At 39.4% G+C, this 72,089-nt stretch overlaps 1 protein-coding gene across 1 annotated transcript; it reads right to left on the reverse strand.

Moving 5' to 3' along the window:
- Window positions 1-30,243: 30,243 nt before the first annotated feature.
- Window positions 30,244-46,476, reverse strand: LOC139196329 (uncharacterized). Its single transcript, XM_070822099.1, has 6 exons — window positions 46,147-46,476; window positions 46,024-46,087; window positions 44,383-44,585; window positions 31,386-31,727; window positions 30,754-30,891; window positions 30,244-30,408 (listed from the first exon to the last, which is right to left on the reverse strand). The coding sequence occupies exons 1-6, from the start codon at window positions 46,474-46,476 to the stop codon at window positions 30,244-30,246; spliced, it is 1,242 nt and encodes a 413-aa protein (XP_070678200.1).
- Window positions 46,477-72,089: the final 25,613 nt, after the last annotated feature.

Genomic DNA, 72,089 nt, shown 5'->3' on the forward strand with positions numbered 1-72,089 from the left:
TTAGGGCCTTTGTTTGGTGTCCCAAAGTGCTTAAAAGGTATTCAAAGTGGCTGGAAATTAAGGACATTTAGGAATAGGGAAGGTCAACCAAAATAGGAAACCTTGGCTTAACTTTCCTACTTCAAGTAGGAATCCTTGTTCTTCTAGGAATCCTCAAATGAGTAGGAATCCTTCTTCAATTAGGAATCCTTTGTTGATTAGGAATCCTTCTTGGATTAGGAAACCAACTTTCTTCAAGACTTCAATTTATCCATTCCTTTTGCTCCAAAAGGCTCCAATTTGCTTCTTTTTTGCACACTTTGGCCTTAGAACCTGAAAACACACAAAAGTGACTTTAAACACTAAAATAGCTAAGTAAACACAACTTAAATGCACGAGAACAAGCCAATTAAGTAGCAAAATATGCTCCTGTCAGGATTCAACCCACTCTCCACCATCACCACTCTTACTTGGACGACCATTCATGAAAACAGCTCAAACCAAGATTGACGTGGCCAAGGGAGCAGTAACTATGGCCTTTGGTGGTGATATGATTAACTTTAAGATTTCTGAATCGGTTGAGAATACTGATGATGTTCGTTCATGTTGTGCTATTAATGTAATTGAAAATATAGGTCCGGAATGTTCAACACTAGTCAAGAAGAATGTACCACAACCCACCATCGAGGAAGGAATTGGAGTGAACAACAAAGAGTGCATGGCCCCAACCTTGAAATCACCAAACCTGGCCGAGTGCACCCCTTGTGCATCTGTCCATAGTGCTACCACTTCTCTGCCGGACAAAGGTAAGCCACCTATTCCAATTTCGATTCCCATTTCAACTAATAGGTTGCTACCTTGTATGGTGCAGGTACCTAATCGAAGTCAACGTGGTGAGAGAGTTCGTGTTGATATAGAGAAGCCAAACACGACAATAAGAAAGGATCATTATCCCATCCCATTCAAGGACCCAAAGAATGAAGTATTTCGTAGGACAGGTTGTGGAAAAACCCCTCCATGCCGTGGGGTTCCATAAACCTTCAATGGAGCATCGTCCGGCTGTACGACGTTAAAGCAAGCGCTACTTGGGAGGCAACCCATGCATTCAACAAAGGAAGACCGAGAGAGCACTCCAATTCCAGATTTGCATTCCTAAACCCTTCTCTTTGTTGTTTATTTCGTTTCTGCCATGTTTGTTATGTTAGTTGCTGTTTGTTTGTTTACGTGTTATGTGTGTTAGTTTATGCTAGAAACATTGAGGACAATGTTCGATTTAAGTGTGGGGGGGTAACCAAAGTCTTTTGATGCAAATTCGTAGGGTTTTATCACTCATAACTTACAATGTTGTTCCTTGCTGTTTTAAGTGTTTTTAAGCTGTTTTAGAGTGTTTTTGTGTGTTTTGACTTAAAAATCCGAAAATCCCATAAAAATTTGAAAAATGGTTTTGAAAAACTCAAAAATAGTTGTTTTTGTGTGTTTGTTTGTGTCTTAGGGTACCTTCCAACACAATGATGAGGATTCGGTTTGTAATTGCATAATTGTTAAAGAGAGTTATAAACATGGATAAAAGTTTGATTTACTCTTTGTTTATGCTTGGTTGTGGTTATAACTTATTAATTCACATGTAATCATAAAGAAAAAAAATTAGTTTTTGTAACCTGCTTGAAGGAAGGAACTCAAACAAACGCTACAACCTTGTGAGAATTGAGCCTAAAACGTTTATTTGGAGAGTTAATAATCTGTGCATTGTTGTGTTTCTAAGTGTTTTGATTCAAGTTTTCACTCAAATTCGTCCAAGTTCTTGTTAGGTTCTCAAAACTGCCCAGAAAGTGGTTTTTAGGCAGTTTTGAGTCATTAGGTTGCTGTTTTGAGTTTTAGGTTTGTTTAAGTGTTTTAACCTTTAGTTTTGCATTCTTTGAGTCTAGTTTAGTGTTTTAAACTTTGTTTTTGAGTTTTTAAGTCAGTTTCCAAGTGTTTAGCAATCCCTCCTAATCCCCGGTCTAGAACGATCCCTACTTGCATACTTTACTACATTTGTCAAAAGAGGGTTTAATTTGTGTGCTTAATATATTTCGCATCAAATTTTTGGCGCCGTTGCCGGGGATTAGCAATTTTGCTAATCCCTTGGATTGTTTTTGTTTCTTTTATTTCACTTTGTTTCTTCTTGTTTCTTAGGTACTAATGTATGACTAGAAGCTCTCAACCGATTCGTGCAAACATCTTGGATTTTGACGACGATTTTGAGAGGAAGTTAAGAAGAGCTAGAAACCAGCAAGAACACCATCCACCCAATTCCGAATCTGACCTTGAAGAAAACGTACAAGAAGAGGAGGAGGAAGCCACGGCAGGGATATTTGAAGAAGTCCAAGGCATGGCCATGGACAATCGTACACTCAAGGAGCTTTCCGCCTCGGGTTTGGACAATGCCGCACCCTTGTGCATCCAATACCCCGTGGCTGCCCAAGGTAAGACATACGAGTTTGAATTAAAGTCAAGTTTGCTTCATCATATTCCTAAATACCTTGGCTTGTCCATGGAAGATCCTAACAAACATTTGAAAGAATTTGAAGTAGTTTGCTCTAGTATGACTCCCGTCAATGTTGACGGAAATATCTTGAAGATGAAGGCTTTTCCATTCTCTTTGATGGATAAAGCCAAGGATTGGTTATACGAGTTAGCTCCCGGCACTGTCACTTCTTGGGAGAGTATGAAGAGAGCGTACTTGGAGAAGTTCTTTCCAACTTCTCGCATCATCCTCCTACGCAAAACGATAAGCGAAATTCAGCAAGAAGAAGGTGAGTCTTTTCCTACATATTATGAACGATTTAAATCACTTGTTGCTTCTTGTCCACAGCATCAGATGAAGGAGGAATTGCTCTTGCAATATTTCTACGAGGGCCTCCTACCTCTAGAATGTCAAATGCTTGATGCTTCGGCGGGGGGAGCATTAGTGGACAAAACACCCATGGCTGCCAAGGTCTTGATTGCTAATAGAGCGTTGAACGCTCAACAGTACGAGGGTGTAGGCCAAAGAGGACCCTCACGGCACTAAGTACATGAGGTAAGTGCGACTTCCGATCTTCATTCACAATTGGCTAATCTTACTTCTATTGTTTCACAGATGGCCGAGGGAATGAAGATGCAAGGACCTGTGGTATGTGGCGTATGTTCTATCCAAGGACATGTCTCCGAAAAATGTCCTCAACTCATCGAGAATGGCGGATGGGAGAGTGCGAATGCCATTGGGTTTCAAGGCCAAAATCAGTCAAGACACGATCCATACTCCAACACGTATAATCCGGGGTGGCGAGACCACCCAAATTTCAAGTGGAGGGATCCCCAACAACCTCAAAACCAAGGAGGCTTTAGGCAACAACCCCCGGGGTTCTTTCCCAAAACCTACGGCCCACCCCAAAATCAAGCCCAATCCGGCCCAAGTGCCTCAGGTACGTCTCTTGACAATGATGCACTTCTTAAGATACTAACTAAGTTGTCTAATGGGCAGGAAGATCAAGCTAAGGCTATGCAAAACCAAGATAAAAGGGTGGATCAACTTGAGAAACAAATTGGGCAGATTGCCGAGTTTGTAGGTAAGTTTCGAGATCCCGGACAACTTCCTAGTGCCACCATTCCAAATCCGAAGGGAGGTTTCGAAAGTGCAAAAGCAATCACCCTAAGAAGTGGTAAGGAAGTTGGGGCAGGTCCTACATCAAAAACAAGTCATAACGAGGATGAAATTTTGCAAATGGAAGAGGAGGAATCAAGGTTGCCCACGGAAAGGGTGGTTCCACCTTTGCCGCAAGCTCCTAGCATCCCAAATCTGCCCAATTTGTCCCACAAAGGTAAGAATGTGTCAAATTCGGTTCATACTAATGTTTTCCCTTCAATTGTGCCTTTTCCTAGTAGGTTCATGCAAACGAAGAAAGAAGAGGCCGAAAAGGATATCCTTGAAACCTTTCGGAAAGTTCAAGTTAACATACCTTTGTTAGATGCAATCAAGCAAGTTCCAAGGTATGCTAAGTTCTTGAAAGAGTTGTGTACCACTAGGAAGAGGATGTCGACTAAGGAAGTGGTAAAGGTAGGTGAGAATGTGTCCGCCATCTTGCAACGCAAACTACCTCCCAAGTGCAAAGATCCAGGTAGCTTTAGCATTCCTTGTGTCATTGGGAACACTAGATTTGAATCTGCCATGCTTGATTTAGGTGCTTCTATAAATGTTATGCCATATTCCATTTATGCATCTATGAACTTAGGAGCGTTGAAAAATGATGGGGTAATAATACAATTGGCCGATAGATCTAACGCCTATCCAAAGGGAGTTTTGGAAGATGTTCTTGTGCAGGTTAATCATTTAGTTTTCCCGGCGGATTTCTATGTCCTTGAAATGGATGAATCGGACCATGCTCGTTCGCTGCCCATTCTACTTGGAAGGCCATTCATGAAGACGGCCCGGACAAAGATTGACGTGTATAGTGGAACTTTGTCCATGGAATTCGATGGGGAAGTTGTTAATTTTAATCTTTCCGATTCCATTAAATACCCTAGTGAGGACCATTCATGTTTCTCTATTGATATAATTGACTCTTTGGCGCAGGGATATCTCGACGATTTGAATGACGATGCGCTTGAAAAAGTCATTACACGAGGCATGGAAATTACAACCAAGGGGGCAGATTCTAGTGTAACCCACGACATACATGGACTAGGCCATGCCGTGCACCCTAATGAGGAAATAATTGAAGTTGTGGCTGCCCTTGAGTCCTCACCTAAGCTTGATGGTAAGTATACTACCCGTGAGTCCATTCCCATTTCGACTAACAAATTGCTTCCATCCATAATTCAGGCACCTATCCTTGAACTCAAGCCTTTGGCAAGCCATTTGAAGTACATTTTCTTGGGAGAAAATGAAACACTACCTGCCATTATTTCCTCCTCCCTCACGGCACAAGAGGAGGAGAAATTGCTTCGAGTTTTGAAGGAGTTCAAATCTGCCCTAGGTTGGACATTGGCCGATATTAAAGGTATAAGCCCTACAACTTGTATGCATCACATATTTCTTGAGGAGGGGGCCAAACCAACTAGAGAGGCTCAACGCCGTCTTAACCCTCCGATGATGGAAGTAGTGAAAAAGGAGATCATAAAGCTTCTAGATTGTGGGGTTATCTATCCAATCTCGGATAGTAAGTGGGTTTCGCCCGTTCAATGCGTGCCAAAGAAATCCGGAGTGACGGTGGTAGCTAATGCCGAGAATGAGCTTGTCCCTCAACGTATTCAAACCGGTTGGAGGGTGTGCATTGACTATAGGAAGCTAAACACCACCACGAGGAAGGACCACTTCCCATTGCCGTTCATTGACCAAATGCTTGAGAGGTTAGCGGGTTATGCTTTTTATTGTTTTCTTGATGGTTATTCTGGTTATAATCAAATTGTCATTTCACCCGAGGACCAAGAAAAAACCACTTTCACATGCCCGTTTGGTACCTTTGCATATCGTCGCATGCCTTTTGGTTTATGTAATGCACCTGCTACATTTCAAAGATGCATGATGAGCATATTTTCTGATTACGTAGAAAAGATAATTGAAGTGTTTATGGATGATTTTAGTGTATTTGGTGATTCGTTTGATAGTTGCTTGCATAATCTAAGTTTGATCCTAAAACGTTGTGTTGAAACTAACCTTGTACTTAATTGGGAAAAGTGTCATTTTATGGTTAAACAAGGTATCGTTTTAGGTCATATAATCTCTGAAAAGGGTATTGAGGTTGATAAGTGATAGGAGCATATTTATGCGCCTTAGTTAGCTAGTTCTTATGCATTTCCATGGTGTTTTCTTAGTTAAAGTAGTCTTTTAAGCTAGTTTTATGTGTTTTCAGGTTTTAAGGCCAAAGGATGCAAGAAGATGCATTTTGGAGCTTTTTGGAGCAAAATTGGGCTTGGAATGATTATCACATAATTGGAGCCAAGGTTTGGACGAATTTGAAGACTTGAAGATGATGATTCCTACTTGAACAAGGTTTCCTAGTTGAAGTAGGAAAGTGCTTACATGAAGGAGGATTCCTAATCGAGGAAGGATTCCTAATCGACGAAGGATTCCTAATCAACGAAGGATTCCTAATTGAAGATGGATTCCTAATCACAAGAGGATTCCTAATTGAAGATGGATTCCTAATCACATGAGGATTCCTAGAAGAACAAGGATTCCTCCTCCAACAAGGATTCCTACTTGAAGTAGGAAAGTTAAGCCAAGGTTTCCTACTTTGGTTTGATTTTTCCTAATTGTCCCTAAAAGTTCCAGCAATTATGAAGACTTTCTAAGCATTCTAGGACACAAAACAAAAGCCTACAACCCTTTTGAACCCTTGCCGCACCCCCCTTTGCATTTCCTCTTCCTTATTTCCTGTTTTTATGCTTTAAAACACCTTCCTTTTGTGTTTTAAACCCTAGCCGAATTTCCCTTGCCCTTTCCTTTAATTTTCTGATTTATTTCCTAATTCTAGAATCCTTAGACTTAATTTCTGATTACCTAATTAGCCTAGGGTTTTTAATTTCCTAATCCCTTTAAATAAACATGTTTGTGCAGCCACAAAGAGGGCGATTCATCCAGAAAATAATCCTTCACGCCAGAAACCATTCTCCATCTTCAACAGCCCCATTCCTTCACCATTCACCCAAATTTCTGCCACAAAACCACCCTAGCCGCACCACCCATCAACCCTAAACACTTCCATACATCCTCCATCCATTCTACATCATTCAAATACCCAAGAATCAGCCCATTCAGTCCCATTCACGCCAGAAACATCACCACTCTCTCTGCCGCACCTATCCTTCACCATTCACCAAATTTTCTGACCAAAAACCACCCTAGCCGTCCCATACACCTATCCCAGTCATAAACCCATCGTTCTACACCATTCATAACCCCCAAAACTCACCCATTCGTGTGCAGCAGCAAGGAGAAAGAAGGAAGGACTCTTGGATGCTTAAGCTTCATCGTTGGTGCATTCTAGGTGTAATTCGTTTTATGCTTTCAATGTTTAATTTCTTTTCCTTTCGTTTTGCTACGAACATGAGTGGCTAAACCCCTATTGGTTAGGGGTAATTTCGAAGCCATGACTATGTATGCAAGTTGATTTAATAAATTCCAGTTATGAGTTCTTGAATCGTGAATGCAATTGGCTTAACTGTGCGAGTAATAACTTATTTGTGTTTGTTAATTAGGGGTCGACACTTAATTGGCTTGCATGAATATGTTGCTAGAATATAAGGTTGTTTCACATAATCGTCACACACTTATATTCATATGTAGTGAAGGTCGCTAGTCACGATCGCGTTAAGTTCAATTCCTAACATGAGTGACATGATGTCATAGTTGCAAGTGCTTTGTCAATGCTTATAGTTTTCATTGAACGTAATGATCTTTGATTGTATCTTTATTATGATGTCATGTAGGGAACTTTTGAGGAATGCTTTGGGTTGTCGAATGATGTCATCCAATCCAATAACACAAGGAAAACTTGAGAATTAACTAGTGATGTCACGGTTAATTTGGGGCATTGTCATTCATAATTCAACGAAGGAATAACTGGAAATTGAGTCGTTTGCATACTTGTCATGTGTGGAGAAAGAGCCCCTAACTAGCCTTCTACCCATCTATTTCACAAAAAAATCGTTTTTACAATCTGCCCTATTTCCAATCTGTTTTCTTTATTTTAATTTTCGTCAAAACAAAATCCCCCTTTATTTTAGAGTCTTAGATTAGTTAGAAAGTGTGTTAGTTTATGTTTTCTAGTGTTTTGAGTCAAGTTATAACATAAATTCGTCCAAATTTGTGTTAGTACTCAAAACTGCCCAGATTGTGCTTCTAAGGCAGTTTTGAGTGTTTATTTGCTGTTTTGGTTCCTTTGCCTTGTTTTGGTGTTTTAACTTTTAATTTTACATTCTTTGAGTCTAGTTTAGTGTTTTAACTTTGTTTTTACATCATTGAGTCAGTTTTCAAGCGTTTAGCAATCCCTCCTAATCCCCGGTTTAGAACGATCCCTACTTACATCTTTGCTACAATTTGACAAAAAGAGGGTTTAATTTGTGTGCTTATCTATTTCGCATCAATAAGTCGAAAATAGATCTTGTACGTCACTTACCCTCTCCGACTTCGGTTAGAGAGGTTCGTTCGTTTCTTGGCCATGCAGGATTCTATCGTAGGTTCATCAAAGATTTCTCGAAGATAGCACAACCTCTTTGCCGGCTCCTACAAAAAGAAGTGGCGTTTGAATTCACCAAGGAGTGCACGGCATCATTCAACCAACTCAAGGAGTTGTTGACCACGGCACCCATCATTGTTCCACCGGATTGGAGTCTACCTTTCGAGCTCATGTGTGATGCGTCCGACTATGCTTTAGGAGCTGTTTTAGGACAAAGAAAGGACAGGAGGCCGCATGTCATTTACTACGCCTCACGGACGTTGAACGATGCACAATTGAACTACTCCACTACGGAAAAAGAACTTCTTGCCGTTGTCTTTGCTTTAGATAAATTTCGATCATATCTAATTGGAACTAAAGTAATTATTTTCACGGATCATGCAGCTCTGAAGTACTTGCTCACCAAAAAGGAGGCCAAGCCACGGCTAATTCGATGGATATTGCTACTTCAAGAGTTCGACATAGAGATTCGGGACAAGAAGGGAAGTGAGAACGTGGTGGCTGACCACCTAAGCCGAATGGTGCATAATGAGGAGTCTTTGCCGATTTTGGAGATATTCCCCGATGAACAATTACTGTCCATTAAGGTTAGTGCACCTTGGTATGCCGATATTGTTAATTTTTTGGTGTCAAAACGTATTCCAAGTGAGTTCACTAGGCACCAACGTGATAAACTTAGGCATGATGCACGGTTTTATGTGTGGGATGATCCGTACTTATGGAAATTTTGCCCCGATCAGATTATACGTCGTTGTGTGCACGATTCTGAATGTCATTCAATTTTGAGTTTTTGTCACACATATGCATGTGGAGGGCACTTTGGCACACAACGCACAGCCCTTAAGGTGTTACAATGTGGATTTTATTGGCCTAGTATTTTCAAAGATGCTAAAACTTTTTGCTTAACATGTGATAAATGCCAACGAATGGGTGGTATTAGTGCTAGGGACCAAATGCCGCAGGTTTCTATCCTAAATGTTGAAATTTTTTATGTTTGGGGTATTGATTTTATGGGTCCTTTTCCTTCTTCGTATGGTTTTACATATATTTTGCTTGCGGTTAATTATGTGTCAAAGTGGGTGGAAGCAAAGGCCACCCGAACTAATGATTCTAAAGTGGTTGCAGATTTTATTAGAACTAACATTTTTGCGAGGTTCGGAATGCCACGAGTGATCATTAGTGACGGAGGGTCACACTTTTGCAATCGGACCATTGAAGCGTTATTGAGGAAATACAGTGTCACCCATAAGGTTTCTACACCTTACCATCCTCAAACTAATGGGCAAGCCGAGGTTTCCAACCGTGAGATCAAGCAAATCCTAGAGAAGACCGTTGGGCCAACAAGGAAGGATTGGAGCTTACGGTTAGATGATGCACTTTGGGCGTATCGTACGGCGTACAAAACACCCATTGGGATGTCCCCCTTCCGACTTGTCTATGGCAAGGCGTGCCATCTTCCTGTTGAATTGGAGCACAAAACACTTTGGGCCATCAAGAAGTTTAACATGAACCTCGAGGAAGCAGGAAGTCAAAGGAGATTGCAATTGAATGAGCTTGATGAGATACGGCACGAGGCGTACGATAATGCAAGCATTTACAAGCAAAAGACCAAAGCTTTCCATGACAACATGATCCGTGGGAAATCATTCTCAATTGGGCAGAAAGTGCTATTGTTCAATTCCCGTTTACGTTTGTTTCCCGGTAAGTTACGTTCTAAGTGGATTGGACCGTTTGTTATTACTAACATATCTTCTTATGGTGCCATCCAGATTCAAAGTCTCAAAACAGGTCATGAATTCCAAGTGAACGGACATCGTTTGAAGCCATATTATGAGAACTTTGTTGAACAAACCGTGGATGATATTTCTTTGGGTGCCGTGGGCACAAATGGAGAATGAATGGGTTTTTCGTCCGGCTGTACGACGTAAAAGAAAGCGCTACTTGGGAGGCAACCCATGCAATTCAACAAAGGAAGACCAAGGAATTACTCCAATTCCAGATTTGCGTTCCTAAACTCTTCACTTGGTTATTTATTTCGAATCTGCCTATTTAGTTGTTTTAGTTGCTGTTTGTGTGTTTCTTTTTGTTTAGTGTGATTTTATGCTTGAAACATTGAGGACAATGTTTGATTTAAGTGTGGGGGGGTAACTAAGTGTTTTAGATGCAAATTCGTGGGATTTTATCACCCTTAACTTGGATACTTGTTCCTTGCTGTTTTTAAGTGTTTTTGAGCAGTTTTGATGTGTTTTAGTGTGTTTTGATGCAAAAATCCGAAAATCACATAAAAATTTGAAAAATTTGTTTTAAAAAACCCAAAAAGAGTTGTTTTTGTGTGTTTGTTTGTGTCTTAGGGTACCTTCCAACACAATGATGAGGATTCGGTTTGTAATTACATGGCTGCTAAAGAGAGTGATTAACATGGATGAAAGTTTGATGTACTCTTTGTTTATGCTTAGTTGTGGTTATAACTCATGAATTCACATGCAATCGTAAAGGAAAAATCAGTTTTTGTAACATGCTTGAAGGAAGGAACTCAAACTAACGCTACAACCTCGTGAGACTTGAGCCTAAACGTTTATTTGGAGAGTTCAAATCTGTGCATTCTTTGTTTTCTAAGTCGTTGCATGATCTCATTATTCCTTGCTTGGTTACTATTTAGAAGGCGTTTCATCATTAAGTTCCAAATGCTAGAACTCATGCCCATTTCATTCAAAGCATGTTATTGATTTGCATAACACATATTCAAGATGAAGTTGTGTAGTGACCACCACCTTAGCCAAAAAGCCATGAATTCCCTATGTCATTATGTTTTGTAGGTTTTAACCCCATTGAGCATTGTTTAGCCTTTTCTTTGTTAACCCACATTAACCTCACCTAGCCTAGTTTAGGACCATCCATACCCTTGTTCTTAAAGCTTAGTAATGCATGATTCGAATTGAATTCCTTTTGATTTATGTTGGCAGAAAACAAGTGTGGGGGAAGTATTTCTTTTGGTGATTTTGTGTGCCATAGGCACGTGTGGAAAGAAAAGAAAAGAAAAAAATTCGTGGAAAAAGAAAAAAAATGAAGAAAAAAGTGTGAAAAGTATGAAAAAAGAGTTGAAAAGATGTGAAAAAGAGTTTCAAAGTATTGTTTGTTGAAGTAAGGGTCCAAAACAATGAATTCGGCCCTAAAGAGTTGTCTAAATCTTTCCCTTGTGTTTTAAAGTTAATTTCTGCAATCTAAGTGAATTCTAGCCTCAATTTCACTACTTTGCTTACTAATGCTTGAAGAACGTTTGTTTTCCCTATCCTTTCTTTGTTAACCAATACCCCAAGCCCCGTTACAACCCTTAACTTCTATCTTGAGTGTTATGTGTTTCAATTTGTGGAGTTTGAATTTGGTATGAGCATATGGTGTCACTGGTTCTCGCATCTAAATAGTAGCATTCCATTCATGAGATCATATCTAAACATGCTTCTTAACTCTAGAAATTGTGTTCTTTGTGATACATATATGTGAGCATTCGTTTTCATATCTACATCAATCTTCTCACATATGACTAGTGTAGGGTGTGGAGTTAGAAAATTTGAGTGAAAATAGAGTGTATATCTTGTAAGGAATTGAGGGAATTCTCTAAGGCATGTTACTACATTCAAAGCATTGTTTTAATTGATTACTTGTGAACTAGTGAGTAGTAGCTTTAATTAAGTATGTGCTTGTGTAAAGATGACTCAAATCTGTGGGGATAACAATCTTTAACATGTCATGTGCATTGGAAATCCCTGAGGCAAACATTGGAAGGTTTAGGTTTTGTTTTGGTTAGTTGGTTTCGTTTTGTTTCCTTTCTTTTGTTTGTTTTGCTCGAGGACTAGCAAAAGCTAAGTGTGGGGGAATTTGATAGGAGCATATTTATGCGCCTTAGTTAGCTAGTTCTTATGCATCTTTGTTATGTTTTCTTCGTTAAAGTTTTAAGCTACTTTCATGTGTTTTCAGGTTTAAAGGACATATTACATGAAATGATGCAAGTTGGAGCTTTTGGAGCAAAATATGAGCTTGGATTGAAAAGGACATGCTTGGAACACAAGGTTGGGATGGAATTGAAGAGTTGAAGATTTGAGGTTTCCTACTTGAAGTAGGAAAGCTAAGCCTAAAAGTTTCCATTTTGGGTTGATCTTTCCTAAATTGGAATTGGCAACCAAAGTTTCTAAAGATGGAAGTTTCTATTCTTGGAGGTTTCCATTTTCGTGAGTTTCTATTCTCGGCTTTGGGCTTTTGGATGACCCATCCTTACTTCTCGGACCTATGTCGCACCTAAACCCTAACCCTAGCCACTTAATCAGCCGCACCTAGGCCTTGTTCACATTCAAAAATCTGATTATTTACCCTAAGCCCATGCCGCACCTTTCCATCCTAGAAGCCCTATTTTACAAACCTTAACCCTAGCCCATTGTTTTAATCTGATTTCATTAGGGTTTTAGGTGCCTATATATATGTGTTTTACTCCTTTGGCCGATCATCACCCTCTACACAATTCAGAAATTCATCCAACCTTATTTCCCCACCTTGCCGCAGCCATCATCACCCTTAGAACCCCTAGCCGCCACTCCTCCATACAAACCAGCCACTCCCCACTCCTTGCCGCAACCAGTCCACACCTCTAGCCACCATCCTACACCTCCATACACCATCCATACCCCTTGCCGCACCACCATACCATCCTAACTCCCTTCTAAAACCAAAATCACATCCAAAATCACCCTAAACCCTCTCTGCCGCAGCAAGGAGAAGAAGAAAGAGGAGCTTGAAGTCAGAAATTCAAAGTGGAATTCTTGGGCGTTTTAGGTGTAATCTTTCTTATGTCTTCGATGTTTCAATTCAATAAACTTTGTGTTGTGAGTATGAAGAACTAAACCCCCTTAGTTGGGGGGTAATTCGAAACCATGTATATGCTTGCAATATGATTTGATTACATTCAGTTGTTATTTCATAAGTTGTGGATTCAATTCGTTCATCTATTTGATTGATGACTTATTTGTGTATGTTGATTGAGAGTGCACGCTTAGTTTTCATGCATGAATATGATGTTAGATTATGAGGGAGTTTCACCTAATAGTTACAATCTTATAATCACAAGTAGTGAAGGTCGCTTGAAAACGATCGCGTTGAATGAATTCTTAGCATAAGTTTCATGCAATTCATAGTAACAAATGCTTCGTCAATGCTTATGTTTTTCATAGAACGTAATGATTCGTGCTTGTATCTCTATTATGCAATTCATGTAGGGAACTTGTAGGGAATGTTTTGGGTTGTCGTATGCAATCATCCAACCTAATAACTTGTGGAAAAACTGAGGGTTAATTAGTGCAATTCACGGTTAATCTGGGGCGTTGAGTATTCATAATTTATTGGAAGAACAACTGAAAATCGTTTTGTGTGCAAGTGTGACATGTGTGGAGAAGAACCTCCTAACTAGCCTTTTAACCATCTATTTCACCAAAATCGTTTTTACAATCTGTGTTAGTTAAAGTTTCTGTTTTGTGTTAAATTTTCGTCCAAAACAAATCCCCCTTTCATTTTAAGTCTTAGATTAGTTAGAAAGTGTTTTGATTTGTGTTTCTAAGTATTTTGATTCAAGTTTTCATCAAATTTCGTCCAAATTACTGTAGGTGCTCAAAACTGCCCAGAAAGTGGTTTTTAGGCAGTTTTGAGCCTTCTAGTTGCTGTTTTGAGTTTTAGGTTGGTTTAAGTGTTTTAACCTTTAGTTTTGCATTCTTTGAGTCTAGTTTAGTGTTTTAAACTTTGTTTTTGAGTTTTTAAGTCAGTTTCCAAGTGTTTAGCAATCCCTCCTAATCCCCGGTCTAGAACGATCCCTACTTGCATACTTTACTACATTTGTCAAAAGAGGGTTTAATTTGTGTGCTTAATATATTTCGCATCAAAACCTGAAAACACATGAAAGTAGCTTAAAAGACTACTTTAACGAAGAAAACATAACAAAGATGCATAAGAACTAGCTAACTAAGGCGCAGAAATATGCTCCTATCAAATTCCCCCACACTTAGCTTTTGCTAGTCCTCGAGCAAAACAAACAAAAGAAAGGAAACAAAACGAAACCAACTAACCAAAACAAAACCTAAACCTTCCAACGTTTGCCTCAGGGATTTCCAATGCACATGACATGTTAAAGATTGTTATCCCCACAGATTTGAGTCATCTTTACACAAGCACATACTTAATTAAAGCCACCACTTACTAATTCACAAGTAATCAATCAAAACAATGCTTTGAATGTAGTAACATGCCTTAGAGAATTCCCTCAATTCCTTACAAGATATACACTCTATTTTCACTCAGATTTTCTAACTCCACACCCTACACTAGTCATATGTGAGAAGATTGATGTAGATATGAAAACGAATGCTCACATATATGTATCACAAAGAACGCAATTTCTAGAGTTAAGAAGCATGTTTAGATATGATCTCATGAATGGAATGCTACTACTTAGATGCGAGAACCAGTGACACCATATGCTCAAGATAGAAGTTAAGGGTTGTAACGGGGCTTGGGGTATTGGTTAACAAAGAAAGGATAGGGAAAACAAACGTTGTTCAAGCATTAGTAAGCAAAGTAGTGAAATTGAGGCTTAGAATTCACTTAGATTGCAGAAATTAACTTTAAAACACAAGGGAAAGATTTAGACAACTCTTTAGGGCCGAATTCATTGTTTTGGACCCTTACTTCAACAAACAATACTTTGAAACTCTTTTTCACATCTTTTCAACTCTTTTTTCATACTTTTCACACTTTTTTCTTCATTTTTTTCTTTTTCCACGAATTTTTTTCTTTTCTTTTCTTTCCACACGTGCCTATGGCACACAAAATCACCAAAAGAAATACTTCCCCCACACTTGTTTTCTGCCAACATAAATCAAAAGGAATTCAATTCGAATCATGCATTACTAGGCTTTAAGAACAAGGGTATGGATGGTCCTAAACTAGGCTAGGTGAGGTTAATGTGGGATTACAAAGAAAAGGCTAAACAAGGCTCAATGGGGTTAAAACCTACAAAACATAATGACATAGGGGATTCATGGCTTTTTGGCTAAGGTGGTGGTCACTACACAACTTCATCTTGAATATGTGTTATGCAAATCAATAACATGTTTTGAATGAAATGGGCATGAGTTCTAGCATTTGGAACTAAATGATGAAACGCCTTCTAAATAGTAACCAAGCAAGGAATAATGAGATCATGCAACGACTTAGAAAACAAAGAATGCACAGATTTTAACTCTCCAAATAAACGTTTAGGCTCAAGTCTCACGAGGTTGTAGCGTTAGTTTGAGTTCCTTCCTTCAAGCATGTTACAAAAACTGATTTTTTCTTTTATGATTGCATGTGAATTCATAAGTTATAACCACAACCAAGCATAAACAAAGAGTAAATCAAACTTTCATCCATGTTAATCACTCTCTTTAACAGTCATGCAATTAAAAACCAAATCCTCATCATTGTGTTGGAAGGTACCCTAAGACACAACAAACACACAAAAACAACTCTTTTTGGATTTTTTTAAAACAAATTTTTCAAATTTTTATGTGATTTTCGGATTTTTGCATCAAAACACACTAAAACACATCAAAACTGCTCAAAAACACTTAAAAACAGCAAGGAACAAGTATCCAAGTTAAGGGTGATAAAATCCCACGAATTTGCATCTAAAACACTTAGTTACCCCCCCACACTTAAATCAAACATTGTCCTCAATGTTTCAAGCATAAAATCACACTAAACAAAAAGAAACACACAAACAGCAACTAAAACAACTAAATAGGCAGATTCGAAATAAATAACAAAGTGAAGAGTGTAGGAACGCAAATCTGGAATTGGAGTAAGTCCTTGGTCTTCCTTTGTTGAATTGCATGGGTTGCCTCCCAAGTAGCGCTTTCTTTACCGTCGTACAGCCGGACGAAAGGCCCATTCATTCTCCATTTGTGCCCACGGCACCCAAAGAAATATCATCCACGGTTTGTTCAACAAAGTTCTCATAATATGGCTTCAAACGGTGTCCGTTCACTTGGAATTCATGACCTGTTTTGAGACTTTGAATCTGGATGGCACCATAAGAAGATATGTTAGTAATAACAAACGGTCCAATCCACTTAGAACGTAACTTACCGGGAAACAAACGTAAACGGGAATTGAACAATAGCACTTTTTGCCCAATTGAGAATGATTTCCCATGGATCATGTTGTCATGGAAAGCTTTGGTCTTTTGTTTGTAAATGCTTGCATTATCGTACGCCTCGTGCCGTATCTCATCAAGCTCATTCAATTGCAATCTCCTTTGACTTCCTGCTTCCTCGAGGTTCATGTTAAACTTCTTGATGGCCCAAAGTGCTTTGTGCTCCAATTCAACAGGAAGATGGCACGCCTTGCCATAGACAAGTCGGAAGAGGGACATCCCAATGGGGGTTTTGTACGGTGTACGATACGCCCAAAGTGCATCATCTAACCGTAGGCTCCAATCCTTCCGTGTTGGCCCAATGGTCTTCTCAAGTACTTGCTTGATCTCTCGGTTGGAAACCTCGGCTTGGCCATTCGTTTGAGGATGGTAAGGTGTAGAAACCTTATGGGTGACACTGTATTTCCTCAATAACGCTTCAATGGTCCGATTGCAAAAGTGTGACCCTCCGTCACTAATGATCACTCGTGGCATTCCGAACCTCGCAAAAATGTTAGTTCTAATAAAATCTGCAACCACTTTAGAATCATTAGTTCGGGTGGCCTTTGCTTCCACCCACTTAGACACATAATCAACCGCAAGCAAAATATATGTAAAACCATACGAAGAAGAAAAAGGACCCATAAAATCAATACCCCAAACATCAAAAATTTCAACATTTAGGATAGAAACCTGCGGCATTTGGTCCCTAGCACTAATACCACCCATTCATTGGCATTTATCACATGTTAAGCAAAAAGTTTTAGCATCTTTGAAAATTCTAGGCCAATAAAATCCACATTGTAACACCTTAAGGGCTGTGCGTTGTGTGCCAAAGTGCCCTCCACATGCATATGTGTGACAAAAACTCAAAATTGAATGACATTCAGAATCGTGCACACAACGACGTATAATCTGATCGGGGCAAAATTTCCATAAGTACGGATCATACCACACATAAAACCGTGCATCATGCCTAAGTTTATCACGTTGGTGCCTAGTGAACTCACTTGGAATACGTTTTGACACCAAAAAATTAACAATATCGGCATACCAAGGTGCACTAACCTTAATGGACAGCAATTGTTCATCGGGGAATGTCTCCAAAATCGGCAAAGACTCCTCATTATGCACCATTCGGCTTAGGTGGTCAGCCACCACGTTTTCACTTCCCTTCTTGTCCCGAATCTCTATGTCGAACTCTTGAAGTAGCAATATCCATCGAATTAGCCGTGGTTTGGCCTCCTTTTTGGTGAGCAAGTACTTCAGAGCTGCATGATCAGTGAAAACAATTACTTTAGTTCCAATTAGATATGATCGAAATTTATCTAAAGCAAAGACAACGGCAAGGAGTTCTTTTTCCGTAGTGGAGTAGTTCAATTGTGCATCGTTCAACGTCCGTGAGGCGTAGTAAATGACATGCGGCCTCTTGTCCTTTCTTTGTCCTAAAACAGCTCCTAAAGCATAGTCGGACGCATCACACATGAGCTCGAACGGTAGACTCCAATCCGGTGGAACAATGATGGGTGACGTGGTCAACAACTCCTTGAGTTGGTTGAATGATGCCGTGCATTCCTTGGTGAATTCAAACGCCACTTCTTTTTGTAGGAGCCGGCAAAGAGGTTGTGCTATCTTCGAGAAATCTTTGATGAACCTACGATAAAATCCTGCATGGCCAAGAAACGAACGAACCTCTCTAACCGAAGTCGGAGAGGGTAAGTGACGTACTAGATCTATTTTGGACTTATCCACCTCAATGCCGTTTTCAGAGATAATATGTCCTAAAACTATGCCTTGTTCAACACAACGTTTTAGAATCAAACTTAGATTATGCAAGCAACTATCAAACAAATCACCAAATACACTAAAATCATCCATAAACACTTCAATTATCTTTTCTACGTAATCAGAAAATATGCTCATCATGCATCTTTGAAATGTAGCAGGTGCATTACATAAACCAAAAGGCATGCGACGATATGCAAAGGTACCAAACGGGCATGTGAAAGTGGTTTTTTCTTGGTCCTCGGGTGAAATGACAATTTGATTATAACCAGAATAACCATCAAGAAAACAATAAAAAGCATAACCCGCTAACCTCTCAAGCATTTGGTCAATGAACGGCAATGGGAAGTGGTCCTTCCTCGTGGTGGTGTTTAGCTTCCTATAGTCAATGCACACCCTCCAACCGGTTTGAATACGTTGAGGGACAAGCTCATTCTCGGCATTAGCTACCACCGTCACTCCGGATTTCTTTGGCACGCATTGAACGGGCGAAACCCACTTACTATCCGAGATTGGATAGATAACCCCACAATCTAGAAGCTTTATGATCTCCTTTTTCACTACTTCCATCATCGGAGGGTTAAGACGGCGTTGAGCCTCTCTAGTTGGTTTGGCCCCCTCCTCAAGAAATATGTGATGCATACAAGTTGTAGGGCTTATACCTTTAATATCGGCCAATGTCCAACCTAGGGCAGATTTGAACTCCTTCAAAACTCGAAGCAATTTCTCCTCCTCTTGTGCCGTGAGGGAGGAGGAAATAATGGCAGGTAGTGTTTCATTTTCTCCCAAGAAAATGTAATTCAAATGGCTTGGCAAAGGCTTGAGTTCAAGGATAGGTGCCTGAATTATGGATGGAAGCAATTTGTTAGTCGAAATGGGAATGGACTCACGGGTAGTATACTTACCATCAAGCTTAGGTGAGGACTCAAGGGCAGCCACAACTTCAATTATTTCCTCATTAGGGTGCACGGCATGGCCTAGTCCATGTATGCCGTGGGTTACACTAGAATCTGCCCCCTTGGTTGTAATTTCCATGCCTCGTGTAATGACTTTTTCAAGCACATCGTCATTCAAATCGTCGAGATATCCCTGCGCCAAAGAGTCAATTATATCAATAGAGAAACATGAATGGTCCTCACTAGGGTATTTAATGGAATCAGAAAGATTAAAATTAACAACTTCCCCATCGAATTCCATGGACAAAGTTCCACTATACACGTCAATCTTTGTCCGGGCCGTCTTCATGAATGGCCTTCCAAGTAGAATGGGCAGCGAAGGAGCATGGTCCGATTCATCCATTTCAAGGACATAGAAATCCGCCGGGAAAACTAAATGATTAACCTGCACAAGAACATCTTCCAAAACTCCCTTTGGATAGGCGTTAGATCTATCGGCCAATTGTATTATTACCCCATCATTTTTCAACGCTCCTAAGTTCATAGATGCATAAATGGAATATGGCATAACATTTATAGAAGCACCTAAATCAAGCATGGCAGATTCAAATCTAGTGTTCCCAATGACACAAGGAATGCTAAAGCTACCTGGATCTTTGCATTTGGGAGGTAGTTTGCGTTGCAAGATGGCAGACACATTCTCACCTACCTTTACCACTTCCTTAGTCGACATCCTCTTCCTAGTGGTACACAACTCTTTCAAGAACTTAGCATACCTTGGAACTTGCTTGATTGCATCTAACAAAGGTATGTTAACTTGAACTTTCCGAAAGGTTTCAAGGATATCCTTTTCTGCCTCTTCTTTCTTCGTTTGTATGAACCTACTAGGAAAAGGCACAATTGAAGGGAAAACATTAGTATGAACCGAATTTGACACATTCTTACCTTTGTGGGACAAATTGGGCAGATTTGGAGCCTTAGGGACTTGCGGCAAAGGTGGAACCACCTTTGCCGTGGGCAACCTTGATTCCTCCTCTTCCATTTGCAAAATTTCATCCTCGTTATGACCTGTTTTTGATGTAGGACCTGCCCCAACTTCCTTACCACTTCTTAGGGTGATTGCTTTTGCACTTTCGAAACCTCCCTTCGGATTTGGAATGGTGGCACTAGGAAGTTGACCGGGATCTCAAAACTTACCTACAAACTCGGCAATCTGCCCAATTTGTTTCTCAAGTTGATCCACCCTTTTATCTTGGTTTTGCATAGCCTTAGCTTGATCTTCCTGCCCATTAGACAACTTAGTTAGTATCTTAAGAAGTGCATCATTGTCAAGAGACGTACCGGAGGCACTTGGGCCGGATTGGGCTTCATTTTGGGGTGGGCCGTAGGTTTTGGGAAAGAACCCCGGGGGTTGTTGCCTAAAGCCTCCTTGGTTTTGAGGTTGTTGGGGATCCCTCCACTTGAAATTTGGGTGGTCTCGCCACCCCGGATTATACGTGTTGGAGTATGGATCATGTCTTGACTGATTTTGGCTTTGAAACCCAATGGCATTCGCACTCTCCCATCCGCCATTCTCGATGAGTTGAGGACATTTTTCGGAGACATGTCCTTGGATAGAACATACGCCACATACCACAGGTCCTTGCATCTTCATTCCCACGGCCATCTGTGAAACAATAGAAGTAAGATTAGCCAATTGTGAATGAAGATCGGAAGTCGCACTTTGATGTGATAATTATGTTGACACTCAAATTAAACCCTCTTTTTATCAATTGTAGCAATGTATGTAAGTAGGGATCGTTCTAGACCGGGGATTAGGAGGGATTGCAAAATCACTTGGAATTGACTCAAAAACGTAAAAACAAGTTTAAAACACTAAACTAGACTCAAAGAATGCAAAACTAAACTTTAAAACACCAAAACAAACCAAAAGACTCAAAACAGCACCAAAACACTCAAAACTGCCTTAAAAACACAATCTGGGCAGTTTTGGACACTAAGCACCAAATTGGACGAATTTGGGTTTTAACTTGAATCAAAACACTTAAAAACACAAAGTAAAACACTTACTAACTAATTTGACACTTTAAAACAAAGGGGGATTGGTTTTGGACGAATTTAAAAACAAAACAAACTTTGTAAATTAGAACAGATTGTAAAAACGAATTTGATTTAAATGGGTGAATGGAATGCTAGCTAAGGGGTTCATCTCCACACATGTTATACTTGCATACAAAACGATTTCCAATTGCTTTTCAATAAACCATGAATTCTCAATGCCCAAAGTTAATTAGGTCCGCTTAAATTAACCCTCAGATTTTCCTAACGTTATTGAATTGGATGATTGCATACGACAACCCAAAACATTCCCCACAAGTCCCCTACATGATTGCATAATAGAGATACAAGCAAGAATCATTAAGTTCTATGAAAACCATAAGCATTGACGAAGCACTTGTTACTATGATTGCATGAAACTTATGCCAAGAATTTACTTAACGTGATTGAGATCATCAACCTTTACTACTTGTGAATATAATTCCATAACGATTAGGTGAAATTTCCTTATATCCTAACATTCAATTTATGCATAATAATTAAGCGTGCACTCTCAACCAACACACATAAATCAATGTAATTCACATAGATAAGTAAATTGAATTCACAACTTATGAAACGCAATTAGAAGTAATCAATTCATAACGCAAGCATAAACATGTATTTCGAATCCCCCCCTAGCCAAGGGGAGGTTTAGTTCCTCATACGCACAAAACAAAGAGAATTGAATTTAAACATTGAAATCAAAGGAAAAGAAACACCTAGAAATTCCAGCGACGCGAACTTGAATTGCATGAACTTCCGAGCTTCCTTCTCCTCCTCCTTGGTGCGGCAAGGGTCTAGGGACAGGTTTAGGACCTTAGGTGTATGGATGCATGGTTATGGAGGGATGTAGTAGTGTTTAGGGGAAGGGAATGGTGCGGCAAAGGTGTGGAGAGAGTTTGGACGAATTTCTGGAGTGAATTGTGAATTGTGGTGAGTGGTGATCTGATTTAGGGGTTAGTAGGAGTATATATAGGCACTTAAAACCCTAGGGTAATCAGATATGGACTTGGATAACCCAAATCCACAAGGAAATAGGTCTAAACAATCAGATTTTGCAAGGAAAAAGGGGTCCTAGGTGCGGCTGGATAGGGATAAGGTGGATAAGGCTTCTAGATGGCCTTGCAAGGCAAGGAAATAAGGTTTCTAGCAGGGATAGGTGCGGCACTTAAAGGATAGGGCAGATTAGGGCTTCTAGAAACCCTCTAATGCAAGGAAAACTCACGGCAAGGATGGATAAGGTTTCTAGAACAAGGATAAGGTATCCTAAATGGATAAGGACTCCTCATTGCACTTGGAAACTTTGCCTATTAGGATTAGGAAACCTTGTCTTTGTCATTCCTTCTTCATTCTGGATTCCTTTTCCTTCTTGGACTTGGAAATCTTCTTTGTAGCTGCAACTTGATGCCATTTGGATTTAACTTTCCTACTTCAAGTAGGAAACCTTGTTTGAGTAGGAATCTTCATCTTTCAAGGAATCCTAATTCAACTAGGAAACCCATTTTGACTAGGAATCCTAATTCAACTAGGATTCCATCTTCACTTAGGCGCTTTCCTACTTCGACTAGGAAACCTTGTTCAAGTAGGAAACATCATCTTCAAATCTTCAATTTCGTCCATCCTCTTGGCTCCAAGCATATGACATCCATTCCAAGCTCAACTTTGCTCCAAAAAGCTCCAAAATGCATCCTTTTTCATATTTTGCCCTTAGAACCTGAAAACACATAAAACTAGCTTAAAAGACTACTTTACTAAGCAAAAACACTATAAATGCACAAGAACGAGCTAAACTAAGGCGCATAAATATGCTCCTATCAAATTCCCCCACACTTAGCTTTTGCTAGTCCTCGAGCAAAACAAAACGAAACAAAAGAACAAAACGAAATAAAACAAGTAAAACAACCTAAACCTTCCAACAATCGCCTCAGAGATTTCCAATGCACATGACATGTCAAAAATCATCATTCCCACAGATTTTAGCCATCTTTACACTCAAGCCCATACTTAATCATAGTCACTACTTACTAGTTCACATTTAACCAATTAAAACAATGTTTTGAATGTAGTAACATGCCTTAGAGAATCCCTCAATTCCTTACTAGATATGCACTCTATTTTCACTCAGATTGTCTAACTACACACCCTACACTAGTTATATGTGAGAAGATTGATGTAAAAATAAAAACGAATGCTCACATATATGTATAACAAAGTAAGCAATTTCTGGAGTTAATAACATGTTTATAAATATGATCTCATGAATGGAATGCTACTACTTAGATGCGAGAATCAATGACACCATATGCTCAAACCAATTTCAAACTCCACAAATTGAAACACACAACACTCAAGATTAAAGTCAAGGGTTGTAACGGGGCTCAAGGTATTGGCTAACAAAAACGGATATGGAAAACAAACGTTCTTTAAAACAATAGTAAGCAAAGTATGGAAATCGAAACTTAGAATTCACTTTAGCATGCCGAAATCAAATTCAAAACAGAAGGGAAGACTCAAACAGTCAATTAGGGCCGAATGCAACTCTTTGGACCCTTTCTTCAACAAACAACAATTTGGAACTCTTTTTCACATGCTCATCAACCATTTTGCATGTTTTTCACACTTTTCTTTTTCTCTTTCTATTTTTCACGAATTTTTTTCTTTCTTTTCTCATTTTTTTCCTCTTCTTTGCCGTGCCTCATTCAAGACTTTGGCACATCCCTATATTACTAATCCTTCCCCCACACTTGTTTCCCGCACACATTGATCAAAAGGAATTCTTCTTACGTTATGCTTTACCACGTTTTAAGAACAAGGGTGTGGATGGTCCTAATCTAGGCTAGGTGAGGATAATGTGGGTGACAAGGGAAATAGGCTAAACGAGGCTCAACGGGGTTAACACCTACAAAACATAATGGAATAGGGATATACGGCTTTTGGGCTATGGTGGACACTACACAACTTAATCTTGAATATGTGTTATGCAAATCAATGACATGTTTTGAATGAAATGGGCATGAGTTCTAGTGTTTGGTTCTAAGTGATGAAACGCCTTTTAAGTAGCAACCAAGCAAAGAATAATGAGATCATGCAACGACTTTAGAAAACAAAGAATGCACAGATTTTAACTCTCCAAATAAACGTTTAGGCTCAAGTCTCACAAGTTTGTAGCGTTAAGTTGAGTTACTTCCTTCAAGCATGTTACAAAAACGGATTTTTTCTTTATGATTACATGTGAATTCATAAGTTATAACCACAACCAAGCTTAAACCAAAGAGTAAATCAAACTTTTATCCATGTTTATAACTCTCTTTAACCGTCATGCAATTACAAACCGAATCCTCATCATTGTGTTGGAAGGTACCCTAAGACACAAACAAACACACAAAAACGACTCTTTTTGGGTTTTTTAAAACAAATTTTTCAAAATTTTATGGGATTTTCGGATTTTTGACTCAAAACACATTAAAACACACCAAAACAGCTTTAAAAGGCTTAAAAACAGCAAGAAACAACATTTGATATTATGAGTGATAAACCCTACGAATTTGCATCAAAACACTTTGGTTACCCCCCCACACTTAAAGCAAACATTGTCCTCAATGTTTCAAGCATAGACTCACACAAATAACAAACAAACAAACAAAACAACATCGAAACAACCTAACATAGCAGAAACGAATTTAACAACAAAGAGAAGAGTTTAGGAACGCAAATCTGGAATTGGAGTGCTCGCGATGTCCTCCTTTGTTGAATGCATGGGTTGCCTCCCAAGTAGCGCTTGCTTTAACGTCGTACAGCCGGACGAAGACCTCATTCACTCCTTACTAGGGCCCACGGCATCCAAGGGTATGTCATCCACGGCATGCTCCACAAAGGTGTCATAATAGGGTTTCAAACGATGCCCGTTCACCTTGAATTCTTGTCCCGTTTTCAAGCTTTGGAATTGGACTGCACCATGAACAAAAACATTAGTAATAACAAACGGTCCAATCCACTTACAACGTAACTTACCGGGAAACAAACGTAAACGGGAATTGAATAATAGCACTTTCTGCCCAATTGAGAATGATTTCCCACGGATCATGTTGTCATGGAAAGCTTTGGTCTTTTTCTTGTAAATGCTTGCATTATCGTATGCCTCGTGCCGTATCTCATCAAGCTCATTCAATTGCAATCTCCTTTGACTTCCCGCTTCATCGAGGTTCATGTTAAACTTCTTGATGGCCCAAAGTGCTTTGTGCTCCAATTCAACGGGAAGATGGCACGCCTTGCCATAGACAAGTCGGAAGGGGGACATCCCAATGGGGGTTTTGTACGCCGTACGATACGCCCAAAGTGCATCATCTAACTGTAAGCTCCAATCCTTCCTTGTTGGCCCAACTGTCTTCTCAAGTATTTGCTTGATCTCTCGGTTGTAAACCTCGGCTTGGCCATTCGTTTGAGGATGGTAAGGTGTAGAAACCTTATGGGTGACACTGTATTTCCTCAATAACGCTTCAATGGTCCGATTGCAAAAATGTGACCCTCCATCACTAATGATCACTCGTGGCATTCCAAACCTTGCAAAAATGTTAGTTCTAATAAAATCTGCAACCACTTTAGAATCATTAGTCCGGGTGGCCTTGGCTTCCACCCATTTCGACACATAATCAACCGCAAGCAAAATATACATGAAACCATACGATGAAGGGAAGGGACCCATAAAATCAATACCCCAAACATCAAAAATTTCAACATTTAGGATAGAAACCTGCGGCATTTGGTCCCTTGCACTAATACCACCCATTCGTTGGCATTTATCACACGTTAAGCAAAAAGTTTTAGCATCTTTAAAAATACTAGGCCAATAGAATCCACATTGTAACACCTTGAGGGCTGTACGTTGTGTGCCAAAGTGCCCTCCACATGCATATGTGTGACAAAAACTCAAAATTGAATGACATTCAGAATCATGCACACAACGACGTATAATCTGATCGGGGCAAAATTTCCATAAGTACGGATCATCCCACACAAAAAAACCGTGCATCATGCCTAAGTTTATCACGTTGGTGCCTAGTGAACTCACTTGGAATACGTTTTGACACCAAAAAATTAACAATATCGGCATACCAAGGTGCACTAACCTTTAGGGACATCAATTGCTCATCCGAGAATGTCTCTGGAATAGGTATGACATCTTCTTCATGCACCAAACGGCTCAAGCGATCAGCAACAACGTTCTCACTTCCTTTCTTGTCTCGGATTTCGATATCGAACTCTTGGAGAAGAAGCATCCATCGAATAAGCCTTGGTTTAGCCTCCTTCTTCGTGAGCAAGTACTTCAATGCTGCATGATCAGTGTAAATTATTACTTTAGTACCAAGTAAATAAGAACGAAACTTATCTAAAGCAAAAACAACGGCAAGGAGTTCTTTTTCCGTTGTGGAGTAGTTCAATTGAGCATCGTTCAAGGTCCGAGAGGCATAATATATGACGTGTGGCTGTTTGTCCTTCCTTTGTCCCAAAACAGCGCCTAGAGCATAATCAGATGCATCGCACATAAGCTCAAAGGGAATGCTCCAATCTGGTGGCCGAATGATGGGGGCCGAAGTTAGCATCTCTTTGAGGTGTTTGAACGCCTTTTCACATTCCTCGTTGAAGTCGAAGGTCACATCCTTTTGGAGAAGTCGGCATAGGGGTGTGGAAATCTTTGAAAAGTCCTTGATGAATCGCCTATAAAATCCTGCATGTCTGATAGGAGCATATTTATGCGCCTTAGTTAGTTAGTTAGTTCTTATGCATTTATGTTGTGTTTTCTTAGTTAAGTTAGTCTTTTAAGCTATTTTCATGTGTTTTCAGGTTTTAGAGACAAAGTGAGCAAAAGGATGCAATTTGGAGCATTTTGGAGCCAAATTGGGCTAAAATGGAGTTCATGCACATGAAGCACAAGGGATGGACGAATTTGAGGAATTGGTGAAGCTAGGAAGGCGTTTCAAAGTTGAAGAATTGAAGATACAAACTTTCCTAGTTGGAGAAGGAAATGACTTGAATGAAGGATTCCTAAATGAATTGGGATTCCTAATCACTAAAGGAGTCCTAATTGAAGATGGATTCCTAGATATATGAAGTTTCCTACTCAAGCAAGGTTTCCTACATGAAGAAGAAGAATTAAAGCCAAAGAATCAGCTCAAGATAAGGAGTATTATCCAAAACCTCATCCATAACCTTATCTTAGCTTATCTTATCCAATCAAACCTTATCCTATCCTATCTTATCCTTATCCTAAACTATCCACATTCCAGCCACTTAGGAGGGTTTCTAATTAGATTAGGATGCTTAAAATGTGATTTCTAGAAGACCTTATCTGATCCTATCAAGATGACACCTAAGAACCTTTCTAGAAGCCTAAAAATCTGCCTTGCATTATCCTTCTAGAACCCTAGATCCTTGCCGCACCTAATTCCTATTTCCCTTGGGATTTTTGGTGTCTAGAAGCCTTATCTTTTCACACTCTTTCTGCTGCACATTATCTCCCAATCCCTTTGGGTTTTTGACTTGTTTTCCTTATAGGATTGGATGTTATTATCCTATGCAATTTAGGCCTTTAAAACCTTGTCCTTTGCTACCTAGGAATGTGAATTTTCAGCCTATAAATACAAGGCCTTGCCGCACCTATTCATTCACCACCCTCTACCAGATTTTCACTACACCATTCACCATTCATACCTCTTGTGCCGTGAGTTTGCAAGGAGAAGAAGGAAGACAACTTGGAGCCGTGCATGCCATTCAAGGAGCTTGGATTGTGGAGCGTTTCTAGGTGTTTTCTATCTTTATGTCAATGTTTAAATTTATTTGTCTTTGTGTATTTGCGAACATGAGGAACTAATTTCTTTATAGTTAGAGGGGAATTCAAAGCCATGATCATATGTTTTATATGACTTGATTTCTTCCAATTATGATTTCATGAATCGTGAATGTGGTTTACTTATCTATTTGATTGATAACATGTTTATGTATGTTGATTGAGGGTCGACACTTAGTTTGCATGCATGAATTTGATGCTAGAGTATAAGGGAATTTCACCTAATCGTTATTAACTTATATTCATAAGTGGTAAAAGTCGCTAGTCACGATTGTGTTAAGTAAATCCTAGGCAAGAGTAACATGCGTATCCCATAGTTATGAATGCCTTGTCAATGCTTATGATTTCCATTGAACTTAATGATCTTTGATATGTGTCTCTATCATGCGTATTCCATAGTTAGGGTCCTTGATAAGAATAATTTGGTTGTAATGCGTATCCCATTCAATTCAATGAATCTAGGGAAATCTGAGAATTAATTGGTCAATCTAGTTAATTTGGGGCATTGTCATTCATGGTTTGTTGAAAGAGTAATTGGAGATCGAGTCGTATGCATATGTTTCATGTGTGGAGAAGGAACCTTCTAACTAGCCTTTCCCCATTCTATTTCATCAAAATCGTTTTCATTAAAGTTTGTTTTTAAAGTTTTTGTTTTAAAAGTTATATTCGTCCAAAATCAATCCCCATTTACTTAGTTGAGTCATAGTAGTTAGAAATCACTTTAGTTTATGTTTTTAAGTGTCTTAGGTCAAGATAAAACCGATTTTCGTCCAAGATTGAGTCTAGTGTTCAAAACTGCCCAGATTGTGGTTTTAAGGCAGTTTTGAGTGTTTTTGGACTGTTTTGAGTCTTTTGGTTTGTTTTGGTGTTTTAAAGTTTAGTTTTGCATTCTTTGAGTTTAGTTTAGTGTTTTAAACTTGTTTTTACGTATTTGAGTCTGTTTTCAAGTGATTTTGCAATCCCTCCTAATCCCCGGTTTAGAACGATCCCTACTTACATACTTTGCTACAATTGATAAAAAGAGGGTTAATTTGAGTGTCAACATAATTATCACATCAATGTCCCAAAAACGAACGAACCTCTCTAACCGAAGTCGGAGAGGGTAAGTAGCGTACAAGATCTATTTTCGATTTATCATCCTCAATTCCCCTTGCAGAAACAATATGCCCTAAAACTATGCCTTGTTTTACCATAAAGTGACACTTTTCCCAATTTAAAACAAGGTTAGTTTCCATGCATCGTTTTAAGATTAATGTGAGATTTGCCAAGCAACCATCAAACGAATCGCCAAAGACACTAAAATCATCCATGAATACCTCAATAATCTTCTCAATAAAATCGGAAAAGATACTTACCATGCATCTTTGGAACGTCACCGGTGCATTGCATAAACCGAATGGCATGCGGCGGTAAGCAAAAGTACCAAATGGGCACGTGAAGGTGGTCTTTTCTTGGTCTTCCGGAGCTATGACAATTTGATTATATCCCGAATAACCGTCAAGAAAACAATAAAAAGAATGACCGGCTAACCTTTCTAGCATTTGATCGATGAATGGTAGTGGAAAGTGGTCCTTCCTTGTGGTGTTGTTGAGCTTCCTATAGTCAATGCATACTCTCCAACCTGTTTGAATACGGGTTGGCACAAGCTCATCCTCGGCCTTCTTCACCACAGTGACTCTGGACTTCTTTGGGACAACTTGAACCGGTGAGACCCAACGGCTATCCGAGATTGGATAGATCACTCCACAGTCGAGAAGCTTTATAATCTCCTTTTTCACGACTTCCATCATCGGAGGGTTGAGCCGGCGTTGAGCCTCTCGAGTTGGTTTAGCCCCCTCCTCTAGAAATATGCGATGCATGCATGTTGTAGGGCTGATTCCCTTAATATCGGCCAATGTCCATCCGATGGCTGCTTTGTGCTCTTTCAACACCCGAATCAACTTTTCTTCCTCTAATGCCGTGAGTGATGAAGATACAATGATGGGCAACGTCTCTCCCTCTCCCAAGAATGCATACTTTAAATGATCCGGCAACGGTTTAAGCTCAAGAACGGGGGCCTGAATCACAGAAGGTAACAACGTATTAGTGGAAACGGGAATTGGACTTGGGTTAGAAACGCAAATCTGATTATGATGCCGGAGCTTCCTAGGTCCTCTTTAGTTGCATGGGTTGCCTCCCAAGAAGTGCTTGCTTTAACGTCTTCCAGCCGGATGATGCTCCATTGAAGGTTTATGGAACCCCACAGCATGGAGGGTTGTTTCCACAACCTGACCTACGAAATACTTCATTCTTTGGGTCCTTGAATGGGATGGGATAATGATCCTTTCTATTTGTCATGTTTTGCTTCTCTAAATCAACACGAACTCTCCCACTACGTTGTCTTCGATTTGGTACCTGCACCATACAAGGTAACAACCTATTAGTTGAAATGGGAATCGAAATTCGAATAGGTGGCTTACCTTTGTACGGCAAAGAAGTGGTAGCACTATGGACAAATGCACAAGGGTTGCACTTGGGCAGATTTGATGATTTCAAGGTTGGGGCCGTGCACTCTTTGTTGTTCACTCCAATTCCTTCCTCGATGGTGGGTTGTGGTACATTCTTCTTGACTAGTGTTGAACATTCCTGCCCTATATTTTCAATTACATTAATAGCACAACAAGAACGAACATCATTAGTATTCTCAACCGATTCAGAAACCTTAAAGTTAATCATATCACCACCAAAGGCCATAGTTACTGCTCCCTTGGCCACATCAATCTTGGTTTGAGCTGTTTTCATGAAAGGACGTCCAAGTAAGAGTGGTGATGATGGAGAGTGTACCGAATCTTCCATGTCAAGCACATAAAAATCTGCAGGAAAAATCAAATGGTCTACCTGCACCAAAACATCCTCCAAAACTCCTTTCGGATATGCATTAGATCGATCGGCTAATTGAATAATAACACCATCATGTTTAAGCTCTCCTAGATTCATCGATGCATAAACAGAATATGCATGACATTGATTGATGCACCTAAATCTAGCATAGCATGATCAAACCTCGTATTACCAATAACACAAGGGATAGTGAACCTACCTGGATCTTTGCATTTAGGTGGTAACTTTCTTTGCAACAACGCAGATACATTCTCACTTACGTGTACCACCTCTTTCTCCCGAATCCGATTCCTTGTTGTGCAAAGCTTCTTCAAGAACTTAGCATATTTCGGGATTTGCTTTATTGCATCGAGGAGTGGGATGTTGACATGCACCTTCCTAAACGTCTCCAGAATGTCTTTTTCCTCCTCGTCGTTCTTGGCTTGCATCAACCTGCTAGGAAAGGGCACGTTTAGTGGAATAGAACTTGATTGGGTCGAATTATGACTTACCTTAGGTGTAGGACACGGCAAAGGTGCAATAGGAGGCTGCGGCATTGTTTTCTCCTTCCTTGCCGTGGTTGAGGTTTGGGGTTCTTCCTCAAACAGTAGCTTTTCATCCTCTTTTTTACTTGAATTGGATGCTTGGGGTTCGGTTCCAACTTGTTTGCCACTCCTTAATTTAATTGCTTTGGCGGTTTCGAATCCCCCTTTTGGATTTGCAACGGTTGAACTAGGGAGTCTTCCTTGGTCTCGAAACTGTCCTACAAACTCCGCAATTTGCCCAATTTGTTTTTCCAAGTGATCCACCCTTTTAGCTTGGGTTTGCAATGCTGTGGTTTGATTCTCTAGCCCCTGAGAGAAAGTGTTGAGTAATTTAAGAATTGTATCATTATCCAAGGACGTACCTGAATTTGTTGGGGTAGATTGTATTTGAGTTTGATTCAGTGCGAATGGCGTTTGATAGAAACCCGGGGGTTGTTGCCGAAATGTGTTTTGTTGTTGGCCTTGTTGGGGTTCCCGCCATTTGAAATTCGGATGATCACGCCAACCGGGATTGTAGGTGTTAGAAAAGGGATCATTCCTTTGTTGGTATTGCTGCCCAAAGCCCACGGCATTGAGGGTCTCCCACCCTCCGTTCTCGATCAATTGTGGGCACTTGTCCGTAGGATGTCCTTGCATGGAACATACACCACACGCACTTACATTTTGAACTTTTGGCCCTTCCACAACCTGAGAAAGCAACGTAGTAAGGTTAGCCATTTGATTTTGAAGTTCGGTTATGGCACTTACCTCATTCACTTGGTGTTGCCGTGGGGTGCCTCTTTGTCCAACGCCTTCGTATTGTTGAGCGTTCAACGCTCGATTGGCAATCAACGTCTTTGCTGCCGTGGGGGTCTTGTCCACCAATGCTCCTCCTGCCGAGGCATCTAGCATTTGTCGTTCGGTTCCCTCGTAGAAGTATTGTAGAAGAAGCTCCTCCTTCATTTGATGCTGTGGACAAGAAGCAACAAGAGATTTAAAACGTTCATAATATGTAGGAAAAGACTCACCTTCTTCTTGTTGAATTCCACTTATCCTTTTTCGTAGGAGGATGACTCGAGAAGTTGGGAAAAACTTCTCCAAGAAAGCTCTTTTCATGCTTTCCCAAGATGTGACCGTTCCGGGAGCTAATTCATACAACCAATCTTTCGCCTTTTCCATGAGAGAAAAGGGAAAGGCCTTCATCTTCAATATACTCCCGTCGACATTGATTGGAGTCATGCTTGAACACACCACCTCGAATTCTTTCAAGTGCTTGTTAGGATCCTCCATGGACAACCCATGGTACTTCGGAATATGGTGGAGCAAACTCGACTTTAACTCGAATTCCTCGGTCTTTCCTTGGGCAGCTGCCGGATATTGAATACATAGAGGTGCGGCATTGTCCAATCCCGAAGCCGAGAGCTCCTTGATTGTACGATTGTCTTGTGCCATGACTGTCTCAACTTCACCCACTTGTGCCGTGGGTTCCTCTTCCTCAATCTCAACTTCGGCTTCCGAATTTGAACTTGATTCACTAGGTTCTGGATTCTTCCTCTTTCGTCTCACCTCTCGTTCAAAATCGTCGTCAAAGTCCAATATGTGTTCACGAACCGGATGAGAACTCCGAGTCATAAACTAGTACCTAGAAACACAAAACAAAAACAAAGTCAAAATCTGGACACAAATAAAACAAATTGAACTAAAACAATCCAAGGGATTAGCAACTTTGCTAATCCCCGGCAACGGCGCCAAAATTTGATGTGAAAATTATGTTGACACTCAAATTAACCCTCTTTTTATCAATTGTAGCAAGTATGTAAGTAGGGATCGTTCTAGGCCGGGGATTAAGAGGGATTGCGAAATCACTTGGACTTGACTCAAAAACGTAAAAACAAGTTTAAAACACTAACTAGACTCAAAGAATGTAAAACTAAACTTTAAAACACTAAAACAAACCAAAAGACTCAAAACAGCAAATAAACACTCAAAACTGCCTTAAAACCACTTTCTGGGCAGTTTTGGACACTAGGTAAGAATTTGAACGAAAATTGGTTTAAACTTGACTCAAGACACCTAAAAACACAAACTAAATGGGTTTCTAACTAATATGACACTTAAAACTAAAGGGGGATTGATTTTGGACGAATTTTGAAAACAAAACAAAACTTTGTAAATTGAAAAGACTCTAAAACGAATTTGGTTTAAATGGATGGATGGAAGGCTAGCTAAGGGGTTCATCTCCACACATGTCACACTTGCATATAAAACGATCTCTAATTGCTTTTCAATAAACCATGAATTCCCAACGCCCCAAGTTAATTAGGTCCGCTTAAATTAACCTTCAGATTTTCCTAATGTTATTGAATTGGATGATTGCATACGACAACCCAAAGCATTCCCCACAAATCCCCTACATGATTGCATAATAGAGATACAAGCAAGAATCATTAAGTTCTATGAAAACCATAAGCATTGACGAAGCACTTGTTACTATGATTGCATGAAACTTATGCCAAGAATTTACTTAACACGATTGTGATCATCAACCTTTACTACTTGTGAATATAAGTTCATAACGATTAGGTGAAATTCCCTTATATCCTAGCATCAAATTCATGCATGCAAACTAAGTGTCGACCCTCAATCAACATACAAGAATAAGTTTTAATTCACATAGATAAGCAAATTGAAATCACAACTTATGAAACGCAATTAGAAGTAATCAAATCATATAGCAAGCATAATCATAGTTTCGAATCCTCCCCTAGCCAAGGGGGGTTTAGTTCCTCATACTCGCAAATAAACAAAGATAAATAAATTTAAACATTAAAACAAAGATAGAAAACACCTAGAAACGCTCCACAATCCAAGCTCCTTGAATGGCATGCACGGCTCCAAGTTGTCTTCCTTCTTCTCCTTGCAAACTCACGGCACACAAGGTATGTTTGGGTGAATGGTGTAGTGAAAATATGGTAGAGGATGGTGACTAAATGGTGCAGCAAAGGATGGTATTTATAGGCTGAAATTCGCAGCCCCTATGTAGCAAAGGAAAAGGATTTAAAAGCCTAATTTGTATAGGATAATAACACACAATCCTTCAAGGAAAAGGCTAAGGCTTTTAGAAACCAAGGGGGAAAGGAATAATCAGGTTTCTAGAAGTTCTAGAAAGGTTTGGGGCGTCACTTTTGTAGGACAAGGGATAAGGCCTTCTAGAAAGGTTGTTTTGTGGCTGATTTCTAGAAAAAACAAGGGATAAGGTGTGGCACCTTTGTAGGAGTGGATAAGGGCTTCAAGAAACCAATTTTAATGTGTCCTAATCTGAAAATAAATCCCCCATGCAGCTGGAATTAAATTAGGATAGGATTAGATAAGATAGGATTGGATAGGATAGGATTGGATAGGATAGGGTTTGGATAATGTTTTGGATAAGGTTTCTTCACTTGAGCTGATTCTTTGGCTTCAACTTCCCTTCTTTAAGTAGGAAACCTTGTTTGAGTAGGAAACTTCAATCTTCTAGGATCCAACTTCAACTAGGAATCCATCTTCAACTAGGATTTCATCTTCAATTAAGCACTTTCCCACTTCAATTAGGAATCTTTGTATCTTCAATTCTTCAACTTCAAAACACATTCCTAGCTTCATCAATCCTTCAAATTCGTCCATCCCTTGTGCTTCATGTGCATGAACTCCATTCTAGCCCAATTTTGCTCCAAAATGCTCCAAATTGCATCCTTTTGCTCACTTTGTCTCTAAAACCTGAAAACACATGAAAATAGCTTAAAAGACTACTTTAACTAAGAAAACACAACATAAATGCATAAGAACTAGCTAACTAAGGCGCATAAATATGCTCCTATCACTTCTCCAGACATGTCACACTTGCATACAAAATGATTTCTAATTGCAATTCAATAAACCATGAATACTCAACACTCCAAATTAATTAGGTCCGCTTAAATTAACTTTCAGATTTCCCTTATGTCAATGAATTGGATGGAAATAGCGCATCGCAATCAAATTATTCCTCAAAAGTTCTCTATATGAAAACGCATAATAAAGATACAATCAAATATCATTACGTTCAATGGAAATCATAAGTATTGACGAGGCACTCGTAACTATGAAAGCGCATGAAACTTATGCCAAGAATTTACTTAACACAATTGTGATCAACAACTTTTACTACTTGTGAATATAAGTTCAAAACGATTAGGTGAAATTTCCTTATATTCTAGCATTAGATTTATGCATGACAATTAAGCGTGCACTCTCAACCAACACACACAAATCAGTTTAATTCAAATAGATAAGCAAATTGAATCCACAACTTATGAAACGCAATTAGAAGTAATCAAATCATATAGCAAGCATAAACATGGTTTCGAATCCCCCCCCCTAGCCAAGGGGGTTTAGTTCCTCATACTCGCAAAGCAAAGATATATAAATTTAGACATTAAAATCCAAAGAAAGAGAACACCTAAAACGCTCCAACTTCGCAGCAGGTGCATCCACGATTCCTCCTTCCTCCTTGCTGCAGCAGAGAGTTTGTGGACAGGTTTTGGGTGGTATTTGTGGTGTAGAATGGATGAGGAATGGTATGGAAGGGTTTAGGGTTGATAGGTGGTGCGGCAAGGGGTTGTTTTTGGCAGAGATTTGGGAGAATGGTGGTGGAAGGCTGCGGCAAAGGGCAAGGCAGATTTATGGCGTGAATTTGGAATTATGAGAGGTGGTGATGTGCGGCAAAGGTGTAGATATATATATATATATATATATATATATATATATATATATATAAGCACCAAAAACCCTAGGTAAATCAGATATGGACTTGGAGAACCCAAATCCATTAGGAAAAAGGCCTAAACAATCAGATTTTGAATGGGAAAAGGCCTAGGGTGCGGCAGATAAGGTAAGGATGAGATAGGGCTTCTAGAATGCCTTGCAAGGCAAGGCAAACCAGTTCTTCTAGAAGGGGTAGCACGGCAAGCTTAGGGAATGAAGATAGGGCTTCTAAAAAGCCCAAAACCAAGAAGAAATAGGCCCTAACCCACGGCAAGGATGAGAAATTATTCTAGAACCTTTCTTTGTATCTTCCAACGCTTAGGAACCTTCTAATGTTGCTAAAACTCAAGGCCATTTAGGTTTAGGAAAGATCAACCCAAAGTGGAAACTTTTAGGCTTAGCTTTCCTACTTCAAGTAGGAAACCTCGTTTGAGTAGGAATCTTCATTCTTCTCGGAATCCATCTTCAACTAGGAATCCCTCGTTGATTAGGAATCCTTCTTCAATTAGGACTCCTCCTTGGACTAGGAATCCTCAAATCTTCAAATCTTCAATTTCGTCTAAACCATTTGTTCCAAGCACGTGCTATTCATTCCAAGCTCCAATTTTGCTCCAAAAGCTCCAAATTGCATCATTTTATGTAATATGCCCTTAAAACCTGAAAACACATAAAACTAGCTTAAAAGACTACTTAAACTAAGAAAACATAACGAAAATGCATAAGAACTAGCTAACAAAGGCGCATAAATATGCTCCTATCAGGCTACCCAAGCTAAATAGAATTGGTTGGAGAACCTATCCAGTTACAATTACAATGCAATACGGTCCTTCTCTAATACAATACTCTTAATCACATTGTTTGAGTGATAGTTTGTATCATGTCTACTATCCAATGTGATACTTCTCTATATGATTCAATTGAATATGATTTGGAACATACTTCCTAAGTCATATTCGTATGCTTTGGCCAAAGACTCCCGAATCATATCTTAGAGTATTCTCCTTCCACCATGGAAGGTTAAAGATTCCTTGTTGTGCATTCATATGCCTACATGACTAGATAGCTTGACCCCAACAATGTCGTGGACACTCTCGATGGAATGCCTTTGACATGATCAAAGATCAAGGACCTAACCATTAGACATCTATGATGCCTCAGGTCAAATGACTACTTTGCATATTGCAACTTACGAGTTCTTACATGACATGTATGTTCGAACTTTCTTTTGATCGTTGTTCAGTGTACTTGATTACTCTTTCAAGCACCTATATGTTTGTCTTAGTGTCCAACACTAAATGACTTGAGACTAGTCATACTCATGCTTGAGTTGACATAACACATACTAACCTTAGCGAATTGTCAATGCCCAATTGGCAATCCTATGGCTAGGAACGTTTTAGGAATGAACATAAGAGAAAGGTCTCGTTAATCTAACTTATTTAAATCACTTCTCTCTTAGATCAAATACATTCCTTGGATTCCCTTATTGCTTAAACACATGATACAATAAATAGTGATTAACAATAAGCTTTGCCTTTCTATAAACATATAATAGTTTAATACAATAAGTATTCCAAAAGCTATTACATCAAATGAGTGGCTTTGTGGGCATACTTCCAACAATCTCCCACTTGCACTCAAAGCCACCTTCCCATGTATATAATACCCATCTTTTCCATATGGCGGTCAAGTTGGATTTGAGATATTGGCTTTGTCAGTGGATCTGCTACGTTATCGGCTGAGGTAACCTTGAGAATGTTGACTTTCCCCTCGGCAGCATATCTTCTAATGATATTAAAGCGCCTGTCAAAATGCTTGTTCTTTTAATGAGCCCTGGGTTCCTTGGCTTGAGCTATCGCCCCACTATTATCACAATACAAAGTTACTGGTGATGTAATGGTTGGAACCACTCCAAGTTCAGTAATGAACTTCTTCATCCAGAACGCTTCTTGGCCGGCTTCAGCTGCAGCGACATATTCTGCCTCCGTCGTGGAATCAGCAATTACATCTTGTTTCTTGCTTTTCCAGCTAACAACCCCACCATTCAGAGTGAATACATATCCGAAGTTGGAACTTCTATCATCGACGTCATATTGGAAATCTACGTCTGTATAGGCTTCCACTCGTAACTCTGTTGCTCCTCCATAAACGAGGAACATGTCCTTAGTTCTTCTTAAGTACTTAAGGACCGTCTTGACAGCTGCCCAGTGTTCTGATCTTGGGTTAGATTGATATCGACTAGTAATGCTCACAACATATGCGATATCAGGCCTTGTGCATATCATGGCATACATGAGACTTCCTATGGCAGAAGCATAAGAAATAGCACTCATCTGCCATATCTCTTCAGAAGTCTTAGGTCCCATAGACTTAGAAAGGTGAATTCCATGTCTCACAGGAAGAAGACCTTTCTTAGATTGTTCCATCTGGAACCTACTTAGCACCTTATCTATGTACATAGATTGGGATAATCCAATTAATTTTCTAGATCTATCACGATAGAGCTTTATCCCAAGTACATAAGATGCATCTTCCAAATCTTTCATGTGGAAGGTTTTGGATAACCACACTTTTACAGAAGAAAGTACCGCAGTGTCATTCCCGAATAGTAATATGTCATCTACATATAACACTAGGAATACAACTGCATTCCCAACGACCTTTTGATAAACACAATTGTCGTCTTCATTTTGAGTAAAACCAATGATTTGATTTCAGTATCAAAACTAATGTTCCAGCTCTTGAAGGCTTGCTTAAGTCCATAAATGGACCTTTGAAGCTTGCATACCTTAGTCCTTTCAGACTTGGACACGAAACCTTCGGGTTGAGTCATATAGAGCTCTTCCTCTAGGTAGCCGTTCAGAAAGGCCGTCTTCACGTCCATTTGCCATATCTCATAATCATGGTACGCAGCTATAGCAAGCAAAATCCGAATGGACTTAATCATGGCTACAGGAGAGAAGGTTTCTTCATAGTCAATCCCTTATCTTTGCCTGTAACCCTTGGCTACGAGTCTAGCCTTATAAGTCTCCACGTTCCTTTTAGCGCCTATCTTCCTCTTGAAGACCCATTTGTTTCCAACAGGTACTATACCTTCAGTGTAGTCTCTAGGGTCTTCCTTTGTGTCATTGTCACCTAGAAGGTGCAATTCCCCAAAGTCATTATCTAAGCCAAACCTCTTAGGTGGCTTGCTAACCCTTTCAGATCTACGTGGAGCTAGGGGTTCAGGAACAGGGTTGTCAACTTGTCGAGTGCTTGTTTGTGGTTCATCATTAATCTCATTAATTTCCATCGTTTTACTTATAGTTCCTTTGAGAACAAATTTGTCCTCTAGAAACTTAGCAGTTCTGGCGACAAAAACCTTTTGGTCGTTAGGATGGTAGAACTCATATCCCATAATTTCTCTAGGATATCCCACAAAATAGCACCTAACTGATCTCACTTCAAGCTTAGTAGCTTCAAGCTTCTTGACATATGCTTCACAACCCCAAATCTTAATGTGATAGACTTGGCTTTCTTCCACGCCATATCTCATAAGGCGTTTGTGAAACTGACTTGGAAGGTACTCTATTAAGCAAGTAAGCTTTGTATATAGAGCGTATCCTCAGAATGTTACTGGTAGATCTGCGGAACTCATCATAGAACGAACCATGTTCATCAAGGTTCGATTTCTCCTTTCAGAAACTCCATTAAGTTGTGGAGTTCCCGATGGAGTCCATTGTGATATTATTCCACACTCTTTGAGATAATCTAGGAACTCGATACTTAGATACTCTCCCCCTCGATCTGATCTTAGGATCTTTATCTGTTTCCCAGTTTGCTTTTCAACTTCATTCTTGAATTCTTTGAACCTTTCAAAGGATTCTGACTTGTACTTCATAAGATACACATAGCCACACCGAGAGTGATCGTCGGTGAATGTGATATAGTAGGAAAAGCCTCCTCTCGACGTAGTAGACATAGGTCCACATACGTCAGTGTGGATTAACCCTAGAATTTCAGTGGCACTCTCTCCTTTCCTAGTGAATGGAGATTTGGTCATCTTCCCTTTTAAGCAACATTCACAAGTACCCATTTGGTCATTACCTAATGGGCGGAAATATCCGTCTTTCGACATCTTGCGAATCTTATCAAGGTTCACATGTCCAAGTTTAAGATGCCACATATTTTCTCAGTTAACTTCTTCTCTAGCCTTTTTAGGTTTTGAGGTATTCCCGCTTTCAATACAGTGCATCCCACTACTTGTCTCTAGGTGAAAAAGTCTCTCTATCATATTACCATGAAAGATAATACGACCGTTCAAGTATAAAGTGCAACTCATTTTGTCAAACAATATTGAGTGCCCATCTCGTAAAAGCTTAGAGATAGAAATCAAATTCTTTATACATGAAGGAAAATATAAACAATTTTTAAGTTCCAAGACTTCCCCAGAGGGCAGTTTAAGCATGTAGGTGCTTATTGCTTTAGCAGAGATCTTAGTGCCGTTCCCAACTCGCACAATCATTTCCCCATTGCGCAATGTTCTGCTCCCTGTTAGTCCCTGCAACGAATTACAGATATGTTGACTAGCGCCTAAATCAAATATCCAGGAATTGGAGCTCATTGTAAAAGCACTCTCTATGACAGAAATAGTCCCTTCAAAAGTTCGTGTCATAAGGCTCGCAATGCGCACCCTGTATTTCTTCTTCCAACGTTCATCCTTTCCACAATGAAAGCACGTTCCTTTGGATTTGATTGCCTTCTTCTTATGTAACCTTTTCCTTGTGATTACAGTCTCACTCCCACTGTCCTTTTTGAAACCTTGTTCAAACTTACAGCACATGTCAATCATCTCGGTAAAAGTATGATTGAATCTATTGACTTTATAGTTTACAATAAACTTAGTGAAATCATCCGAGAGAGATGCAAGGAAAAAGTCTTGGGCCATTTTCCCATCGATGGAAGTTCCTAAACTTTCAAGATCTTGAAAGATCCTTTCCATCTTTTGTCCATGTTTTGGACCGATACCCCCTTTGCCATTTTGGCATTCAATAAATTACAAACATTTGAGAATTGTACATTACTAGTCTCAATGTCATGCATCTTATGCAAACTATCAACCATGGCACAAGAAGTGTCCATGTGCTCATGTAGCTTCTTAAGCTCCTCACTAAGTGAAGTGAGGATTAAGCATTTGGCTTGTAAGTCATCCTCACAGTGTCTTGCATAATTTTGACACTCCTCCTTTGAAGCTAGTTTCGTAGGAGGTACATGAGGAGGGGATTGCTTAAGCACATACAATATGTCTTTCACCTTTGAGACATGCTCAATGTGGTGATACCAAGCAAGGAAACGTTGGCCCCTAAGGCCCCTTTTGTCAAGTATAATGGTGGGTGTAATTTTAGGCATGTCGTTAACTACATAACATAACAGAAATCGTATTAGATTGTTGATTTTAAAACTACTTGATTGGGTCTTAAATCAAATAGTACCACCCACTATTTTTGGCAAATTCCACATCCGTCAATGGAATTCGAGAGTTATGTTGAACTCTTAGCGGGGTATGGGAGGCTCACCATTACCAAGCCCACCTCACGATGATACGATGTTGGTTAGCAAAAATAATGATGAGAGAATAATGCTTTAGTCATTTACAACTCTTGTAATTACCCATCTAGTTTGGCCTCTAGAGAATGATGCCTCACAATGATATGATGTTGGCACACAAATTAAACCCTATGGATGACAATTGTAGTATATGAGCAAATAGGGATCGTTCTAAACCGGGGATTAACTAGGGATGCTAATCAATGTGAAACTGACTCAAGAACATAAAAACATAATGTAGAACACTAACTAGACTCAATTAATGCAAAACTAGAGTTTAAAACACCTACACTAACCAAAAACTCAAAACAGCAACTAAAAGACTCAAAATTGCCTCAAAACCACTTTCTGGGCAGTTTTGAGTACCTACACTAATTTGGACGAAATTGGACTAAAACTTGACTTAAGACACTTAAAAACACAAACTAAATTGATTTCTAACTAATCTAACACTTTAAAATAAATGGGGGATTGATTTTGACGAAATTAAAACTTTAAAATTTAACTTTGAAAACAAATGTAAAGCAAAACAGATTGTGATAAAATAGAATGATGAGAAACTAGTTAGAGGGTTCCTTATCCACACATGAACATATGCATACAACTCAATCTCCAATTACTCTTTCAACAAACCATGAATGACAATGCCCCAAATTAACTAGATTGCACCAATTAATTCTCAGATTTCCCTAGATTCATTGAATTGAATGGAATACGCATTACAACCAAATTATTCTTATCAAGGACCCTAACTATGGAATACGCATGATAGAGACACATATCAAAGATCATTAAGTTCAATGGAAATCATAAGCATTAACGAGGCATTCATAACTATGGGATACGCATGTTACTCTTGCCTAGGATTTACTTAACACAATCGTGACTAGCGACTTTCACTACTAATGAATATAAGTTAATAACGATTAGGTGAAATTCCCTTATACCCTAGCATCAAGTTTAAGCATGCAAATTAAGTGTCGACCCTCAACCCACATACATAAACAAGTTATCAATCAAATAGATAAGTAAATCACATTCACAATTTCTGAAATCATAATTGGAAGAAATCAAATCATATAAAACATATGTCCATGGCTTCAAATTCACCTCTAACTAAAAAGAAATTAGTTCCACATGTCTAACATAATTGAACAACAATTTAAATTAAACATGAAAACAGAAACAAAGAAAGAAAGAACTCCAAACACTCCACTAATGGCAGATTGCATGTGCAAGGTGTCTTCCTCCTTTCGACTGCACGGCACTCCTTCTTTCTCCTCCTTTGGTGGCTGCACAAGGTGGTGATGGTGGTGGAAAGGCACGGCTGTGGTGGATGGATGGTTATGGAAGAGGGTAGAAGGGTTAAAAGGACTAGGGAGGCACGGCAAGGACTTAGAACTAGGGAGAATGGGATTGGTGGTTGCGGCAAGGGTTTAGAATGATTTTCTGGAGTGAATGGATGATATGGGAGGTGGTAGTTCGGCCAAAAGGGTTTGAAGGAGTATATATAGGCACTTCAAACCCTAGCAATCAGATTAGGGTTTCTAGAAACCCAAATCCACCAAAAAATAGGTTAAAACAATGAGAATTTTTAGTGGGAAAAGGCCTAGGGTGCGGCTGGTTTGTTAGGGTTAGAGATAGGCCTTCTAGAATGCCTTGCAAGGCAAGGAAATCAGGTATTTAAAACCCTAGGTGCGGCATAGGATTAGGGAGATCAGATTTGGACAATGGGCTAGGGTTTAGGTGCGGCAAAGGGTCCAAATCTGAAAGGGATTGGGCCTATGGTGCGGCATTGTCCAAGAAGGTAAAGATGGGTCATCTAGAAGCCCAAAGCCAAGAATAGAAACTCTCACAAATGGAAACCTCCAAGAATAGAAACTTCCAACATTAGAAACTTTGGTTTCTAATTCTGAATTCTTTGTTCTTCACTTTCATTTCTTCATTTCTTAAGCTCCATTTTGCTCCAAAAGGCTCCAATTTGCATCCTTTTATGTCATATGCCCTTTAAGCCTGAAAACACATGAAAGTAGCTCAAAAGACTACTTTAACGAAGAAAACATAACGAAAATGCATAAGAACTAGCTAACTAAGGCGCATAAATATGCTCCTATCATGCTTCCACCCATTTCGAAACATAATCAGCCGCAAGTAGAATATAAACAAAACCATGAGATGAAGGAAAGGGACCCATGAAATCTATGCCCCATACATCAAAAATTTCAACATTAAAGATGGGACTTTGCGGCATTTGGTCTTTTGGTCCTATATTTCCAGTTCGTTGACAACGATCACATGCAATGCAAAAAGTTCTAGCATCCTTAAAAATAGTAGGCCAATAAAAACCACATTCAAGTACTTTACGTGCAGTCCTTTGAGTGCCAAAGTGACCTCCACATGCATAAGTGTGACAAAAGTTTAAAATAGACTGAATTTCAGAATCATAAACACACCTACGAATAATTTGATCAGAGCAATATTTCCATAAATAAGGATCATCCCACACATAATTTCGTGCATCATACTTAAGTTTATCACGTTGGTTTTTATTGAACTCACTTGGAATGACTTTAGATGCTAAATAATTAACTAAATCTGCATACCATGGCATACTAACCTCAATGGACATCAATTGCTCATCCGGGAATGTCTCTAGGATCGGCACAACCTCTTCTTCATGCACCAAACGGCTTAGGTGATCAGCCACAACGTTCTCACTTCCTTTCTTGTCTCGGATTTCAATATCAAACTCTTGGAGGAGAAGCATCCATCGAATAAGCCTTGGTTTAGCCTCCTTCTTCGTGAGCAAGTACTTCAACGCTGCATGATCAGTGTAAATTATTACTTTAGTACCAAGTAAATAAGAACGAAACTTATCTAAAGCAAAAACAACGGCAAGAAGTTCTTTTTCCGTTGTGGAATAGTTCAATTGAGCATCGTTCAAGGTCCGAGAGGCATAATATATGACGTGTGGCTGCTTGTCCTTCCTTTGTCCCAAAACAGCGCCTAGAGCATAATCGGACGCATCGCACATAAGCTCGAAGGGAATGCTCCAATCTGGTGGCCGAATGATGGGGGCCGAAGTTAGCATCCCTTTGAGGTGTTTGAACGCCTTTTCACATTCCTCGTTAAAGTCGAAAGTCACATCCTTTTGGAGAAGTCGACATAGGGGTGTAGAAATCTTTGAAAAATCCTTGATGAATCGCCTATAAAATCCTGCGTGGCCAAGAAAAGAACGAACCTCTCTAACCGAAGTTGGAGAGGGTAAGTAGTGTACAAGATCTATTTTCGATTTATCAACTTCAATTCCCCTTTCAGAAACGATATGCCCTAAAACGATGCCTTGTTTTACCATAAAGTGACACTTTTCCCAATTTAAAACAAGGTTCGTTTCAACGCATCGTTTTAAGATTAATGTGAGATTTTCCAAGCACCCATCAAACGAATCGCCAAAGACACTAAAATCATCCATGAATACTTCAATAATCTTCTCAATAAAATCGGAAAAGATACTTACCATACATCGTTGGAACGTGGCCGGTGCATTGCATAATCCGAATGGCATGCGTCGGTAAGCAAAAGTACCAAATGGGCACGTGAAGGTGGTCTTTTCTTGGTCGTCCGGAGCTATGACAATTTGATTGTATCCCGAATAACCATCAAGAAAACAATAAAAAGAATGACCGGCTAACCTTTCTAACATTTGATCGATGAATGGTAGTGGAAAGTGGTCCTTCCTTGTGGTGTTGTTGAGCTTCCTATAGTCAATCTTGGTGCGTGCTGTTTTCATGAAAGGCCTCCCAAGTAGAATCGGCAATGGGGTGACATTTGGTGAGTCCTCCATCTCTAAGACATAGAAATCCGCTGGAAATATCAAATTATCCACCTGCACCAACACATCTTCCAAAACTCCTTTCGGATATGCATTAGAACGATCGGCTAATTGAATTATAACACCATCGTTTTTAAGTTCTCCTAAGTTCATGGATGCATAAATTGAGTATGGCATGACGTTAATTGAAGCTCCTAGATCTAACATAGCATGTTCAAATTTAGTATTGCCTATAACACATGGAATTGTAAAACTACCTGGATCTTTGCATTTAGGAGGTAGTTTTCTTTGCAAAACAGCGGAAACATTCTCACTTACTTGGACCACCTCTTTGTTCGAAATTCTCCTTTTTGTTGTGCATAATTCCTTCAAAAACTTGGCGTACCTTGGTACTTGCTTAATGGCGTCCAGAAGAGGTATATTGACTTGCACTTTCCGAAACGTCTCCAAAATGTCTTTCTCGTTCTCCTCCTTCTTGGATTGCTTCAACCTGCCAGGAAAAGGCACGTTTAGTGGAATAGAACTAGGAGAAGTTGGGATTGAACTTACCTTGGCCGAATTATATGGATTGGAAGTGCAAGATGGCTGCGGCAAAGGTGGTTCCCCCTTTGCCGTGGGTTTTGCTTGTGTGTCTTCCTCAAACTGCAACTTTTCATCCTCTTCATGACTTGCTTTGGATGCTTGGGGTTCAGTTCCAACTTGTTTGCCACTCCTCAATGTAATTGCTTTGGCGGTTTCGAATCCCCCTTTTGGATTTGCAACGGTTGAACTAGGGAGTCTTCCTTGGTCTCGAAACTGTCCCATAAACTCGGCAATTTGCCCCACTTGCTTCTCCAACTCGTCCACTTTCTTGTCCCTAGTCTGCATGCCCTGCGCCATAGAAGTTAGTAAATTAAAAATTTGATCATTATCAATAGAAGAACCTGATTTTTGGGCAGGTTGTGCTTGGGTTTGATTTGGTGCAAACGGCTTTTGATAGAAACCCGGGGGTTGTTGCCTAAACGTGCTTTGTTGTTGGCCTTGTTGGGGTTCTCGCCATTTGAGATTTGGATGATCACGCCAACCGGGATTGTAGGTGTTAGAAAAGGGATCATTCCTTTGTTGGTATTGTTGCCCAAAGCCCACGGCATTGAGGGTCTCCCACCCTCCATTCTCAATCAATTGTGGGCACTTGTCCGTAGGGTGTCCTTGCATGGAACACACGCCACACGCACTTCCATTTTGAACTTTTGGCCCATCCACAACCTGAGAAAGCAAAGTTCGGTTATGGCACTTACCTCATTCACTTGGTGTTGCCGTGGGGTGCCTCTTTGTCCAACACCTTCGTATTGTTGAGCGTTCAACGCTCGATTGGCAATCAAAGTCTTTGCTGCCGTGGGGGTCTTGTCCACCGAAGCTCCTCCCTCATTTGATGCTGTGGACAAGAAGCAACAAGAGATTTAAACCGTTCATAGTATGTAGGAAAAGACTCACCTTCTTCTTGTTGAATTCCACTTATCCTTTTTCGTAGGAGGATGACTCGAGAAGTTGGGAAAAACTTCTCCAAGAAAGCTCGTTTCATGCTCTCCCAAGATGTGACCGTTCCGGGAGCTAATTCATACAACCAATCTTTCGCCTTTTCCATGAGAGAAAAGGGAAAAGCCTTCATCTTCAATATACTCCCGTCGACATTGATTGGAGTCATGCTTGAACACACCACCTCGAATTCTTTCAAGTGCTTGTTAGGATCCTCCATGGACAACCCATGGTACTTCGGAATATGGTGTAGCAAACTTGACTTTAACTCGAATTCTTCGGTCTTTCCTTGGGCAGCCGCCGGATATTGAATACATAGAGGTGCGGCATTGTCCAATCCCGAGGCCGAGATCTCCTTGATTGTACGATTGTCTTGTGCCATGACTGTCTCAACTTCACCCACTTGTGCCGTGGGTTCCTCTTGCTCAATCTCAACTTCGGCTTCCGGATTTGAACTTGATTCACTAGACTCTGGATTCTTCCTCTTTCGTCTCAACTCTCGTTCAAAATCGTCGTCAAAGTCCAAGATGTGTTCACGAACCGGATTAGAGCTCCGAGTCATAAACTAGTACCTAAAAATAAGAAACAAAAACAAAGTAAGAATCTGGACACAAATAAAACAAATTGAAATAAAACAAACCAAGGGATTACTTTGCTAATCCCCGGCAACGGCGCCAAAATTTGATGTGAAAATTATGTTGACACACAAATTAACCCTCTTTTTATCAATTGTAGCAAAGTATGTAAGTAGGGGTCGTTCTAAACCGGGGATTAGGAGGGATTGCAAAATCACTTGAAAACTGACTCAAATACGTAAAAACAAGTTTAAAACACTAAACTAGACTCAAAGAATGCAAAACTAAACTTCAAAACATACCAAAACAGCCCAAAAACACTCAAAACTGCCTTAAAACCACAATCTGGGCAGTTTTGAACACTAGACACAAACTTGGACGAAAATTGGTTTTAACTTGACCTAAGACACTTAAAAACACAAACTAAAGTGATTTCTAACTACTATGACTCAACTCAGTAAAGGGGGATTGATTTTGGACGAATTTAACTTTGAAAACAGAAACTTTGACAAAAACGTTTTGATGAAAACTGATAGGAGCATATTTATGCGCCTTAATTAGCTAGTTCTTATGCATTTCCATGGTGTTTTCTTAGTTAAAGTAGTCTTTTAAGCTAGTTTTATGTGTTTTCAGGTTTTAAGGCCAAAGGATGCAAGAAGATGCATTTTGGAGCTTTTTGGAGCAAAATTGGGCTTGGAATGATTATCACATAATTGGAGCCAAGGGTTGGACGAATTTGAAGATTTGAAGATGATGATTCCTACTTGATGCGAAATAGATTAAGCACACAAATTAAACCCTCTTTTTGTCAAATTGTAGCAAAGATGTAAGTAGGGATCGTTCTAGACCGGGGATTAGGAAGGATTGCTAAACGCTTGGAAACTGACTTAAACACTCAAAAACAAAGTTAAAAACACTAAACTAGACTCAAAGAATGCAAAACTAAAAGTTAAAACACTTAAACAAACCTAAAACTTAAAACAGCATCTAGAAGGCTCAAAACTGCCTAAAAACCACTTTCTGGGCAGTTTTGAGCACTTACACTAATCTGGACGAAATTGGTTGAAAACTTGAATCAAAACACCTAGAAACACAAATCAAAACACTTTCTAACTAATCTAAGACTTCAAAATAAAGGGGGAATAGTTTTGGACAGAAATTGAAAACAAAACAGAAACTTTAATTAACACAGATTGTAAAAACGATTTTGGTGAAAAGGATGGATAAAAGGCTAGTTAGGAGGTTCTTCTCCACACATGTCACACTTGCAAACAAAACGATTTTCAGTTGTTCTTCCGATAAACTATGAATACTCAACGCCCCAAGTTAACCGTGAATTGCACTAATTAACCCTCAGTTTTTCCAGAATTTATCAAGTTGGATGATTGCATACGACAACTCAAAACATTCCCTACAAGTTCCCTACATGAATTGCATAATAGAGATACAAGCAAGAATCATTACGTTCTATGAAAAACATAAGCATTGACGAAGCATTTGTTACTATGAATTGCATGAAACTTATGCTAAGAATTCATTCAACGCGATCGTTTTCAAGCGATCTTCACTACTTGTGATTATAAGATTATAACTATTAGGTGAAACTCCCTCATAATCTAGCATCATATTCATGCATGAAAACTAAGCGTGCACTCTCAATCAACATACATAAATAAGTATCAATCAAACAGATGAACGAATTGAATCCACAACTTATGAAATAACAACTGAATGTAATCGAATCAAATTGCAAGCATGTACATGGTTTCGAATCACCCCCCAACTAAGGGGGTTTAGTTCCTCATACTCACAACACAAAGTTTATTGAATTGAAACATCGAAGACATAAGAAAGATTACACCTAAAATGCCAAGGAAGTCCACTTTGAAATCTGCACAGAAAGCTCCTCTTTCTTCTTCTCCTTGCTGCGGCAGTGAGGGTTAGGGGGTTTTTGGATGGTTTTGGATGAGGGAGAATGGTGGAAAACTATCTAGGATAGGTGTAGGGCACGGCTAGGAAGGTTTGGGGTCAGAAAATATGGAGTTGGGTGAAGGTTAGGCTCGGCAAAGGTGAGGGACAGGTTCTGGCGTGAATGGAGTTTCTGGATGTGTTTTTGGTTTTTTAGAATGGAGTTAGGATGGTAGGGTGGTGCGGCAAGGTGTGGGAAAGAGTTATGGAGGTGTGGAATGGTGTCTAAAGGTGGAGGATGGTGGCTGGAATGGATGAATGGCTGCGGCAAGGAAGGGATTTGGGTGATGGTGGCTGCGGCAAGGTGGGGAAAGGGATATGGTTTTCTGATTTTTATGGAGAGGGAAGAGGAAGTGCGGCTAGGGTGTAGAAATATATATATATAGGCACTTAAAAACCCTAGCAATTCAGATTAGAACAATGGGCTAGGGTTAAGGTTTGTAAAATAGGGCTTTTTGGATGGAAAGGTGCGGCATAGGCTTAGGGATTTCCAATCAGATTTTTGCATGTGAACAAGGCCTAGGTGCGGCTGAAACAATGGGCTAGGGTTAGGGTTTAGGTACGGCATAGGTCCAAGAGTTAAGGATGGGTCATCCAAAAGCCCAAAACCGAGAATAGAAACTCACGAAAATGGAAACCTCCAAGAATAGAAACTTCCAACTTTAGAAACTTTGGTTGCCAATTCCGATTTAGGAAAGATCAACCCAAAATGGAAACTTTTAGGCTTAGCTTTCCTACTTCAAGTAGGAAACCTCAAATCTTCAACTCTTCAATTTCATCCCAACCTTGCGTTCCAAGCATGTCCTTTTTACTTCAAGCTCACTTTCTGCTCCAAAAGCTCCAAACTGCATCATTTCATGTAATACGTCCGCTAAACCTGAAAACACAAGAAAGTAGCTTAAAAGACTACTTTAACGAAGAAAACATAACAAAGATGCATAAGAACTAGCTAACTAAGGCGCATAAATATGCTCCTATCACTACTTGAACAAGGTTTCCTAGTTGAAGTAGGAAAGTGCTTACATGAAGGAGGATTCCTAATCGACGAAGGATTCCTAATCAACGAAGGATTCCTAATTGAAGATGGATTCCTAATCACATGAGGATTCCTAGAAGAACAAGGATTCCTACTTGAAGTAGGAAAGTTAAGCCAAGGTTTCCTACTTTGGTTTGATTTTTCCTAATTGTCCCTAAAAGTTTCAGCAATTATGAAGACTTTCTAAGCATTCTAGGACACAAAACAAAAGCCTAGAACCCTTTTGAACCCTTGCCGCACCCCCCTTTGCATTTCCTCTTCCCTATTTCCTGTTTTTATGCTTTAAAACACCTTCCTTTTGTGTTTTAAACCCTAGCCGAATTTCCCTTGCCCTTTCCTTTAATTTTCTGATTTGTTTCCTTAATTCTAGAAGCTTTAAACTTAATTCCTGATTACCTAATTAGCCTAGGGTTTTTAATTTCCTAATCCCTTTAAATAAACATCCTGGTTGCAGCCACAAAGCATTCAGACACACACTCTCCCAAATTCGTCAAAACCCATCCACAACCTCAGAAACCATTCCTCCTCCATCTCTGCCGATTTCCACCACCATTCTTCATCTCCACACCTTCCACACAACACCCATACACTACCCCCAAGCCTTGCCGTGCCCCTACACCATCCATAATTCATTCTACATCACACAAACCCCCCAGAAATCATCCTCCCCCAATCTGCCGCAAGGAGAAGAGAAGGAGACAGTTCATGAAAATTGTTTGGCTCTTCAATCTGAGTTGTTGAACAATTTTAGGTGTATTCTATCTTATATTTCAATGTCTACTTCTTGTAATCTTTGTTTTTCATTGAGTATGATTGGCTAAATTCGTTTTGGCTAAGGGCGTATTCCAAACCATGTTTATTTATGTGAAATAAGTTGATTACTTCCAGTTATCGTTGCATAAGTGATGCGAAATAGATAAGCACACAAATTAAACCCTCTTTTTGTCAAATTGTAGCAAAGATGTAAGTAGGGATCGTTCTAGACCGGGGATTAGGAGGGATTGCTAAACACTTGGAAACTGACTTAAAAACTCAAAAACAAAGTTTAAAACACTAAACTAGACTCAAAGAATGCAAAAGTAAAGGTTAAAACACTTAAACAAACCTAAAACTCAAAACAGCAACTAGAAGGCTCAAAACTGCCTAAAAACCACTTTCTGGGCAGTTTTGAGCACCTACACTAATTTGGACGAAATTTGATGAAATCTTGAATCAAAATACTTAGAAACACAAATCAAAACACTTTCTAACTAATCTAAGACTTCAAATTAAAGGGGGATTTGTTTTGGACGAAAATTTAACACAAAACACAGAAACTTTAACTAGCACAGATTGTAAAAACGATTTTGGTGAAATAGATGGATAAAAGGCTAGTTAGGAGGTTCTTCTCCACACATGTCACACTTGCAAACAAAACGATTTTCAGTTGTTCTTCCAATAAATTATGAATACTCAACGCCCCAAATTAACCGTGAATTGCACTAATTAACCCTCAGTTTTTCCACAAGATATTAGGGTGGATGATTGCATACGACAACCCAAAACATTCCCTACAAGTTCCCTACATGAATTGCATAATAGAGATACAAGCAAGAATCATTACGTTCTCTGAAAAACATAAGCATTGACGAAGCATTTGTTACTATGAATTGCATGAAACTTATGCTAAGAATTCATTCAACGCGATCGTTTTCAAGCGATCTTCACTACTTGTGATTATAAGATTGTAACTATTAGGTGAAACTCCCTCATAATCTAGCATCATATTCATGCATGAAAACTAAGCGTGCATTCTCAATCAACATACACAAATAAGTTATCAATCAAATAGATGAACGAATTGAATCCACAACTTATGAAATAACAACTGAATGTAATCGAATCAAATTGCAAGCATGTACATGGTTTCGAATTACCCCCCAACCAAGGGGGTTTAGTTCCTCATACTCACAACATAAAGTTTATTGAATTGAAACATCGAAGACATAAGAAAGATTACACCTAAAATGCCCAAGAATTCCACTTTGAATTTCTGACTTCAAGCTCCTCTTTCTTCTTCTCCTTGCTGCGGCAGAGAGGGTTTAGGGTGTTTTTGGGTGTGATTTTGGTTTTAGAAGGGAATTAGGATGGTATGGTGGTGCGGCAAGGATTGGGGATGGTGTATGGAGGTGTAGGATGGTGGCTAGAGGTGGATGAAGGCTGCGGCAAGGATGGGAAGTGGCTGGAATGGATGAAGGTGTGGCGGCTAGGGGTTCCAAGGGTGATGATGGCTGCGGCAAGGTGGGGAAATAAGGTTGGATGAATTTCTGATTTTTAGAATGCAGAGGATCGGCCAAAGGATGTAAAACACATATATATAGGCACCTAAACCCTAAAGAAATCAGATTAGACAATGGGCTAGGGTTAGGTGCGGCTAGGGTTGGAAATCCACCAGAAAATTGGGTTTCTAGAACATTAGGTGCGGCATGGGCTTAGGAGAAATGGATTAGGGTTTAACATGGCAGAAATTGAGTGATTAGGCCCTAGGATGCGGCATGGACTTAGGGTTCACAAGGAATTAGGGTTTAAGTCATCTAAAAGCCCAAAGCCGAGAATAGAAACTCACGAAAATGGAAACCTCCAAGAATAGAAACTTCCAACTTTAGAAACTTTGGTTGCCAATTCCGATTTAGGAAAGATCAACCCAAAATGGAAACTTTTAGGCTTAGCTTTCCTACTTCAAGTAGGAAACCTCAAATCTCGAACTCTTCAATTTCATCCCAACCTTGTGTTCCAAGCATGTCCTTTTCATTCCAAGCTCACTTTTTGCTCCAAATTGCATCATTTCATGTAATATGTCCTTTAAACCTGAAAACACATGAAAGTAGCTTAAAAGACTACTTTAACGAAGAAAACATAACAAAGATGCATCAGAACTAGCTAACTAAGGCGCATAAATATGCTCCTATCAATAAGTCTTGAATACAATTTGCTTAACCGTTTAATTCAAAACTTATTCTTGTATGTTGATTGAGAGTGCACGCTTGATTTGCATGCTGGAATTTGGTGCTAGAATATAAGTTTGTTACACCTAATCGTTATGAATTTATATTCGCAAGTAGTGAAGATCGTTAGTCACGATCGTGTTAAGTAGATTCATGGCAGGAGTATCATGCTTTTCATAGTTACAATTGCCTTGTCGATGCTTATGATTTCCAAAGAACTTAATGATTCTAACTTGTATCTTTATCATGCTGTTCATATAGAGAACTTGTTAGGAATAATTTGTTTGCGATGCATATTCATCCAATTCAATGATTCTAGGGAAATCTGAAAGTTAATTTAAGCAGACCTAATTAACTTGGAGTGTCGAGGTTCATAACTTATTGAATTGATAACTGGAAATCGATTACGTTGCATAAATTTCATGTGTGGAGAAGAACCCCTTAGCCATTCCATCACCCATTGATTCATCACATTTAGTTTACAATCTGTTTTAATTTACAATCTGTGCATTTAGTTCAAATTCGTCCAAACACAATTCCCTCATATTTTGTTAAGTTTGAGTCTTCATAATCTGTCCTCTTTGGTGTTTTTAAGTATTTTGAGTCATAAGTTTTGTCAAATTCGTCCAAATCTTGTCTTAGTTGCTGTTTGAGTGTTTCAAATCTGTTTTGAGTCTTAGTAGTCTAATTAGAGTCTTTAAGTTTAGTTTTTGTGTTTCTAAGTCGATTTGTATTAGATTAGCACCCCTAGTTAATCCCCGGTTAGAACGATCCCTACTTACATCATTACTACAATTGTCACAAATAGGGTTTAATTTGTGTGTCAAGTTAATTTTCACATCAAATTTTGGCGCCGTTGCCGGGGATTAGCAAAGTTGCTAATCCCTCGTTATTTATTTTTGTGTTATTTTTGTTTGTTTTAAATTCAGTTTCTGACTTGGTTTCTTGTTTTCTTGTTTTAGGTATGAGTGTATGACTCGAAGTTCCAAATCTGTCCAAGCAAACATTTTGGAGTTCGACGACGATTTTGAGCGAACTTTGAGAAGAACAAGAAGGCAACAAGCACTCAATCCACCTAGCCCGGAACCTCATTGCGAAGAAAACGAATTTGAAGAGGAAGAAGAACCCACGGCTAGAGTTGTAGAGGAGAACCAAGAGATGGCAGCTGACAACCGAACCATTAAGGAGCTTTCTGCCTCGGGTTTGGATAATGCAGCCCCTCTTTGCATCCAATACCCCGCGGCAGCCCAAGGGAAGACCGAAGAGTTCGAATTGAAGTCGAGCTTGTTACATCATGTTCCAAAGTACCATGGGCTGTCCATGGAAGACCCAAACAAACACTTGAAGGAGTTTGAAGTTGTTTGTTCAAGCATGACGCCGGTAAATGTTGATGGCAACATTTTGAAGATGAAAGCTTTTCCATTCTCTCTAATGGATAAAGCTAAAGATTGGTTGTATGAATTGGCCCCAGGGATGGTTACCTCGTGGGAGAGCATGAAACGAGCGTTTTTGGAAAAATTCTTTCCAACCTCAAGAGTCATTCTTTTGAGGAAACGCATTAGTGGCATCCAACAAAGCCAAGGTGAGTCATTTCCAACATATTATGAACGTTTTAAAACTCTTGTTGCTTCTTGTCCACAGCATCAAATGAAGGAGGAGTTGCTCCTTCAATACTTCTACGAAGGACTCCTTCCCATGGAACGCCAAATGCTAGATGCCTCGGCGGGTGGTGCATTGGTGGACATGACTCCGGTGGCTGCCAAGACTCTCATTGCGAACCGAGCACACAACGCACAACAATATGAAGGTGTTGGGCAGAGAGATACCCCACGGCCACATCATGTAAATGAGGTAAGTTCTATTTCTGAGTTACAATCTCAAATGGCTAACCTCACTTCTATGTTATCGCAGTTTGTTGAAGGCCCCAAAACGCAAGGAACTACAATCTGTGGTGTATGCTCCATTCAAGGACACCAATCGGATCAATGCCCTCAATTAATTGAAAATGGAGGGTGGGAATCTACCCATGCCGTGGGTTATTGATGTGAAAATTATGTTGACACTCAAATTAACCCTCTTTTTATCAATTGTAGCAAGTATGTAAGTAGGGATCGTTCTAGGCCGGGGATTAGGAGGGATTGCAAAATCACTTGGACTTGACTCAAAAACGTAAAAACAAGTTTAAAACACTAACTAGACTCAAAGAATGTAAAACTAAACTTTAAAACACTAAAACAAACCAAAAGACTCAAAACAGCAAATAAACACTCAAAACTGCCTTAAAACCACTTTCTGGGCAGTTTTGGACACTAGGGAAGAATTTGGACGAAAATTGGTTTAAACTTGACTCAAGACACCTAAAAACACAAACTAAATGGGTTTCTAACTAATATGACACTTAAAACTAAAGGGGGATTGATTTTGGACGAATTTTGAAAACAAAACAAAACTTTGTAAATTGAAAAGACTCTAAAACGAATTTGGTTTAAATGGATGGATGGAAGGCTAGCTAAGGGGTTCATCTCCACACATGTCACACGTGCATATAAAACGATCTCTAATTGCTTTTCAATAAACCATGAATTCCCAACGCCCCAAGTTAATTAGGTCCGCTTAAATTAACCTTCAGATTTTCCTAATGTTATTGAATTGGATGATTGCATACGACAACCCAAAGCATTCCCCACAAGTCCCCTACATGATTGCATAATAGAGATACAAGCAAGAATCATTAAGTTCTATGAAAACCATAAGCATTGACGAAGCACTTGTTACTATGATTGCATGAAACTTATGCCAAGAATTTACTTAACACGATTGTGATCAACAACCTTTACTACTTGTGAATATAAGTTCATAACGATTTGGTGAAATTCCCTTATATCCTAGCATCAAATTCATGCATGCAAACTAAGTGTCGACCCTCAATCAACATACAAGAATAAGTTTTAATTCACATAGATAAGCAAATTGAAATCACAACTTATGAAACGCAATTAGAAGTAATCAAATCATATAGCAAGCATAAACATGGTTTCGAATCCCCCCCTAGCCAAGGGGGGTTTAGTTCCTCATACTCGCAAATAAACAAAGATAAATAAATTTAAACATTAAAACAAAGATAGAAAACACCTAGAAACGCTCCACAATCCAAGCTCCTTGAATGGCATGCACGGCTCCAAGAGTTCTTCCTTCTTCTCCTTTGCAAACTCACGGCACAAGAGGTATATTTGGGTGAATGGTGTAGTGAAAATATGGTAGAGGATGGTGACTAAATGGTGCAGCAAAGGGTGGTATTTATAGGCTGAAATTCGCAGCCCCTATGTAGCGAAGGAAAAGGATTTAAAAGCCTAATTTGTATAGGATAATAACACACAATCCTTGAAGGAAAAGGCTAAGGCTTTTAGAAACCAAGGGGGAAAGGAATAATCAGGTTTCTAGGAGTCCTAGAAAGGTTTGGGGCGTCACTTTTGTAGGAGAAGGGATAAGGCCTTCTAGAAAGGTTATTTTGTGGCTGATTTCTAGAAAAACAAGGGAAAAGGTGTGGCACCTTTGTAGGAAAGGATTAGGTCTTCTAGAAATCCCATTTTAAGCATCCTAATCTAGTTAGAAACCCTCCTAAGTGGCTGGAATGTGGATAATTTAGGATTAGGATAAGATAAGATAGGATAAGGTTTGTTTGGATAAGTGATGCGAAATAGATAAGCACACAAATTAAACCCTCTTTTTGTCAAATTGTAGTAAAGATGTAAGTAGGGATCGTTCTAAACCGGGGATTAGGAGGGATTGCTAAACACTTGAAAACTGACTTAAGAACACAAAAACAAAGTTTAAAACACTAGACTAGACTCAAAGAATGCAAAACTAAAGGTTAAAACACTTAAACAAACCTAAAACTCAAAACAGCAACCTAATGACTCAAAACTGCCTAAAAACCACTTTCAGGGCAGTTTTGAGAACCTAACAAGAACTTGGACGAATTTGGGTGAAAACTTGAATCAAAACACTTAGAAACACAAATCAAAACACCTTCTAACTAATCTAAGACTTCAAAATAAAGGGGGATTTGTTTTGGACGAAAATTGAAAACAAAACAGAAACTTAAAACAAAACAGATTGTAAAACGTTTTTGGATGAAAAGGATGGATAAAAGGCTAGTTAGGAGGTTCTTCTCCACACATGTCACACTTGCAAACAAAACGATTTTCAGTTGTTCTTCCAATAAATTATGAATACTCAACGCCCCAAATTAACCGTGAATTGCACTAATTAACCCTCAGTTTTTCCACAAGTTATTGAGTTGGATGATTGCATACGACAACCCAAAACATTCCCTACAAGTTCCCTACATGAATTGCATAATAGAGATACAAGCAAGAATCATTAAGTTCTATGAAAAACATAAGCATTGACGAATCATTCGTTACTATGAATTGCATGAAACTTATGCCAAGAATTCATTCAACGCGATCGTTTTCAAGCGACCTTCACTACTTGTGATTATAAGATTGTAACTATTAGGTGAAACTCCCTCATAATCTAGCATCATATTCATGCATGAAAACTAAGCGTGCACTCTCAATCAACATACACAAATAAGTTATCAATCAAGTAGATGAACAAATTGAATCCACAACTTATGAAATAACAACCGAATGTAATCAAATCATATTGCAAGCATGAACATGGTTTCGAATTACCCCCCTAACCAAGGGGGGTTTAGTTCCTCATACTTGCAAAGCAAAGATACATAAATTTAGAAATTAAAATCCAAAGAAAGAAAATACCTAGAACGCTCCAACTTGGCAGCAAGCTCATCAACGAATTCTCCTTCCTCCTTGCTGCGGCAGAGAACTTTAGAACAGGTTTTTAGGGTTATTTGAGGTGTAGAATGGATGGGGAATGGTATGGAAAGGTTTAGGGTTGATGGGGGTACGGCTAGGGATGATTTTGGGCAGAATTTTGGGACTTTGGTGATGGAAAGGTGCGGCAGAAATCAAGGGCAGATTTCTGGCGTGAATGATTGTGTATGGGAGATGATATTCTGATCTAGGGGTTATAATGAGTATATATAGGCATCCAAAACCCTAGGGTAATCAGATTAGGGTTTCTAGAAGCCCAAATCCACTAGAAATTAGGTTAAAACAATCAGATTTTTAGTGGGAATAAGGCCTAAGGTGCGGCTAGGGTTAGGGTTTAGAGATGGGCCTTCTAGAACGCCTTGCAAGGCAAGGAAATCAGATATTCTAGAGGCCTAGGTGCGGCTAGGGTTAGGGTCCACAAGGAATTAGGGTTTAGGTCATCTAAAAGCCCAAAGCCAAGAATAGAAACTCTCGAAAATGGAAACCTCCAAGAATAGAAACTTTGGTTTCCAAATCTAAATTCTTTGTTCTTCACTTTCATTTCTTCATTTCTTAAGCTCCTTTGACCTTCAAACTCGTCCATTCCTTGTGCTCCATTAGCATACACTCCATTCCAGCTCAATTTTGCTCTAAAATGCTCCATTTCGCACCTCTTTGCATACTTTGCCCTTAGAACCTGAAAACACATGAAACTAGCTTAAAAGACTACTTTACTAAGTAAAAACACTATAAATGCACAAGAACAAGCTAAACTAAGGCGCATAAATATGCTCCTATCAATAAGATAAGCTAAGATAAGGTTATGGATGAGGTTTTGGATAAGATCCTTCTCTTGAGTTGATTCTTTGGCTTTAATTCTTCTTCTTCATGTAGGAATACTTGCTTGAGTAGGAAACTTCATTCGTCTAGGAATCCATCTTCAATTAGGACTCCTACATTGATTAGGAATCCTTCATTTAAGCCCTTTCCTACTTCAATTAGGAATCTTTGTATCTTCAATTCTTCAACTTCAAAACACATTCCTAGCTTCATCAATCCTTCAAATTCGTCCATCCCTTGTGCTTCATATGCATGAACTCCATTCTAGCCCAATTTTGCTCCAAAATGCTCCAAATTGCTTCCTTTTGCTCACTTTGTCTCTAAAACCTGAAAACACATGAAAATGGCTTAAAAGACTAATTTAACTAAGAAAACACAACATAAATGCATAAGAACTAGCTAACTAAGGCGCATAAATATGCTCCTATCAGTTATGGGAATCAAAACCAACCAAGGGGTGATCCTTTTTCTAATACATACAATCAAGGATGGCGTGACCACCCAAATTTCAGATGGAGAGATGCACAACAACCTGCCCAACAAGGTGGATTCCGACAACCTCCGGGTTTCTTTCCAAGGCCAATGGCACCACAACCACCTCCTCAAGCACAATCATCACAAAACAACTCAGGTACTTCTATGAATGATGATAAAACTTATCAATTACTGACCACAATGGCGCAGGGATTGCAGACCCAAGCAAAGGAAGTTAATGAGCTCAAGAAGCAAATGGGCCAAATGGCAGAATTTTTGGGACAAATTCGTGAGAATGGTAAGTTACCAAGCACTACGGTAGTCAATCCTAAGGGTGGGTTCGAATCTGCAAAAGCTATCACCCTAAGAAGTGGAAAAGAAGTAGGAAGCAAAGCACATGAATCTGCCCAAAACAAGGAGGAGGAGCCATCACACCCCACGGCAAGGGTGGTACCACCTATGCCGCAGCCACCTAAGCCCTCCCATCCATCCACCTCAGGTAATGTTGTTCCAAATGTTGTGAATTCAAACACTAATCTGCCCAATGTTCCTTTCCCTCGCAGATTTGCACAATCAAAGAAGGAAGAGAGCAAAAAAGACATTTTGGATACCTTCCGGAAAGTCCAAGTAAACATTCCTTTACTTGATGCCATTAAGCAAGTACCCAGGTATGCAAAATTTTTGAAGGAGTTATGCACAACTAGGAAAAGAATTTCAAGCAAAGAAGTTGTGAAAGTAAGCGAAAATGTATCCGCGGTTTTGCAACGAAAGTTGCCTCCAAAGTGTAAGGATCCGGGGAGCTTTACTATCCCATGTATAATTGGAAACACTAGATTTGAACAATGCATGTTAGATCTAGGTGCTTCTATTAATGTTATGCCATATTCCATTTATGCATCTATGAATCTTGGTGAGTTAAAACAAGATGGCGTTATAATTCAATTGGCCGATCGTTCTAACGCTTATCCCAAGGGAGTCCTTGAGGATGTTTTAGTGCAGGTCAATCACCTTATCTTTCCTGCAGATTTCTATGTTTTGGAAATGGAGGATTCGAGCCATGCTCCATCATTGCCAATCTTGCTAGGCCGTCCATTCATGAAAACAGCAAGGACAAAGATAGATGTGTTTACAGGAACTTTGACCATGGAGTTTGATGGGGACATTATTAACTTTAATCTTTCTGAAACCATTAAATATCCAATTGAGGACCATTCTTGTTTTGCTATTGATATTGTTGATTCTTTGGCGCAGGTGCATTTGGATCAAATGAATGAAGATGCACTTGAGGTAGCCCTAGTGCACGGCATAGGAGCAAGAATGGGGTGTGGGGGAAGCCAAGCAACCCACGGCATGCAATCTGACCATGTTGCCATGCCCCCTTGTGGTGAAGTGATTGAGATGGTTGCTGCCCTCGAGTCATTGCCCTCACACTTTGGTAAGTCTCCACTCTCAATTCTAGATTCGGTGTTGACTAACAAGTTGCTTCCATCAATTGTGCAGCCACCTACACTTAAGTTAAAGCCCTTACCTAGTCATTTGAAGTACGTTTTCTTGGGAGAAGATGAGACACCCCCCGTCATCATATCTAGCTCACTCACGGCCCAAGAAGAAGATAAGTTGATCAAGGTGTTAAGGGAGCACAAATCTGCCATTGGGTGGACCTTGGCAGATCTCAAAGGCATTAGTCCCACCACGTGCATGCATCGCATCCTTTTGGAGGAGGGAGCCAAGCCATCTCGTGAAGCTCAACGTCGCCTTAATCCACCCATGTTGGAAGTGGTGAAAAAGGAAGTTATAAAATTGCTTGATTGTGGTGTTATATATCGTATTTCTGATAGTCGTTGGGTGTCACCCGTGCAGGTTGTTCCGAAGAAGTCCGGAGTCACGGTGGTGAAGAATGAAGAACAAGAACTTGTACCCACTCGTGTTGTGACCGGTTGGCGTGTTTGTATTGATTACAGGAAGTTAAATGCCATGACAAGGAAGGATCACTTTCCATTGCCATTCCTTGACCAAATGTTAGAAAGGTTAGCCGGTTATACATTTTATTGCTTTCTTGATGGATATTCCGGATATAACCAAATTGTGATAGCTCCGGAGGACCAAGAGAAGACAACTTTCACGTGCCCCTTTGGCACCTTTGCATATAGACGCATGCCATTTGGTTTGTGCAATGCCCCCGCGACATTTCAACGATGCATGGTGAGTATATTTTCTGATTATGTGGAGAAAATTATTGAAATCTTCATGGATGACTTTAGTGTGTTTGGTAATTCATTCGATCATTGCTTGCATAATCTGACCTTAATTTTGAAGCGTTGTGTTGAAACGAATCTTGTGCTTAATTGGGAAAAATGTCACTTCATGGTTAAGCAAGGTATTGTTCTAGGACATATTATTTCTGAAAAAGGCATTGAAGTGGATAAATCTAAGGTAGACCTTGTTCGTCACTTACCCTCTCCAACTTCGGTTAGAGAGGTTCGTTCGTTTCTTGGTCACGCAGGTTTTTATAGGCGTTTCATAAAGGATTTCTCCAAGATTGCACAGCCACTATGCCGATTGCTCCAAAAAGAGGTGGTGTTCGAGTTTGATGATGCATGTTCCACGGCCTTCAAGCACTTGAAGGAAGCTCTCACTTCGGCTCCCATTATCACACCTCCAGATTGGAGCCTTCCATTCGAGTTGATGTGTGATGCTTCGGATTATGCCATTGGTGCTGTTTTGGGGCAACGAAAGAACAAACAACCTCATGTTATTTATTATGCATCCAGGACACTAAATGATGCGCAATTAAATTACTCAACCACTGAAAAAGAATTACTTGCTGTGGTATTTGCATTAGATAAGTTCCAATCATACTTACTTGGTACTAAAGTTATTATCTTTACTGATCATGCAGCTCTCAAGTATTTGCTCACGAAAAGGAGGCCAAGCCTAGACTAATTCGTTGGATGTTGCTTCTACAAGAGTTTGACATTGAGATTCGGGATAAGAAGGGCGTGGAGAATGTGGTGGCTGACCACCTAAGTCAAATGGTGCATGAGGAAGCATCGCCAATTTCTGAAACCTTCCCCGATGAGCAACTACTGTCGATCCAGGTAAGTGAGCCTTGGTATGCAGATTTAGTGAACTTTTTGGTGTCTAAACATATCCCTAGCACACTTAATAGGAATCAAAGTGATAAGCTTAAAAAGGATGCTAGGTTTTATGTTTGGGATGATCCATACCTTTGGAAATTTTGTCCCGATCAGATTGTACGACGTTGTGTGAATGAATATGAGTTTCAATCTATTTTAACATTCTGTCATTCGTATGCATGTGGGGGACATTTTGGCACCCAACGCACTGCCCTTAAAGTCTTAGAATGTGGGTTTTATTGGCCAACCATTTTTAGGGATGCTAGGACATTTTGCCTTACATGTGATCGTTGTCAACGAATGGGTAATATAAGTGCTAAGGATCAAATGCCACAAAACCCTATACTTTCTGTTGAAATATTTGATGTGTGGGGCATTGATTTTATGGGTCCTTTTCCTTCCTCACATGGGTTTCTTTATATCTTGTTGGCAGTGGATTATGTTTCCAAATGGGTGGAAGCAAAAGCCACCCGTACTAACGATTCCAAAGTTGTGGCAGATTTTGTGAAGTCTAACATTTTTGCTAGGTTTGGAATGCCCCGAGTCCTCATAAGTGATGGTGGTTCACATTTTTGTAATCGCACCATCGAGGCGCTGCTCAAGAAGTATAATGTTACACATAGGGTTTCGACACCCTATCATCCTCAAACAAGTGGGCAAGCCGAGGTGTCGAATCGGGAGATAAAACAGATTCTTGAGAAGACGGTTGGGCCAACAAGAAAAGATTGGAGCTTGAGGTTAGAGGATGCATTGTGGGCTTATAGGACAGCCTATAAAACACCCATAGGCATGTCCCCATTTCGGCTTGTTTATGGCAAACCGTGTCACCTACCTGTGGAGTTGGAGCACAAAGCTCATTGGGCCGTGAGGAAGTTCAACATGGATGTAGATGAGGCGGGAATTCATCGTAAGCTCCAATTGAACGAACTTGAGGAGATACGGAATGAAGCTTATGAGAATGCTCGCCTTTACAAGGAAAAGACAAAGGCCTTTCATGATAAGATGATCCGCACCAAGTCCTTTGTTGTTGGACAGAAAGTGTTGTTGTTTAACTCTCGTCTTCGTCTATTTCCGGGTAAGTTACGTTCACGTTGGATTGGACCCTTTGTTATTACTAATGTTTTTCCTCATGGTGCAGTCCAAGTTCGTAGTTTCAAAACAGGTCAAGAGTTCAAAGTGAATGGGCATCGATTGAAGCCTTACTACGAGAACTTTGTAGAACATGTTGTGGAAGAAACAACCCACTATGCCGTGGGTTCCCATGAGGGTTGATCAAGTGGAGCATCGTCCGGCTGCAAGACGTAAAAGAAAGCGCTTCGTGGGAGGCAACCCATGCAATCAACAAAGGAATCTCTTGGAATCACTCCAATTCCAGATTTGAATTTCTCAAACCCTTCTCTTTGTTGTTTACCATCTGCCATGATTAGTGTGTTTAGTTGCTGTTTGTTTGTTTGATTTTTGTTTATGTTAGTTTATGCTTGAAACATTGAGGACAATGTTTGATTTAAGTGTGGGGGGGTAAACAATATGTTTGCATGAAAATTCGTGGGTTTTATTCACCTATCACTCACAATGTTGTTTCTTGCTGTTTTAAGTGTTTTTAGTATGTTTTGAAGCATTTTGGTGTGTTTAGACATAGAAATCCGAAAATCTCATAAAAATTTGAAAAATTTGTTTTGAAAAACCCAAAAAGAGTTGTTTTTGTGTGTTTGTTTGTGTCTTAGGGTACCTTCCAACACAATGATGAGGATTTGGTTTTTAATTACATGGCTGTTAAAGAGAGTGATTAACATGGATGAAAGTTTGATTTACTCTTTGTTTATGCTTAGTTGTGGTTATAACTCATGAATTCACATGCAATCATAAAGGAAAAATCAGTTTTTGTAACATGCTTGAAGGAAGGAACTCAAACTAACGCTACAACCTTGTGAGACTTGAGCCTAAACGTTTATTTGGAGAGTTAAATTCTGTGCATTCTTTGTTTTCTAAGTTGTTGCATGATCTCATTATTCGTTGCTTGGTTGCTACTTAGAAGGTGTTTCATCATTTAGTTCCAAATACTAGAACTCATGCCCGTTCCATTCAAAGCATGAAATTGATTTGCATACCACATATTCAAGATGAAGTTGTGTAGTGAACTAGAGCCAAAAAGCCGAACCCTATACACATGTTTTGTAGGTATAAACCCCCTTGAGCCATGTTTTAGCCCATTGTCTTTGTTAACCCATATTACACCTACCTAGCCTAGATTAGGACCATCCATACCCTTGTTCTTGAAGCATAGTAAAGCATGATTCAAATTGAATCCCTTTTGATTAATGTATGGCAGAAAACAAGTGTGGGGGAATTTGTATGTGTGTTTTGATATGCCAAGAAAAGAAATAAGGCATGAGTGAAAATAAGTTCACATGTTTATGGTAGTTGAAGAAAGGGTCCAAAACGTTGAATATGGCCCTAAGAGTTGTATGAATCTTCCCCTTGTGTGTCTAAGTGAGTTTCTGCAATTTAAGTGAATTCTAAGTCTCAATTTCATTGCTTTGCTTACTATTGCTTGAAGAACGTTTGTTTTCCCTTTCCTTTCCTTGTTAGCCAATACCCCAAGCCCCATTACAACCCTTAACTTCTATCTTGAGTGTTATGTGTTTCAATTTGTGGAGTTTGAATTTGGTATGAGCATATGGTGTCACTGGTTCTCGCATCTAAGTAGTAGCATTCCATTCATGAGATCATATCTAAACATGCTTCTTAACTCTAGAAATTGCGTTCTTTGTGATACATATATGTGAGCATTCGTTTTCATATCTACATCAATCTTCTCACATATGACTAGTGTAGGGTGTGTAGTTAGAAAATCTAAGTGAAAATAGAGTGTATATCTTGTAAGGAATTGAGGGAATTCTCTAAGGCATGTTACTACATTCAAAGCATTGTTTTAATTGATTACTTGTGAACTAGTAAGTAGTGGCTTTAATTAAGTATGTGCTTGTGTAAAGATGACTCAAATCTGTGGGGATAACAATCTTTAACATGTCATGTGCATTGGAAATCCCTGAGGCAAACGTTGGAAGGTTTAGGTTTTGTTTTGGTTAGTTTGTTTCGTTTTGTTTCCTTCCTTTTGTTTGTTTTGCTCGAGGACTAGCAAAAGCTAAGTGTGGGGGAATTTGATAGGAGCATATTTATGCTACTTAATTGGCTTGTTCTCATGCATTTAGGTTGTGTTTACTTAGCTATTTTAGTGTTTAAAGTCACTTTTGTGTGTTTTCAGGTTCTAAGGTCAAAGTGTGCAAAAAGAAGCAAAATGGAGTTTGGAATGCATGTCACATATTTGGAGCCAAGGTTTGGACGAATTTGAAGGCTTGAAGATGATGATTCCTACTTGAACAAGGTTTCCTAGTTGAAGTAGGAAAGTGCTTACATGAAGGAGGATTCCTAATGAACGAAGGATTCCTAATTGACGAAGGATTCCTAATTGAAGATGGATTCCTAATCACATGAGGATTCCTAGAAGAACAAGGATTCCTACTCCAACAAGGATTCCTACTTGAAGTAGGAAAGTTAAGCCAAGGTTTCCTACTTTGGTTTGATTTTTCCTAATTGTCCCTAAAAGTTCCAGCAATTATGAAGATTTTCTAAGCATTCTAGGACACAAAACAAAAGCCTAGAACCCTTATGGACCCCTTGCCACACTCCCTTGCCCTTTCCTCTTCCTTGCCGTGCAAGGGAGAGGGCTCTTTCCAGTTTTGGAGCATTAAAACACCTTCCTTTTATTGCTTTAAACCCTGGCCGAATTTCCTTGACCTTTCCTTTTAATTTTCTGATTTGTTTCCTTAATTCTAGAAGCTTTAAACTTAATTCCTGATTACCTAATTAGCCTAGGGTTTTTAATTTCCTAATCCCTTTAAATAAACAGGTTTGTGCAGCCACAAACATCACCATTCAGCCACACACTCTCCCAAATTCGTCAAAACCCATCCACAACCTCAGAAACCATTCCTCCTCCATCTCTGCCGATTTCCACCACCATTCTTCATATCCACACCTTCCACACAACACCCACACACCATCCCCAAGCCTTGCCGTGCCTCTATACCATCCATAATCCATTCTACATCACAAAAACAGCCCAGAAACCACACCATCCCAATCTGCCGCAAGGGGAAGAGAAGGAGACAGTTCACAAAGTTGTTTGGCTCTTCAATCTGAGTTGTTGAACAATTTTAGGTGTATTCTATCTTATATTTCAATGTCTACTTCTTGTAATCTTTGTTTTTCATTGAGTATGATTGGCTAAATTCGTTTTGGCTAAGGGTGTATTCGAAACCATGTTTATTTATGTGAAATAAGTTGATTACTTCCAGTTATCGTTGCATAAGTCGTGAATACAATTTGCTTAACCGTTTAATTCAAAACTTATTCTTGTATGTTGATTGAGAGTGCACGCTTGATTTGCATGCTGGAATTTGGTGCTAGAATATAAGTTTGTTACACCTAATCGTTATGAATTTATATTCGCAAGTAGTGAAGATCGCTAGTCACGATCGTGTTAAGTAGATTCATGGCAGGAGTATCATGCTTTTCATAGTTACAATTGCCTTGTCGATGCTTATGATTTCCAAAGAACTTAATGATTCTAACTTGTATCTTTATCATGCTGTTCATATAGAGAACTTGTTAGGAATAATTTGTTTGCGATGCATATTCATCCAATTCAATGATTCTAGGGAAATCTGAAAGTTAATTTAAGCGGACCTAATTAACTTGGAGTGTCGAGGTTCATAACTTATTGAATTGATAACTGGAAATCGATTACGTTGCATAAATTTCATGTGTGGAGAAGAACCCCTTAGCCATTCCATCACCCATTGATTCATCACATTTAGTTTACAATCTGTTTTAATTTACAATCTGTGCATTTAGTTCAAATTCGTCCAAACACAATTCCCCCATATTTTGTTAAGTTTGAGTCTTCATAATCTGTCCTCTTTGGTGTTTTTAAGTATTTTGAGTCATAAGTTTTGTAAAATTCGTCCAAATCTTGTCTTAGTTGCTGTTTGAGTCAATTAACTTGTTTTAATCAGTTTTGGGCAGATTTGAGTGTTTCAAATCTGTTTTGAATCTTAGTAGTCTAATTAGAGTCTTTAAGTTTAGTTTTTGTGTTTCTAAGTCAATTTGTATTAGATTAGCACCCCTAGTTAATCCCCGGTTAGAACGATCCCTACTTACATCATTACTACAATTGTCACAAATAGGGTTTAATTTGTGTGTCAAGTTAATTTTCACATCAGGGATGAAATTGACGAGTTGAAGATTTGAGGTTTCCTACTTGAAGTAGGAAAGCTAAGCCTAAAAGTTTCCATTTTGGGTTGATCTTTCCTAAACCGGAATGGCCTTGCGTTTGAGCAACATTAGAAGGTTCCGAAGCGTTGGAAGACACAAAGAAAGGTGTTAGAATATTTTCTCATCCTTGCCGAGGGTTAGGGTTTAGTTTCTCTTGGTTTTGGGCTTTTTAGAAGCCCTATCCACACTCCCACTAACCAGCCGCACCTTTCCATTCTAGAAGCCCTATTTACAAACCCTAACCCTAGCCCACTTAAGCAGCCGCACCCTAGGCTTTTTCCCATGCAAAAATCTGATTGTTTAACCTAATTCCTTGTGGATTTTTAACCCTAGCCGCACCTAAACCCTAGCCCATGGTCTAATCTGATTTCTTTAGGGTTTTAGGTGCCTATATATATGTGTTTTACATCCTTGCCGCGGGAGCTCTCTCCACAATTCAGAAAATAGAAAAACTAGCCACTCCCATTCCTTGCCGCAGCCACCATCACCCTAATACCTCTTAGCCGCCACTTCTCCATCCATTCCAGCAACCTTCCATCCTTGCCGCAACCATTCTACACCTCCATACACCACCCATACCCCTTGCCGCACCACCATACTATCCTAACTCCCTTCCAAAACCAAAATCACATCCAAAAATCCCCTAAACCCTCTCTGCCGCAGCAAGGAGAAGAAGAAAGAGGAGCTTGACGTGCAGAAATTCAAAGTGGAATTGTTGGGCGTTTTAGGTGTAATCTTTCTTATGTCTTCGATGTTTCAATTCAATAAACTTTGTGTTGTGAGTATGAGGAACTAAACCCCCTTAGTTGGGGGGTAATTCGAAACCATGTACATGCTTGCAATATGATTTGATTACATTCAGTTGTTATTTCATAAGTTGTGGATTCAATTCGTTCATCTATTTGTTTGATAACTGTTGAAGTTTTTCCTTCCTAGTGCTACAAACATGTTGAATATAAGAACACAAGTAAGGGTGTCGAATCCACAGGGACTAATTAGACCTATATAACCACTTGTTTTGCAAGAACCCTAATAGAAAGTAGAACTAAACAATTTAGGCAGTTTTGAGGTTGTAACTTGAAATACACGGAAATGAAATGAATACAAGTAAATGAATCACAAGTAATGTAATGAGGTAGAACCAAGGGAGTTGAGGTTAGGGATTGTAACAATATGGAGTAGGCTAGGGATTCGATTTCACCTCTTCTAATCAATTCCATGTTGTTAATTCAGATTATGCTCATCAGTCTATCTATTTCTTGAGTTTGTTTCACTTAGATATGATCATCCATATGATGTGTGGTTTTGATCAAATATTCCTAGTCATGAACCTAATTGTGATGTGCAACTTTGGTTCCTAAACAAGAATGTGTTAAGCATAAGAAACTTTCATAAAACCAAAGGAAACACTTGGCATGATGTTTGCCAAACATTCCCTTCAATCATTCCCATATCTGCCAAGGTTATGCATGATGTGTGCTCTAAGATTGGCTAAACAACTTATGGTTAATTCAAATGGTGATCAAGCATTAGAATCAACACACAAAGTCACAATTAAATTAGAGAATGAAACAAGAAATAGAATGATAAACTGAGCATTCCAAATTAACTACATGGCAATCTTTCTAGGCTACATCGAATCCCTATAGAGAGATTAGTTACACTTCATGTTTACAAAGATTTGACATATAAATATAACACATGAGTGTACATAAAATTGAGAAGAAAAACCCCTTGAAGCAAAACTGGAATCGAAAATCACTTGAGAATGGCCTTCGGTGCTAGCTCTCCAAGTGTGCTATAACTCCTCCAAGAATGATGTATAAATGAAGGTGGTACGGTTGTGGTGAAATGGTTGGTGAAATACGGTGAAGAGGATGGACAGAAAATGGAGAGGTTGTGTGTAAGAAGAATAGAATGAATGTGTAAGGAATGTCCCATCTGGAGTGGGATTGCATGGACTTTTAAAAATGAAGTCTCTTGGGAGAACATGCGGCTGTCTAGCCAAAGAATGAAGCTGCCCATCTGAATGATGATGGAATGAAGTGTTTTCTGAGGTGGTGGATGCACGGCACAAGGTGTAGATGCAAACATATAGCTATTTTAATTGAACATGCATGTGTGTTTGCTGCAAAGCTGAAATGGACAGCCTGGAATTGGTTGAACAAATCTGGAAAAGGGAATGAATGTGCACGGCATGGATTTGCTTTGAGGTGTACAAGTGGCTGAATGGATTAGTTTAATGGAAGCACATGTGCTGCTGCAAAAGAGGGCTGGAAATGTAAGGAGATGCACGGCAAGATTGTGAACCTGCATGTGGCTGAAATGTGGCTGAATGGTGTAACTAATGGGGGTGAATGTTCTTGGTGAAAAAGGGGGTGAAAGGGTAACCAAATGCATGGCAAGGTGTGTTAAACCTCCCAATCTGAATCCAATGCATGTGCCATGCATAAAATCACCCAATCTGGCCGAATTGCATCCTTTGTCAATTCCTGAAATTCTAGCAACCAACTTGTCCTCAATTCTTCACTTGGACTTCAAGTTAACTCACAAGATGTTCTCCATGCTTGAACTAGCTCTCGGCCACAAAATGTGGTGTTTTTGCTTCATTGCCTTCCAATTGATCCTAAAACAAACTTAACTACACACTAACACCAAATAATGTAAAATGCAACAAGCTTGATCAAAAACATCACAAAGACACAAAATATGAATGCTGTAAATGCATATAAAATGTGAACTAACAATAACTTATTTGTGTATGTTGATTGAGAGTGCACGCTTAGTTTTCATGCATGAATATGATGCTAGATTATGAGGGAGTTTCACCTAATAGTTACAATCTTATAATCACAAGTAGTGAAGGTCGCTTGAAAACGATCGCGTTGAATGAACTCTTAGCATAAGTTTCATGCAATTCATAGTAACGAATGCTTCGTCAATGCTTATGTTTTTCATAGAACTTAATGATTCTTGCTTGTATCTCTATTATGCAATTCATGTAGGGAACTTGTAGGGAATGTTTTGGGTTGTCGTATGCAATCATCCAACTTAATAACTTGTGGAGAAACTGAGGGTTAATTAGTGCAATTCACGGTTAATTTGGGGCGTTGAGTATTTATAATTTATTGGAAGAACAACTGAAAATCGTTTCGTTTGCAAGTGTGACATGTGTGGAGAAGAACCTCCTAACTAGCCTTTTATCCATCCTTTTCATCCAAAAACGTTTTACAATCTGTTTAGTTTTAAGTTTCTGTTTTGTTTTCAATTTTCGTCCAAAACAAATCCCCCTTATTTTGAAGTCTTAGATTAGTTAGAAAGTGTTTTGATTTGTGTTTCTAAGTGTTTTGATTCAAGTTTTCACTCAAATTCGTCCAAGTTCTTGTTAGGTTCTCAAAACTGCCCAGAAAGTGGTTTTTAGGCAGTTTTGAGTCATTAGGTTGCTGTTTTGAGTTTTAGGTTTGTTTAAGTGTTTTAACCTTTAGTTTTGCATTCTTTGAGTCTAGTTTAGTGGTTTAAACTTTGTTTTTGAGTTTTTAAGTCAGTTTCCAAGTGTTTAGCAATCCCTCCTAATCCCCGGTCTAGAACGATCCCTACTTACATCTCTACTACAATTTGACAAAAGAGGGTTTAATTTGTGTGCTTATCTATTTCGCATCACACATGAATGCCGAAAATAGTCCAAATACACTCCATAAGGAAACACCAAGTACTTTTGACACCCAATAAGATTTTTCTCTTTTGAGTACTCATTCTTATGATCATAGTGGCGTATTATATGTGTT

The sequence above is a fragment of the Malus domestica genome, chromosome 01 (assembly GCF_042453785.1).
Source record: "Malus domestica chromosome 01, GDT2T_hap1".
NCBI classification, from domain to species: Eukaryota; Viridiplantae; Streptophyta; class Magnoliopsida; order Rosales; family Rosaceae; genus Malus; species Malus domestica.

What these genes read in the sequence shown, in the direction of transcription:
- LOC139196329 (XM_070822099.1), bottom strand. Translation starts at nt 46,476, where the DNA reads ATGGCGCAGGGCATGCAGACTAGGGACAAGAAAGTGGACGAGTTGGAG. An exon ending in ATCCATATAATTCGGCCAAG is followed by an intron (nt 46,088 to 46,146) that starts GTAAGTTCAATC and finishes TTTTCCTGGCAG; the next exon opens with GTTGAAGCAATCCAAGAAGG. An exon ending in AGACGTTTCGGAAAGTGCAA is followed by an intron (nt 44,586 to 46,023) that starts GTCAATATACCT and finishes CTGATCATGCAG; the next exon opens with CGTTGAAGTACTTGCTCACG.